Genomic DNA, 58,135 nt, shown 5'->3' with positions numbered 1-58,135 from the left:
TAATAGAGAGTTGTCGAAGCCTGAGAACACTTACCTGAAACATTTATTTTATGTTATTAAGGATAAAGGATGCACCACAAATGATTGACTTTGGGGGTTGAATATTTTTGACATGACATTTGTGGAGAGAATGAGTTATTTTTTTATTTTAAAATTTGGGTAAACTGAACTCTTTGTTCTCAAAATCACTCAAATGTGTATTAAAAACTTACTTTGACTGTTTACTGAGGTTTTAGTTGATGTGTTTTAATTCACATCACCAGAATGTATTGCTGGTCAGGGGGGTTAAATAATTTTGAATGCAACTATATATATATATATATATATATACACACACATACACTGTAGGCAGGCAGACAGACAGACAGACAGACAGATAGATAGATAGATAGATAGATAGTGCTGCATACAGAAACACGGTGTTCTGTTTTAATATTGTGATGCAATGTTAATTTATTCCTCACATCTGTAATATTTATTCCACAGGTCATCTCTCTAATATACAGTTAACCTTCTCTAATAAGGTCTCTTGACAGTATAACTTCTCCACTCAGTGCAATACAAAGTTTGTGTGCAATATATAAACTCATATGTATATGTACTATATTATGTATGAATATATTTGTGATTGTTCCTCATTTGTAAGTCTCTTTTGAGTAAATTGTGTGCTAAATAACTAAATGTAAATACATACAAACATGCATATATACATATATCAATAAATTTGAAATTTGATACAAAAGCAATTTTATAATTAAATACTATGATATGATGCATTAGCTGAATGCAGTAAAATTAACTGTAAAAAAAATTTGGTTATATCCCTTAGGCTAACACCTCCCTGGTAACACCTGACAAATTATTAACTTTATATAACTTTGGAGGCAACCTGAAACACCAAAAAGCAAAACACCCCAGATAGCACACGTACACCTCCAAAGTGTTTGTTTTAGATCATTTCTTCTGGAAAGCATCGCATTTCAATAAACATCTGCTAAACAACTTTAAAAAATCTGATTTACAAACATTCTAAATCATAAAGGTCTCAAAGACATCTGAGGAATATTGTATTGACATCCTAGAGGAAAAGTCTTATTGATATACAACAGATGAACAAACAACCTAATACGTCTTCCAGATGTAAACACACATATCAAGTAGAAGTCTGGGGGATGTATGTGTGTCATCAGGAACTTATTTGAATTAAATGTAAGCCAGCTTTCTTGAAGCTTTTTAGCTTAATGTTTTTCAGATAAAACTTACTATGACTATGCTCAAATTGGCATGAACATAAGATGGATAGCCTTTTATCAGCCTTTTTAGGGGCTTAGCCCCCATCCAGTGAGATGAGCTGGTTTACTGACAAGTTTACTGCTGTAAATCACAAATTCAGACCTCTCTGTCTCCTGACTTGTCTGGTCATCTCCCCACATTCCTGAAGGTTGACGTTTATGAAAGTGTACGAGTTGGCATGACAATGAGGTGTGTACTGTTATTAATTATTGTAAGTGACTGCATTTGTATTTCCTCTTAAGCAGTGAAAACTGATATAAGATACAGGATAATAAAGAACATTCCAGGTAAGAAAAAACACCTGACAAGTGACAAGCATATTAAGAAAACAAGTGAGAAAAAGAACACTTTCCTTTCCTCAAATATTTAAAGTTAAATTAATAGAAAACTCCGGTTTATGGGTTTAGAATATATAATATATATATATATATATATATATATATATATATATATATATATATTAGGAATATCAGGACAATGCTGCCTGACAAGCATGGTAATAAATATTTGGCTACTTACTAGCACATGCATTTACATGTAAATCACCCAGACATTTATTTGATGTGTGTGTTTACATCTGGAAGATGTATTTTCTTAGGTTGTTAGCTCATCTGCAATTCGAGATGTTTCCTCTCGGATGTCAATAAGACATTGAGCAGATGTCTTTGTGACCTTTATGATTTAGAATGTTTGTTAATCTGATCTTTTTAAGATGTTTAGGCTGATAATTAAAATTAGATTCTTTCCAGATGACAATATCTAAAACAGACATCTCAGAGAGATACGCGTGCTATCTGGAGAGAAGTTAACTAATTTAATTTGAAATCTAACTATTTTCAAAAATAATTTCAACATCAAGCAGTGTGTGTACATGAGAAAGAGAGAGACAGGAAGAAAAAAATTATCTAGTTAGTCGCAGTCCACTGGCACTTTTGTCTTTAAGCCTGGTGGGTTTCTACATCCTGGAAACTAATCCATACTGCATGCTCTCTATTTTCCACACTGCAGAATAAAAGTGATCAAAACTATGAAATTCCACAAATAGAGGCCTGGGAAATTCTGCAATGACCTATCAAAATACTATCTTCTTTGTCCTGCCACCACTCATCCATTAAAAAACCAACAATAATCAAAAATGTTGTCACAATTTTTATTTGTCCACAAAACTAACTGCAAGGATTCAAGATAAATGCAAAAGCATTAGCATTCCCTATGCAAATAGTAAAGAGTGTATAGACAAACATTTCCTTGTTCACAAACAAACATACACACACACTGAACACAGCGCAGGCAGTATATTACAACCTTTTCTTTCTAGGGCATTCAAATGTCTCTGCATTTGTATTCAGTATAAAAGGTGCTGGTTCTGTCCAACCGATTCAAGTTGGATCAACCAGAACTGGCTGGATCTTTAAAAACTGGTTGCCCTCCTTTTGGCAGTTCACATATTAAATACTTTAAATCTAGAAAAACAAGGCATAAAAGATAAAACCTAAAGACATCTGATTTGACATCTTATTAAAAATAAGCTATTTTACCCACTATTTGTGTATGTTGAGTAATTTTTATGCTTATAAGAGTATTGCGTTGTTAGCTTAGCAACATCCTATTGTGAACCACGTCAATTGCGAGCATTATTTTGTGTGGTGCACATATTGCCAAGGTTGCTGCCTATATAGGAGACTGATCATACTGTGAATTCGGCAACACAAGATCAAAAGTTCTGCTGTTGAAATCGGTCTGCGCTTACAGAAATTCGAAACATTGCCCCCCCGTGGTCAAAGTGGAAGTGCTGTTGAGGTGAAATGTCCACAGGGTGGTGCCAAAAGCGAGTTGTATTTTTCCCCAATTTGGAATGCCCAATTACCAATGCACCTCGTGGTGGTATAGTGACTCGCCTCAAGCAGGGTGGCGTAGGATGAATCTCAGTTGCCTCCACGTCTGAGAACGTCAACCCGCACATCTTATCACGTGGCTTGTTGAACGCATTACCGCGCAGACATAGCGCGTGTGGAGGCTTCACGCCATCCACCGCAGCATCCACGCACAACTCACCACGCACCCAACCGAGAGCAAACCACATTATAGCGACCACGAGGAGGTTACCCCATGTGACTCTACCCTCCCTAGCAACTGGGCCAATTTGGTTGCTTACGAGACCTGGCTGGAATCACTCAGCACGCCCTGGGATTCGAACTCGCCAACTCCAGGGGTGGTAGTCGGCGTCTTTACTCACTGAGCTACCCAGGCCCCCATGAGTTGTATTTTTAGTTATAAATAATTTAATACATTCAACAGGAATGCATATTTTGTTAACCCTACGTCCTAACCCAAATGCAAACGAGCATTCGGAAGCGGCATGTCAATTTATTGTGTGATCATGTTGTATGTAGAGTTTTCCAAATCAGTCCCCTATGAGGTGCCTTTCATTTAGAATGCAACTATCTATGTAGGCAGTAACCATTTATGCATTTGCTGGCACTTTTTTCCACAGCAACTTACAGCAGAGTCAAGCTATGAATTTTAGATGTTTCCCTGGGAACCAACCTATGATCTTGGTCTTGGTAGTGTCATGTTAGTTCTAGTTAGCTCCTGTTTTGTTTAACATTTAAGCAGAAATGCTATGTGCATGTCCTTTGCACGCAAGGAAGTAGTGTTTCGTTCCAACAGTCCTAGACATGAGAACAAAGAGAAATGGATCCAGAGCGCTATGTAGGCAACACATGCACACAGTCACACTAAAGTAAATGTAGAAATTCTCAGTCGTACTTGTAGACAGCAGCACGTAATGCAAAAAATGAAAGCAGCTACTTGGACCAAAGCAAACGATGAAGATAATGAAGTTAAATGTGCTAGCTCTGATATAGAGGGCCCAGTTGCTGTGTGAGCGATTCAGGTGCCACACTATAGAAGCGTAACACGCTACTGTCACCACTAGGGGAAGAAAGAATCCAATGCAGGTAAGGCCAAGGTTGTAGTAGACAAGCCATTGGTAATAGTCTAAATTGGCGGGAAGAACATCATGGCATGTGACAATTCCAAGGTGTGCGATGCGGTAGCTCTGTCGCACTATGATCTCTGGTAAAATGGCGATAATAAATACGATCCAAACTGCTACGCAACTCCATGCAGTGAAGGACCGCTTTGGCAAGCTCTTATACAGGAATGGGTGAACGACAGCTATGTAGCGCTTGATGCTAATGCATGCTAGCGTGTATGCTGAGCAGTAGAGGTTGCCGTAGAAACAGGCAGTAGTGATGCGGCAAGCGGTTTCGCCGAATATCCAATGGTTGCTGTTGAGGTGATAGTGTGCCTTTAGCAACAGGCTAAGCAACAGTAGCAAGTCAGACACCGCTAAGCTACAATACAAAATGGCCGACGAAATGATCCTCATTTTGGTTCCAACAACAACCAAAATGGCGATATTGGCGGGAATCCCAACGACGATGGCAATGATGTAGACAGCTGGGATGAACCACTTGCTAAGAGGACCCCTGAGGTACATTGCCGTGTTGTTACTACGCAATTCCACTTCTGTAGCAACCATGGTAGCAGAGGGTGAGATACGTGTTTGTGGTTCTGTTCGGTTCAGAGGGAGAGATGCGTTGACTGGGATGGCAATTCCTTGAAAAAATCTTGGGTTGACCACGTTTGTGCTGTTGCATTTGTTTGTCCTGGCACTATTTCCTGCAGGCAAGTAAAGAGAAGAACTGGAGTTATTTATTGTTTTTTGTTTTATGCATATTTTTATGTAAAGGGCTATAATAAAACGTTCTTCCAACTCAGAAACAATAAGTCCTTTTGTTTCTGCAGTGTCCCGCAAAGTGGCATATTATACAGGACTTACCAGATAGCATACTTACTGTACATCTCCGAGATGTTTGTTTTAGATCTTTTCATATAGAAAGCATTGCATTTTATTTAACATTTAAAAACATTTGATTAACAAACATTCTGAATCATAAAGGAAGACGTATGTTTGACTTCCGAGAAGAAGTTTTGTAGACATATTACAGATGAGCAAACAACCAAAACATATGTCTTCTGATGTACCTGTGCTATCAGGGTTGTTTTAAAACATTTTTAAATACTTTTGTTTTTTGTTTCTTAATATGTGCAGTTTTATGACCTCATTGAAAAGATTTTGTGGAATATTTGTACTTCTACCTGAAAATGACTTAAAAACTTCACAAGTAAAATACACATTCCCTTATTGGCTACATAAACGTTTTACTTAAAATCTTGATATTATAAAAAGTCCATATCCATGTTATTTACTATACATGTTACACTATATATATATAATTTTTTTTTTTATTATTATTATTTATTACATAGGCAAAATGCTTCTACATAGCAGATTTATTGCTTGAATTGTTATGTTTTAGGCTGTTTAAAATGCAGATGTTTTCTTGTTTATTACACTGAGAAATAACAGGAAATACAGTCATCATTCGCCCGTTTGAAGGGTTGGGTGAAACGAATTGAAACTTGTGAAAAAAATTCATTCGCTTACCTTGAGCCCGAGTCTCATTCTGAAGAAGTAAAGCGACACAAATTAAAAGAAAAATTTTCCCCATGACGACGAAACACGTCCAGTTTATTCTGATGAAAACGAGCGACTCTTGTAGTCTCAGCGTTATTTGGTCTGTGTTTGTGGAATGTGAATGAGGACCACTATGACACAAGTGCACCCCTCTCTCTCTCTCTCTCTCTCTCTCTCTCTCTCTCTCTCTCTCTCTCACTCCCTCCCCCTCTCTCTCTCTCTCTCTCTCTCACTCCCCCTCCCCCTCTCTCTCTCTCTCTCTCTCACTCCCCCTCCCACTCTCTCTCTCTCTCTCTCTCTCTCTCTCACACTCCCTCCTCCCTCTCTCTCTCTCTCACACTCCCCCTCTCTCTCTCTCTCTCTCTCACTTCCCCTCCCACTCTCTCTCTCTCTCTCTCTCTCTCTCTCTCACTCCCCCTCCCTCTCTCTCTCTCTCTCTCTCTCTCTCATCTCCCTCTCCCACTCTCCCTCTCTCTCTCTCTCTCTCTCTCACACTCCCCCTCCCACTCTCTCTCTCTCTCACACTCCCCCTCCCACTCTCTCTCTCTCTCTCACTTCCCCTCCCACTCTCTCTCTCTCTATTTCTCTCTCTCTCACTCCCCCTCCCTCTCTCTCTCTCTCTCTCTCTCTCTCTCTCTCTCTCTCTCAATTTCAATTTAAAGTACTTTATTAGCATGATTGTGTTTACATACAATATTGCCAAAGCATTAATACACAAAACAGATAATGACAAGACAAATAATTATAATAAAACAGTAATAAATAACAATAAAAATAGAATTAAAATATTAAAATATCCATAATTGAACTATTGTTACTGCTGAAAAACAACAAAAAAAAAAACATTTAACCGTTATGTTTAACCATGGTATTTAAAAACCATTACTACAAGATTTACCATGGTTACTAAAGTCATGTTTGCTAAAATTGTACTAAAGTAAAACCATGGATAATTTTTTTGCGAGGGAGCAATAATAAAGGGATAGTTCACCCAAAATTAAAATTCTCTCATCATTTACTCACCCTCATGCTATCCCAGATGTGTATGACTGTCTTTCTTCATTAGAACACATTTTTGTTTTTTGTTTTTTTTTTGGGGGGGGGGGATTTTTTCCCCTTTTTCCCCAATTTGGAATGCCCAATTCCAAATGCGCTTTTTAAGTCCTTGTAGTCGCATAGTGATTCGCCTCAATCCGGGTGGTGGAGGAATCCCAGTTGCCTCCGCGTCTGAGACCGCCAACCCGCGCATCTCATCACGTGGCTTGTTGAGCGCGTTGCCACGGAGACATAGCGCGTGTGGAGGCTTCACGCCATCCACCTCGGCAACCACGCTCAACTCATCACGCCCCACCAAGAACGAACCACAATATAGCAACCACGAGGAGTTTACCCCATGTGACTCTACCCTCCCTAGCAACCGGGCCAATTTGGTTGCTTAGGAGACCTGGCTGGAGTCACTCAGCACACCCCATTAGAACACATTTGAAGAAAAATAGAAAAAAATATTTTTGCTCATTAGGTCCTTATGATTTGACTTTTGAAGCTCCAAAAAGAACAGACAGTCAGCATAAACGTCATCCATACGACTCCAGCAGTTAAATTAATGTCTTCTGAAGCTAAACGTTTGCTTCTGGTGCGACAAATATCAATATTTAAATACTTTTTTAAATATAAAGCATCACTTCCGTTCAGTAGCAGTATGCTGTAATCGCGCTGACATGTTCACGCGAAAACTGATGCACGTTCGACACACACGGAAGAGCAGCGCTGTTTACAGCTGAGTAGGAGGAATGCTGTACAGATGCGTAGTTTTGGTTTAGATCTGTATTTGTATCTGTTTGTTTACTGCAATGGTGCATTTGTGTGCTTATCCTGGATGTCTAAACTGAGAGAAAAAAGTGAGATTAAGCCCGTAACATGTCAACGCAAATTCTTCACATGAGAGACGTGTACGCAGCGCTCTCGTTAATGCATATACTGCTGCTGCCCAGAAGCGATGGTTTATGGTCAAAAGGTACTTAAATATAGACCTTTTTTGCACCAAAAGCGATCGTGTCGCTTTAGAAGACATTAATTTAACCGCTGGAGTCGTATGGATGATGTTTATGCTGACTGTCTGTGATTTTTGGAGCTTCATAAGAGAAATCTCCATTCACTTACATTTTAAGGACCTACTGAGCTGAGATATTTTATAATTTTTCTTCAAATGTGTTCTGGTGAAGAGAAAAAGTCATATACACCTGGGATATCATGAGGGTGAGTAAATGATGAGAGAATTTTCATTTTTGGGTGAACTATCCCTTTACGTTTAGCAAACCCTTAGTGAAAATATGCTTACAATTATATCTAAAGGTTTTCTTAAAGGAACAGTTCACCCAAAACAATGAAAATTCTCTCATCATTTACTCACCCTCATGCCATCCCAGATGTGTATGACTTTCTTTAATCTTCAGAACACAAATGAAGATTTTTAGAAGAATATTTCAGCTCTGTAGGTCCATACAATGCAAGTGAATGGTGACCAAAAGTTGGAAGCTCTAAAAAGCCCCTAAAAGCAGCATAAAATTAATCCATAAGACTAGAGTGGTTTAATCCATGTCAACTGAAGCAATCCAATCGGTTTTGGTTGAGAACAATTCAAAATATAACTCCTTTTTTTTTTTCATTATAAATTGACATCAGCAGCCTCCTTGGCAATCATGATTTCACGTTCAATTACACTTACTAGTGCCATCTAGTTCTCTGTGCATGCATCAAGCACTATTAAGTGTAATCGAGCTAGAAATCATTATTGTGCTTAGAGACTGCAATGGCAATATGTACAGTGAAAAAGGAGTTACATTTTGGTCTGTTCTCACCCAAAACTGACTGGATCACTTCAGAAGACATTCTGATTAATGATTAATCTCTGATCATGATTAAACTACTTGAGTCGAATGGTGAGCTTCTAGAGCTTTTTTTAGCTTCAAAGGTCTGGCCACTATTCACTTACATTGATTGGACCTACAGAGCTGAGCTGTTCTTAAAAAATTGTTTGTTTGTGTTCTGCAAAAGACAGAAAGTCATACACATCTGGGATGGCATGAAGGTGAGTAAATGATGAGAGAAATTTCATTTTTGGGTGAAATGTCCCTTTAACTTAAAGGTTTCTCTGCAACTGGAACAAGTTCTTTGCTCTTGCAGTTCAAGTTCAAGTTATATTTGCATACATCTAATTTTGAAGAGAACTTGCAAGTAGACAGTCATCCATATACAGTTGAAGTCAAAAGTTTACATACACTTAGGTTGAAGTCATTAAAACTAACTTAATATCCACAGATTTAATATTAGCAAACTATAGTTTTGGCAAGTCATGTCATGCACATCTACTTTGTGCATGACACAAGTAATTTTTCCAACAATTGTTTACAGACAGATTGTTTCACTTTTCATTGACTATATCACAATTCCAGTGTGTCAGAAGTTTACATACACTAAGTTAACTGTGCCTTTAAGCAGCATGGAAAATTCCAGAAAATGATGCAAAGCCTATAGACAATTAGCCAATTAGCTTCTGATGGGTGTATTGAATTGGAGGTGTACCTGTGGATGTATTTTAAGGCCTACATTCAAACTCAGTGCCTCTTTGCTTGACATCATGGGAAAATCAAAAAAAATCTCAGAAAAAATATAGTGGACCTCCACAAATCTGGTTCATCCTTGGGAGCAATTTCCAAAGGCTTGAAGGTACCATGTTCATCTGTACAAACAACAGTATGCAAGTATAAACACCATGGGACCACACAGCCATCATACCGCTCAGGAATGAGACACATTCTGTCTGCTAGAGATGAACATAGTTTGGTGCAAAAAGTCCAAATCAATCCCAGAACAACAGCAAAGGACCTTGTGAAGATGCTGGAAGAAACAGGTAGACAAGTATCTATATCCACAGTAAAACGAGTCCTATATCGACATAACCTGAAAGTCTGCTCAGCAAGGAAGTAGCCGCTGCTCCAAAACCGCCATAAAAAAGCCAGACTACAGTTTGCAAGTGCACATGGGGACAAAGATCTTACTTTCTGGAGACATGTCCTCTGGTCTAATGAAACAAAAATCGAACTGTTTGGCCATAATGACCATCGTTATGTTTGGAGGAAAAAGGGTGAGGCTTGCAAGCCGAAGAACACCATCCCAACCGGGAAGCATGGGGTGGCAGCATCATGTTGTGGGGGTGTTTTGCTGCAGGAGTGACTTGTGCACTTCACAAAATAGGTGGCATCATGAGGAAAGAAAATGATGTGGATATACTGAAGCAACATCTCAAGACATAAGCCGGGAAGTTAAAGCTGGGTCACAAATGGGTCTTCCAAATGGACAATGACCCCAAGCATACCTCCAAAGTTGTGGCAAAATGGCTTAAGGACAACAAAGTCAAGGTATTGGAGTGGTCATCACAAAGCCCTGACCTCAATCTTACAGAAAATTTGTGGGCAGAACTGAAAAAGCATGTGCAAGCAAGAAGGCCTACAAACCTGACTCAGTTACACCAGTTCTGTCTGGAGGAATGGGCCAAAAAGCTTGTGGAAGGCTACCCAAAACATTTGACCCAAGTTAAACTATTTAAAGGCAATACTACCAAATACTAACAAAGTGTATGTAAACTCCTGACCCACTGGGAATGTGTTGAAAGAAATAAAAGCTGAAAGAAATCATTCTCTCTACTATTATTCTGTCATTTTACATTCTTAAAAATAGTTATCCTAACTGACCAAAGACAGGGAACATTTTCTACGATTAAATGTCAGGAATTGTGAAAAACGGAGTTTAAATGTATTTGGCTAAGGTGTATGTAAACTTCTGACTTCAACTGTAAAAGCAGAAAAAAGTCTTGTGTGGTGTAGGTTGGACTGGAACAGACGTCTGTCCAGGTTGACTTGTTAAGGCCAACATCTGTAAGTTCTCTGTCTTCAACTGGGGCTCACAGAAAAACAGAAGTAAATAAATAAATAAACAATGCAATTCAAATATTGCCATATGACCCACTTCAGTATCAAATCTTATCTGGTGACAGGGGTATTCCCAATACTAACAATTATTTTGATGCCTTTAAAACCCTATAAAGGTTTTTGTATCTTGGGCGATACAGCATTTGAGAGGCTGAAGCGAGGAGCAGTGAGTAAGTGTTTCTGTGAAAATAATTGAAAATAGAGTCCCTGCAAATACTGAGGTCAGGTGACTTTGTATTAAAACTCAGGCATCAATTCATAATCTTAATTTAAAGAAACATAGCAGCATTGTGAGAAGTCCACTGACCTCATTGCAAATAATGTTCCTACCTTTTACATGTTGTTTTCATGAACAATAGACTACAGGCTGCAAAAACTTGAAAATGTCATATTTCGGCCGCAATATGTTAGAAATAGCAATAAATTTATTTGTTTTCATAAACTAATTTAGAGGTATTTTTATGTTCTTGCCGTTTTAAGGGTTAATTATCAGCAGGCTTACAAAACATTTTATAAGTGCTTTTTTCTGGAGTAATTCATGTGCATCAGTAAGTGTACAGGCAATATTTATTTCCATTGACATTTGTATTTTGGTCTACACCATGTATGCTTCATCCGTGCATTTGCAAACCCCCCTCTGGTAAGATACAAAAGACACCAACTGTTTCCTAGCACAGTTTATTGGTACAGCAGATGACAATGTATTTAAACTGTATGTTATGTTGTTGTTGTGAGACATAAAATTGTAATATTATAAAAATAACTTGAGACTTCTACCTTTGCCATGCGCATTTGGACATCTGTGGTGAACATTAGTGCAGACAATGCCACAAGGTACATCCCTAAAATTAAAACACAGTCTTTGAGAAAGTAATGATAGTTTTAAATGGATTTTTTTTTTCCCTTTTCTCCCCAATTTGGCATACCCAATTCCCAATAAGCTCTAGGTACTAGTGGTGACTCTCCTCAGTCCGGGTGGCGGAGGATGAATTTCAGTTACCTCTGCATCTGAGACAGTCAATCCATGCATCTTATCATGTGGCTTGTTGAGCGCATTACCGCGGAGACATAGTGCATGTGGAGGCTCACGCTATTCTCTGCGGCATCCACGCACAATTCACCACGTGCCCCACCGAGAGCGAGAACCACATTATGGTGACCACGAGGAGGTTAACCCAACATGACTCTACCCACCCTAGCAACCGGGCCAATTGGTTGCTTAGGAAGCCTGACTGGTGTCAGTCAGCAAGCCCTGGATTCGAACTTGCGACTCCAGGTGTGGTAGTCAGCGTCTTTACTTGCTGAGCTACCCAAGCCCCCAGATAATAACAGTTTTAACATCTATTCACCTTGAGTATTATTGACTCAGTATGGCGCACGTTGCATCACTGCAGGCTCGCGCGCGTCGAAGGACATTCGCGAGCGGAAGACAGATAAATGTCTTCCGAAATATGAAGTGAAAGTGAGTGAAAGGAAATATGAGTGAAAGTGAACATGTTGAAGCTGACAATCTACAACAACTGAAATAAGTCCAACATGGTGAATTATTTAAATTTACCTCAGTTACTGGCCACCTCATGGAAGACGGCAGTGCGCAAACAGGGCATTTAATTACAAAATTAGCAAGCGGGAATGTTTTTAATTCAACAATGGATAAAACAATTAAAATCTAAGGTGATATTCAATGATAGACTGACTAACAATTGTGTAACCGTTGTTAGCGACCCATTTAGATTAAAAAATGCGCATGCGCAAAACTCAGATTTTTCTAACCAAGTTTCATCATAGAACAAACGTTATGATTTCAAACAAATCGGTCGGTGGTACATGTTGATGAATCAACCTCATCTCGATGTTGAATATATGTTCTATTTTTGACCTATCAACGTTATGGAGTACCGACCAAATAGTGAATGTTGATTCGACTGATCCCAACCTTTACAACTAAAAATAGACGTTGAATCGACATCTTCTTGCTATCTGGGATGCACATCAAATAGACATCATGTACGTGTGCTATCAGGAGTGTTTCTGGAGTTTTATTGACTTCTGAAATGTTTTGGGAAAGATATATTTCAATATCTTGTCAGCAGAACAATTTAAACAACATACAGCTCATTGATAAGGCTGTTAGGCCACATCCCTGATACCACATACATCAACCAGACGTCTTGATATAAGCGTTTACATCTGGAAGATGTATTTTTTAGGTTGTTTGCTCATCTGCAATACGTCTATAAGACGTTTCCTCTTGGATGTCAATAAGACATTCAGCAGATGTCTTTGAGACCTTTATGATTTAAAATCTTTATGATTCTGATCTTTTTAAGATGTTTAGCAGATCTTGATTGGAATGCGATGCTTTCCAGATGAAAAGATCTCAAACAGAAATCTCGGAGAGGTACGTGTGCTATCTGGGATGCACACCAGTTTGTTTTCGTCCTCATTGGCGAAAGGATGAAGAAATGGAGAGCATTTTCGAAACAGTACTTTTTTTGATGGAGGAAAATGCTGTTCAAGTGTGAATGAGCGGTGTAAACATAGCAAAATGTGTTTTCAAATAATAACATATTAGTGTGGACATGGCCTAAGTCTATTGCTCACAACCTTGTTTTAATTCCCGTCAAAAATCAAAGATGGCGCTGCTCTGAATAAGGTCGGTCCACAGGTTTCCTCACTAACCACTGGGCGGTCGCTGGACTGTTTTCTAGTTCCAGTCTCCATAAAAAAACTACCAATACAACAAGCGTTCCAGGTGGAGAACAACAACCATTTTAAGTGTCAGTAGGAGTAAAAGGCTAAACTTCTGCAGCTGTTGGCTGTCATAACAACTTAAAGTAGTTAATGACAGCAACATATCTAACCTCAGTTCATAGCTTCATCCACACTCCTTAGACATTGACAAGTGAGGCACTGTCAAAAACGGTTATCGCGACTATCTAAAGTATCAGCACTATGGAGCCACATGCTTTTTGACAGTTTTTACAAAATGAATACATTCAATGCCACATTATCCTCTAAGAACATAGCCAATGCAAGTTAAAACACTGGAGACTGGAAAACAAAAACAGGCATCCGTTATGAATCGTGGAACACTTCCACATTCAGGAAAAAGTTGGGTACCATAATTGCGTCATAACTTGGATGAAGAATAAGTAGTTTTTGCATGTTTAGCCGGGATATACACAAGAAGAAAGTAGCCTACTTAAACAATGTAAAAATTACACACTTCTTAAGATAGTAAGCAATCTCCTGAATGCACTATACATCTATTCCTCAAAGCCTTGTTTTTTTTTTCATTCAAAATTAAATGTAGGTAATGGTATAATGTAGTAAACATGTAGGTCTACACACGTCTCTATTTTTGAAACTAGTATCTTGTTCCATTGATTTTGCATTCATGTAAGATTCACAGCAGTGCAAAGGAAATGCCTGTCTTTGAGAGATAACGCATGTCTGGGAGCTACATGCAGTGACAATTTTGGTCTTTCCTATCCTGACCAACAGATCTAGATTAAAGAACAACTTAAGTCCTGTAAATGTGTTCCACTTTCCATCAGTGGTTTGTGGTCTTCTTGTGTTTTTGTTAGCATAGTAGTTTGCTGTCGTTGTACATGACGCTGTAAGGAGCAGTTCAAATGTATATCTAAGATGAAACCGATAGAGAGATGATTTTCCTTTTTTCAAAGAACAAAGGAACAACTCATGTACGCAAATGTGACCTCAAAATTAATGCCCTAGAAAAATACCCCATGCATTTTTGCACGTCCCCACATATCCGTGCACACACACACATACACACACACACACACACACACACACAGCTGATTTAATTATAACCCTAACCTTTACCATTCTGGTCAAAGAGCTTAACCAGTTATAAATGCATATTGTACAAACATTTTCCATGATTTGTTTATAACTGGTCTTTATTGTTCTAAAGGCAACAATGATTTTTATTTTTATTTTATTTATTAATAGAGATAACCTTTTACTTTCAGTCCCAAGAATACTTCTGAGGAACCGAAATCCCTATGTGCGTCCTACGTCGTGAGCTATGCCTAAACAAAAATAGCATCAACCGTGGGAGGCACAGTTTCTGTTTCGTTTTGTAAACTGCTTGGTTTTCTATCAAAGTGACTGTTATTTAGTAAAGGTGAAAATGGCATTACTTCCTGTGTAGAAATGTGGACATGTTCAATGACTAACACGCATCCACTGCTGCGAACTAACTGTTCGAACTTCATGCAAACAACATACCAAACATCGTGCTGCTGAGAGTAAACATCCTGATGGAAAACCAACAGAGCTGTTGCATAAGTTACTATGAGACTGGAACACTGAAACACATGATGAGAGAAGTTTCATTATTGGGTGAACTATCCCTTTAACAATATATATATATATATATATATATATATATATATATATATATATATATATATATATATATATATAACATTAACAGTACTTTTACAACATTTATTAATCTTGGTTAATGTTAATTTCTATATATGCTAATGTAGTATTTTGACACATTAATATTAACCAAGATTAGGCTAATAAATGCTGTTAAAAATATTGTTCATTGGAAGTTCATGATAACTAATGCATTAAGTAATGTTAAAGGTGCATTTAGTAATTTTTTTCATCATATAAAAAGATTCACTTCTAAAGAAATAAATAGTAATTTTGAAACATATGTATAAAATCATGACCATTCATGTGAGATGAAGAGTTCAGTCAAATCAGTAACCTCATAAAAGCTGTTTTATTCTACATGGAGCAGGGGAACCTCATGGGGGCAGCCATATTAGGATCACATGACCAGCTGAATACTACTAGCTTAATCTCAGTAACTGCCCTGTTATTGGACACTTTCATTCATGGATAAAATTAATCCTGGTTTACTGTGCATAGTGAATTTCTACAATGGCTTTCGTAACTGAAAAAATACTGTTTGAATGATGCAGCATCCAGGCCACTAGGTGTCAGTGTAAAGCCAAACTTCAAAAAATTACTGAGTGCACCTTTAACAACTAGAACCTTTATTATATTATATTATATTGTATTACATTATATTTTAGGCCTTTTATAATAACATTAGTTTAATAATTGTTTATTGTGTGTTTTTATTAATTATTCATGAGCTCTATAAAAAAAGGCTTTCTGGCTGGTGAACACAAACTGAGCTTGTTAATGTCTTTTCAAAGTAAATGAGTGTCTAAACCAGGAGTGATTTTCTAATAAACCACAGGCGCAGCCCACAGCCACTCAAGAGACCGTAACTCTGGATACAGCAACACTCAAAACCCAAACAAAACTTGACTTAAACTGTGCTGCAACACTAACAACTGCAGCTGCGTATCTGAAATAAGATGCACATTATATTAGGCCATGTTCAGCCTATTTAGGACATTTTTGACATTGCTGAAATGTTGCTTTCTCATGCATTAAGAGGCATGTGGCAACACCCTTCTGAAAACTTCACCGTCTCCAACATTAGATATTTTTCCAAGCACAAAGGCGAGGTAGACATTGATATTTTGTTTAAATTTCAGTTTTACATATTCTAGAAATGTATTTATTTATTTGATTTCCTATTATAGTTAAACAGTTATGTTATTAGGTATGAACAAATAGTTTTTTTTTCTCATCGTACTGTCAATTTCTCACCTGTGTCTTAGGTGAACTGCTGCGCGTTCTCACCTGACTGTCAGAATCTGCTCACGTGCTGCGATGATGGTAAACTTTACCTGTGGGAGGCCACGAGCGCCAAACTCCTGGCCACAGTCAGTGGACATACAGGTGCGCAAAGAATGAATCAAATCAAAGATTATTTATCAAATAGACAACAATACAATATGAAGCTGTAGGCCTAATTGCTGCCACTGAGCTTTTGGAATGTTTTGCAAGCTTACCCATAGTGTATCTGGCTCTCACGCCGCCGACCCGGGTTCGGGGCTACACGCTGACATCAAGTGTTTTAAAACGTTTAGCCTACAGTGATTAGTTACTGTTATCGAACTACTTTTGCACAAAAAAAGTGGTGCAATGCATTTCATTTTAAATTCAAGAATCAGATTACAGTTAATAACTTTCAAGTTAATTACTTTTAAGTACATTACTTGGGGTACACATTTCTAAAATAGAATTTTGAAGAATTTAAAACAGACTTATGTTCATATGTTTGTCTCTTGGTGTTTCTGTGACAGCGTACACCCCCAAATAAGTAATTGTAAGGGAGAAATGTGTGGTGTTGAGTGTATGCGGAGACTATTTAGCCTGAGATGGACCACTTGTATTAAAATTAATAGGAGAAATTGGAACACCTAATATGGCGGATGTAGAAAAGGAAGTCCCGCCTTGCAGGTTTAAGAGCTAATCACATTCTGACATCACCTGTCAGTCAACTCGGGAATGCACATGCGCAGTAGCTGGACCAGCCTGAAAAATTGCGTTTTTTAGCGTGATCTGAACAAAAGAAGTACAATTTATGATACCATTGTTGTTGGATTTTACTACTGATTTGAAATATGTTCTTTGATTGATTGTAATATTGACCAACCATTTTGGAGATTTCAGTCTTTCCTCATTCAAGTAGATTAGCTGTACTTTTATGCCGCTTGTAGGCTATCCATAGAAAATAGATGCCTGGGAGCATTCCAAAAATTGCCACCGAGTGGACTGACTTGCCTTGAAATTGACTTTGGTGTATGACTTAGAACAAGGTTGAAAAGTCAAGTAATAAGTAATGTGATTACTTTCTCAGTGAAGTAATCTGATTACAGTTTTATATAAGTTATTAGTCATCTGTAGTGGACTACTATTTGGTGTAACTACACAACACTGCAAAGACCTTATTGCGTATTTATTAACATTAGCCAACACCAAATTTCAGTTTCTGTATTAATTATGAATGCATGACTTTTTCTGTATTTTTTCCCTCTTTGTTCTCTTAAAAAAAAAAACATGCAGGTCCAGTGAAATCATGTGCTTTCTCTGCGGATGGTCAGCTTTTTGTGAGTGGATCTTACGACTGTACCGTCAGAATCTGGCGCAGTGCGAGCACAGAATGCGTGTACATACTGTCAGGTGTGCGCAAATTTCATAATGACCAAATACACTAGTGTACACATCACAGTAACTATGGCATTTTGATGGAAACAATAGTATATTTTTGTAAAAACTGATCTAATCCTGATCTTTTGCAAATTTATTCTTCACTCATTTTGTTTTCACCAATCGGAACTCAAACCTCAGCTCACACCCGGAGTGTTGAGACAGTGAGCTTCAGTCCTGACGGACAGTGGCTGGTGTCGGGTGGATGGGACAACAGAGCGCTAATCTGGAGTGTTCAGGTGACAACCAAACACTTATAAAATCTTACATCAGAAAATAATGAACTAAATAAATTAAACAAACACATATCTTTCCCCAAATATCACACATCTCTGAGATGTCTGTTTTAGATCTTTTATCATCTGGAAAGCATCACAATACAATTAACATCTGCTAAAGATCTTGAAATGATCAGATTTATAAACATTCTAAAAAAATATATTTCCAGCTGTAAACACTCACATCAAATAGAGGTTGTGTGATGTGCGTGTGCTATCAGGGTTCCATCTGGAAAGCACTGTATTTTAATTAACTGTTAATTATTAACATCTGCTAAACATCTTAAAAAGATCACATTTACAAACATTCTAAATCATAAAGGTCTCAAAGACATCTGCTGAATGTCTTATTGACATCCTAGAAGAAACGTCTTAAATATGTACTGAAGATGAGCAAACAATGTAACAAATACATCTTCCAGATGTAAACACGACTTCTGGGTTATGTACGTGTGCTATCAGGGTCAAGTCATAAAGGGGTCATGAAATGGAAAATAAAATTTTCCTTGATATTGAGACATATAAAAGGTTACTGTACTATTAAAACATACTGTCAGTTTCAGAGCTCAAAACTTCCTCCCCAGTCTAAAAAGAGCATTTGTAGTTCCCACCTTTCTGAAACGTCTCGTTTCGAAAACTGTGTGCTTGTGACGTCACTAGACATTGCTCAGTATTTACATGCTCCACAACATGTGTCATCGCACCCTTGGCCCTGCCCACTGGCATTCAGTTCGTATCGTAAACAGAGAGGCAAAGAGACAGGCTTAGTGTGACCAACTATTCCTGAACACCAAAGGGGACCTATCTGGACTATTTTGAAGTTTTATGTGCATATAACATACATTAGACAGACGTCTTTGACCGTTGTCATGTTTGTCGCACCACTTTTAAAAGACACAGTGTCAAGTTACAATTCAGAAACAGAGATGCCATTCAGTTTCATTCAGCAGCTCTGCATCTTGCTGCACTATTTTTAATTGTTGGTGTTTGTGAACAAGCACTAGCTGGACATCTTTGACCGTTTGGATGAGTTTCTGGCGATCTGCGCCTCAGTGCACCTATGTGTGTGTCATGTTTCACTGTGCTTTAGACTGTGTATGTGCTTGTTTAGACTATTTGATGTGTCTGTTTACATCTGGAAGACACATTATTTAGGCTGTTTGCTCATCTGCAATATGTCTACAAGACGTTTCCTCTCGGATGTCAGTAAGACATTCAGCAGATGTCTTTGAGACCTTTATGTTTTAGAATATTTGTAAATCTGATCTTTTTAAGATGTTTAGCAGATGTTAATTAGAATGCAATGCTTTGCAGATGAACACTCTTAAACAGACATCTCTGAGATGTATGTGTGCAGAAAGTTTATAGTGAAAAGCTTCTTAGAGACCTAATAGATCTTTTCTATTTCTATATGTGTGCACTTTCTTGAGTGCACCAATTGAAGAATGTACCCTTATAAATTTAACTGTAATGTTTATAAGCTCCATGTTTGTGTCTGTTGCTTGATATTTCAGTCCAGTGAGATGGTACAGGAATTGTTGGGTCACACTGCAGCTGTCCAGAGCAGCACATTCTCATCAGATTCACAGTTGGTGGTATGACTCACTCACATTCTCTGTTTGTGGGTGATTGGTTTTGAGACTGTTTAGTATGAGCTACATCACCTCCCTATTCTTTTGGTTCACTGCAGGCTACAGGTTCCTGGGATCGGTCAGTAAGAGTGTGGACACTCCAGGACAGAAAAGAGGTTGCAATATTACAGGGACACCTGGGGAACGTGGCCTGTCTGAGTTTTTCTGTTACTGGCATGCTGGTGAGCTCACAAAAACAGATTTGTTTTTGAGGGTGAGGTTTGGTATTTAGCATAAACCTTGCAAATAATCTTAGAAAACTAGACAGCCTTTATTTTTAGATGGTATTATTTTGTATTGCATTATCATTGGTGGTTGGTTAAGAATGTTACAGATAAACAGTTGTCCCAAAAAGTATATGGACACTTTAACCAGACTTATTACATTTTTGGGCCACTGTATATGTTCATATACTGTAGGCATCAGGCTCATGGGATGGTACTGTTCGTGTATGGTTGCCAAGACAACACACGTGTCTGTTCCTGTTGAGAGGATTTGAGCGTGTTTGGGTCAAGAGTCTGGCCTTCTCCAGAGACGGACTGGTTTTAGCATCCACCGCAGAGGGTGATATGGTAGGCCAAAAACACAGACACATACTTGCATTTTTGTAGTCCATGCTTGAATTTGTGAACTTGTTATCAGGTGAGGATCTGGGATATGGAAACTGGAACATGTCTACAGTGTTTACAGGTGAGTGTATTCTAGAGTATTATGACATCACAATGCCTCATCATTTGTGTTCAAGGCTCATTAATTTGTCTGTACAGCATTATGACTCATGATATGTGTTTTAGGGTCATAAGGACTCTGCATATGGGTGTGTGTTCACTCCAGGTGGGCAGCTTCTCACCAGCGGCTCGGACCAGTTAGATGTTGGAGAGGAAGATAAAACTGCTCAGAGGAAAGAGGGATAAGTTTAAATCATTCACACAAAAATGAAGATCCTCATCATTTACTCACCCTCCTGCCATCACATAAGTGTATGACTTTCTTTGTTTTCTACAGAACACAAATTACATTTTTTAGAAGAATATTTCAGCTCAGTAGGTCCTTTCAATACAAGTGAATGGTGAGCCAGAACTTTGAAGCTCAAAAAAGCACAAAGGCAGCATAAAAGTAATCCATAAGACTCCAGTGGTTAAATCTATATATTCAGAAGCGATATGATAGGTGTGGGTGAGAATACTATTTAAGTCCTTTTTTAATATAAATGTCCACTTTCACTTTTTTATTTTTGGCGATTCACATTTTTCGTGCACATTGCTGCCTACTGGGCAGTGAGGATAATTTATTGTAAAAAGGACTTAAATGTTGGCCTGTTTCTCACCTATCATATCGCCTCAGAAGACATGGATTTAAGTCGTATGGATTACTTTTATACTGCCTTTATGGGGTCTTCAAAGTTCTGGTCACCATTCACTTGCATTGAATAAACAGAGCTGAAATATTCTTCTAAAAATCTTTGTGTTCAGCAGAAGACAGTCATACACATCAAGGGTGGCATGAGGGTGAGTAAATGATGAGAATTTTCATTTTTTGGCTGAACTATCCCGTTAAATAGAGAATCATGACTACTTACATCAGCCGGGGTGACCACAAGAAAGTCCAGCCCACTGAATGATGTCTAAGGGAATTGGCATCCAGTTTCAGTTTGAAATTCAGTGATTATGAAACTGCTGTTCTATATAGCACAGCCTCAATGAAAAGGAGCTCCACATAAGCCATTTTGTGTAAAATATATTGAATTACATTTGAATAATGTATATAAGGATATTTGATATAAGGGTTTAATAAAACGTGACTATATTGACAAAAATTGCATACCCAACATGTAAAATTCAAAACAACTCATATTTTTTAAAGGTGCACTTAGTAACTTTTTGATTGCGTCATCTTGGACTTAGTGACACCTAGTGGTGTGGATGCAGCATCACTCAAATTCAATAGTTTTCAGTTACAGATGCCATTGTAGTTTCAAAATTCAATTCATTTCTTTAGGACTAAAACTATTTTTAATGGGGGGAAAAAAAATACTGAGTGCACCTTTAAGTTTGAATTCCTAAGATGGACATTTTATAAGGGTTAAGCACCTCAGTACGCTGATCCCTTGGCAAAAAAACTCTTTTTAAAGAGTTTCAAACCTTATCTTGTACCCTATTAGAGTGAAGTGGCAGGTATACATTTTACAGGTTGTAAATTCAAATTCCAGTAAAGTCAAGTAGAGTAATCCCTGTTCTAATGTTAACAACGGACATGAGTGACTTTGTCAATGGTTCAGATATACAAAATGTAAAACTGTTAAGACCACTTGCTCTCGGACCAGGAAACAAAATGATTTCTCATTTAATGGCTTATATCATATGCTCTGGTCTCTTTCAATCATTAACCTAGTTCCCAAGACCTCATATTCTGCTTCAGACAGATAGACTCAGAAAGCATCTTAATTCCAGGGTGGGGTGTTTATTTTCAGAGAGAGAGAAAGAAAAAAAAAAAAAAAAAAAAAAGGACCGGTACAGCCTTCTTAAGCCTTGACGGCAAATTTGCGAATGGAGTAGAGGCGAGACCTCCTCTGCATCTTCTTGGTCATCAGGTTCTGCTCGTGTTTCGTCAGCTGACGACGGATGGCACGTGTCTTCTTGGGCCTCAGGTCCAAAGGCTTATACTTCTTACCCTGAAAAGAGCAAAGCTGTTAGAATCTAATGGACTGAGTGTTAAGAAAGCAGCCACAAATGGCCAACAGAAAGTGAAGTGATTCAACTCTGAACTTAATGAAACTTCATCTTGTCAACACAACAAAATATAACGGAAACTACGATTTTTCAAAATAAGAGCACATTCATAGACGAGTTCAGTAATTGTGCCGTTTGCCACAAAATGGGCCTAATGAAAACACTACAAGATTAATTTGCATAGTACATAGCCAATAGCTACAGTGTTAATCCTTTAACAAGACACTAAACATACATTTGGAAGATCCTTAACACCCATATCAAAGTGACAACTGTGTTCTCCACTAAAAATCCCTACTTGTACTGAACTACGGTTAATCTGTGTGCAGCAACCAATTCATAAAATGCCCAGAAATATAAATTCTGTCAGCACCCCACAGCAGATGAGTGTTATTTTAAGACTCCACCATGAGCAGTCATATTTCTAATGCAAGAGAGTATTCACACTAGCTACACTTCAGCAGGAAGAGTGCTTGGTGTTCATCTTGCTGTCTAAATGCAGATGCACAACAGATAGATCTGCATTATAACAATGCTTGTACTTTAAACACACCTATGGCCATTGCCGCTTCATTTTAGGCACAGATGAAATAATCGCAGAGTGGTCTGCTAATAAACTTTCTGAAGTTAGCACCTTACTACAAAATGCATCCACCTGATTGGGTTTCCAAACACCAGCCTTTAATCAGAACCCTTTAGTCAGGCGCCAACAAAGTGCCTCTGGTAAGAAACCACAGTTTGTTTTTTTTTTGTTGCTTGATTATTAAGTGCAACTGGTTACAAATCAAAAAGGGAAATGGAAAATGCACACAGCAGTCACATGGGGGTCTCAGGAGGTTAAGTAAACATACTTTGTAAACTGGGTGAAGTCCAACTTGTTCATCAATGAAAAAAAAAAAAAGGTAATTGCATGTGTATTTAGGTAGCATTAAACCAGAGGTTATTTAGCAGAGATGGGTCACTTCTATTAAAATGAATGGGAGAAACTGAACACTCAACCAAGGAGCTCTGAGTGCCCAAAGGTCAACGGATATAGAAAGGAAGTCCCGCCTTGCAGTTAAAAGAGCCAATCACCTTTTAGAAGAGACATCACCTGTCAATCAACTCTAGAATGCGCATGCACATTAGCTATACAAGCCGGGAAAATTGCGTTTTTTTAGCGCAATATGATTCCAGTATTGTCAGATTTTATTGCTGATTTGAAATATGTACTTTGATCGTAATTTTGACCAACAATTTTTGAGATTTTGGTCTCTCCATTCAAGTAGATGGGAGATGCATTGGCATGACTGGAAAGAGCCTCCCGAGAGTATTCCAAAGATGGCCGACAGTGGACTGACTTGCTAGAAAGCCTTAACTGACCTTGTAGAATTTCCTCAAATTCTCCTTCTGTGTCTGGTTGATAACTGTGAGGACTCTGGCAATGGACTTGCGGACAACACGGCTGAAAGAGAGGAAATAAAAATTAAGATACTGTTCTGATAGGGATGCACCAGAGCCAATATTATTATTTCTGGATTGTGCATTTTAAATTCACAGACTTTTTACAAAGTGTGTTACTAAATAATTATAAAAAATAAATAAATATAAAATTTCATATCAGCATTTTTATGCTTACAACTGATATGCTGATGGTTTTCATTTGGTCGATAATTGGCCGATAAATGGGGCCTCCACACGTGCTATGTCTCCGTGGCAACACGCTCAAGCCATGTGATAAGATGCGTGGGTTGATGTCTCAGACGCGGAGGCAACTGGGATTCATCCTCCACCACCCGGATTGAGGCGAATCACTACGTGACCATGAGGACTTAAAAGCGCATTGGGCATTCCAAATTGGGTGAAAAAGGAGGGAAAATCCAACAAAAAAAATAAATAAATAATTGGCCGATAAATATCAGCAGCTGATATAATTTCATCCCTATATATGGTTACAAAAGGTGACAAAATAGACAGCTCCTTCCCATATCTAAACAAAGATCCAGTGATCAATGCAAAATAGTGCTTGGACTTTTAAACATATCCAGAATAAGAGCCGCTAACAAAGATGTTGTCGCTGTGGTTCTGTTTTCTGAGACCTAAGAGCCAAAATAAACCCAAACTCCCAATATACTAACTTCACTGCTGAAACTGGACAGGTTCACCACGTTACTTCACACTATGAAGTACACTGATACCATGAAAACACTCTGGTAAACACAAGTGATCAACCAATATGGGTTTTTTAATGACCGATGCCAATATCCAGAGCAGGTGGCCGATACAATGCCAATATAACACACAATTTAATATAGTAAATAAAAAACATAAAACTGCTAAAAAATACTAAAATTCTTATTTAGCACTATAACTGCTCAATTTCACACTAAACTTTAACTTTGTAAAAAAGAATCTAAAATAATATTGTATTTTAAAATGACAGGTTCTTCTGATTTCTGTTTAGTCATCAAATTTTACAAATGTATTTGCACATTAATAAATTGTTAAAATATTAGGAAGGAAATAACAGTACACACAGTAGTCCAGCAAACGTGGATGGCACGTCCACGTTAGCAATCGCATTCTAAACAACAAAAAAACCCAATCAAACCAATTGCACATACAGTGCATAGTGAATAAGACATTTACTTATAGCACACGTGACGCGCTTTTACTTTGAAGTCGCTCATGCGGATCCAGCGCAAGCAGCAATTTAGTTTAAACTGCCTGGATCGCCTGCTTGGATTGTCACGGACTGACCGTCATGATTTGTGAATCAGAGGAACTTTTGATCCTGGAGTTTTGAATCTAGCTGATGGAATACGTGCTTCAGAGGAATATATTAGATGAGTGCTCGACAGGAAGAAAACGCTGGATTTTCGTGAGGTTCGTGAATTACATCTGTTTAAATGAGATATCTGCACATTTGCAGATGGTATATAATACAAGTTTTATTGATAATGGCCTTTTATCATTAGTAAGGTTACAGGGAACGGTTGAGGAGAGACCGATAGAATACGTGCTTCAGAGGAAGATTTATGAGCACTCCACAGGATGCTGGATCTGCTCAAGTTGTGTGAGGTTGGTTTATTACATCTGTTTTAACGAGATATGTGCATATTTGCAGATAGTATATGATATTTGTTTTATTGATATTTGCCTTTTTATCGTTAGACAAGACAGTTAAAAGTTACAGGGAACTGTTGAAGAGCGAGAATGAAACAGGCGAACACTTTAACATTGAGCTCAAATGTGTCTGCCGAGACTCTGATATGCGGACTGTTTACAAGAAACGGTGTTGCACACCTGTCTATTATTGTAGCAACACAAACAAAACAAACTGTGACTAGTCGTTTACATGTCTCAGTCATTTCACATGCAAGCAGGTGATCCTCAGCACCCTCAAGAAACAAATCGGCCAGTAGTAAACACAGTAATACCACTGAGCCTGTCCCAGCACTCACATCTTAGACAGCTTGGAAGCAGCTCCACCGGTAACCTTGGCAACGCGAAGCTGGGAAAGTTCCACCTTCAGATCATCCAGCTGTTTGAGCAGCTCCTCCTTTTTCTTTCCACGCAGGTCTCTGGCCTTGATCTTTGCCTGCAAACACATAATGAGCCATTAGTGTGTAATCATTTCACCACACTACATTCATCAAGCACTTTAATCACACTGTCAAAGTTCCAATTCCAATATAAGAATTTCACTTGTTTTAGGTGTCATATGACAAACTGAATAGAAATAATTTTTTGCTATTCTCTTGCCTTTACAAATAGCATGAGTTGATAAGATGGCATATAAACTCACGTGTCAGCTCGCACTCAATACACTTAACTCATACGTGAACTTTGCTTATTAACCATTTACATCGTCTAAACAAGCTTTGTCATTCAGGTCTGGATATTGGATATGATGGCTACAGACCATCACATCCAAAAGCTGTCAATTTACTACACTAAAGTATTAACTTTAAGTGATAATTGTGATTTCAAAACTGTGAAGTCGTGTGCTAAGCTACATGGCTCAAACCACTGCTTGGCTTCAGTCAGTTACATTTCATCGTTTAAATCACCCTTTATTTTGACATCATCATTGAAAATATCGTGCTCAAACACAAGCGTACAACTCAAAGTGTATTTAAAACTTATTCTGAGAAGCTTTTGACAAGTAAAATCGACAAGATTGTTTTAGATTGTTCTGTTTCGGCAGAACGCTCACCATTTTTATCGATGGCTGCTACAAGAAAGGAAACTGTTGAGGTCACGTGGGAAAATCTACCGGGTTACGGAAGGAACCAAATGGGTAACGGAGGGGTGCTGGAATTTTCCACTACCTTCTTAAAGGGGGGAGTTTAATGACCAAAATTACTTCTTAAATGAATATTCCTTGTTCAATGCAAGTTCAGCTCAATTGACAGCATTTGTGGCATAATATTGATTACCACAAAAATGAGTTTCGACTAATTTTTTCTTTTAAAAAAGTAAATATCTTGCAGTGAGGCACTTACAATGGAAGTGAATGGGGCCAATCTGTAAATGTTAAAGTACTCACTATTTCAAAAGTATAGCCACAAGACATAAACAATATGCGTGTTAACATGATTTTAGTGTGATAAAATCGCTTACTAACCTTTTCTGTGTAAAGATATAGCCAATTTTACAACTTTGTTGCCATGACAATGTAATGTCAACAAACCCTAAACCCCTAAAACAACTGTAAAAATTATGATTTAAACAACTTTACAGCTCAAATAATACATGAGTTTTAAGAGAAAAATTAATGTAAGTGTTTTTATAAAATTATAAGCTTCACATTTCTGCCTTTACCCCCTCCAAAATTTGTTTCCCCATTCACTTCCATTGTAAGTGCCTCACTGAAACCTCCATTGTTGCTTTTTTCAAGAAAAGGAGGGACGAGTCAAATTTTTTTTTTCTAGTAATCAACATTATGCCACAAATGCTGTCAAATCAGCTTAACTTGTATTGAACCCGGCATTAATGAAAGTGTGTTGTGTGTAATGTAGATTACTTAGAAGTAAAATAACACATTTGTTACAAATTCAACCATTCCATACTTTCAACATATATTTTTGATAAGTGTGCTTCCAGATAATTGATGACATTATGGAACTATTAGCTCTTTTAAGAACCGTTATGTCCAGGGGTGTAGATTCCAGGGGGGATGGGGGAGAGGAAACCCTCCAATAATCAAAACAAGCATGATCAATGGAAACATCGAAATTCTTCACACTGTAACCACCCAATGTTCAAGCCAAATCTACGCCCTTGGTTATGTCCATTAAACCTTGTTTTACGATATTTTTTTATTGATTTGAAAATGTTTTAGGATTTATTTATTACTCTGACCAGTAACTAAAAATGTGCCAAAACATCTCATACTTCAGAAAAAAGTATTTTATTTGAAGGATACCAACTGTACACAGTTAAAGCTTATGCATTACTTGAGCTGTACAGTTGTTTAAATAGAACTTTTTCACAGGTTGTGATGATGCGTTTCCACCTTATTTAGCGGTGTAAATATCGCAATTTTTTTATATTATAAATTTGTTTAAATATTGAGTGTAAATTTATAACATTATGCTTTGTGTTATATCACCCTGGAATTAGTAAAAAAAAAAAAAATGACTTACTACAGCTGTGAGGGGGTTTCTATTACAGCTGCTGAGAGAGTGACAGTAAATTTGGCATCTTCTCCCATTTTACTGTCTTTAATCTACCGCCCTTTATTTTTTTTCCTCTTCTGGAAAGTCATTTAAATGTAATAGTGGACTTTTTCTTTTGCTCTTGGAGCAAATGGGTAAATGAAAATAATATTTGCTGTGATCTCCCATTCACCGCTGTCGAAGTTTACCTTGCAAACGTTTACTTCCGCGTTCCAAAACTGTCATAATTTACAGTCATTTTAGGGGTTTAGGGTTTGTTGACATTCGTCATCATGGCAACCAAGTTGTAAAACTGGCCTTCACTTTAAACATAAAAGGTCATTAAGTGATTTTATCTTATTAAAATCATGTTAACACGCATATTGTTAATGTCTTGTGGCTATACTTTTAAAACAGTGAGTATTTTAAAGTTTACAGATTGGCCCCTTTCACATCCATTGTCTCACTGGAACCCAAATTATTATTATTATTATTATTATTATTATTATTTTAACCCTTGTGCATCAATTTAAAAAAGTTACTCAGAGCTCCTTAGAGGACAAAAATGTCTGTGTCAAAAAACTGCCGTAAATATATTATATATTAATATTATTTTCCACTTTCACTGAGTTAGATTTTTTAACCAACATTAGTCCTGATCATAACTACCAAATATTCATTCATTTTCTCGATTTAAATGCCAGTTTGTTTACATAATGGCACTGTTGTTTTTTACACACACACACACACACACACACACACACACACACACACACACACACACACACACAAATTTCTCAAAACACACATTCAAAACACACTCTGACATCCATACCAACACACCCACACAATTTTAGCTGCATCATTTATTCAATTGGCCTGCAGTGCTCTATAATATAGCAAACAGAAAATAGGAGAAAAGCATGTAGTTGCTCCATAGGCTAAACATGAGAAAAATGGCGCCATCTGGTGGAAAATATTAAAAATGTAACTTTTTAAGCCAGGGCTCTGGAATGAAAGCATAATATCATAGAATTCATGATTTTCTGCTGTAATGGCACTGGGATCAAATATTGCCGTTTTAATGGGTTTCAATGGGGTCATTTTTGTCCTTAAGGTCCTTAGTGTAACTATTTTGTGTACACAGTGTATTATAGATGTATTATAGGAACTGAGGTTGAAATATCAAAATTCCCCCCAAAATACACAACTTTGGCTAAATTTATGCTATTGGCATTAACAGCCAAAATGATCGAAAAACAAAAAAACAAAAGACCGCACAAGGTTTAAGAAAAGGAGGGACAAGTCAAAATTAATTTTTGTGGTAATCTAAAAAATATTGTGCCATAAATGCTGTCGACTGAGTTTAAAGAAAAATTATCATTGGAGTTATCCTATTGGTCCAGGGTGTTGATAGACAGCTCAAAGTCCCGCCCCTCTTCCCGGAAGACTCCATCAACCATCATGTCGCTTTCAAAGAGTGTTTACAATCTGCTCTTCAGAAGAACGTCAACTTTCGCCATAACCGTAATGGTGGGAGCCGTTGTCTTCGAGCGAGTGTTTGACCAAGCCGGACATGCGATGTTTGAGAACATAAATCGGGGGGTAAGTTGCGTTTTTGATTAAAATAGGATGATTTGTTCATGACCCACCGGTAGACTGACCTTGATCGGCATACTAGCTAACTAGAACTAAATAGCATATTCAGTGTCATAATCATAAACCTTAACACATCAGAGTGTTATATTAATAATGATCCTTCCAAAATGTCATTATAAGCTATACATCTTACAGGCAAATATATTACAGTGTAACACAATATTGTAATGCCATGATTTGTAAGTCAGTACAGTACAGTGCAGGTAGTGGGCTGAATTCAGACAGATCAGGTGTACCTGTGCAATATGAAAACAGTTAGTTAAGGATATCTGTTTAGATTTCTGATGTTCTCTGTCCACTTATTGTGGTGTGATCTAATAGTTTGCTTTTATTGGTGTATTCTAGAAACTCTGGAAACACATCAGACACAATTACGAAGGGAAGGATGAGGAATAAATATGGCTTTGGTGCAGCTGGAGCTTTCATTCTACCATCATCCCATTTCCTGATGAGACCCTGTTTGCTCGTCCACTGGCTTTTGCTGTCCCACAGCCGCTGTGTTTCAACTTCAAGCTGGATTGTCCAGGGAATATATGCAGAGACTGATTAAGATAGCCAAGTCCTGTCAACATGTTACATGACCACCTATTATTCTGCGATATGTCACGTTCTTCAGAATTATTAAATGTGTTGCTAACTTAATTCTGTGTGAATAAACCCCTACGACCCAAAACTGGTTCCTGTGGTTATTTAAGTCCAAGTTTTATCAGATGTGCAACAACATGGCAAGCAGCAGTAATGAGGCTGACTACAACCCCTGGAGTCGCAAGTTCGAATCCAGGGTGTGCTGAGTGACTCCAGCCAGGTCTCCTAAGCAACCAAATTGGCCCGGTTGCTAGGGAGGGTAGAGTCACTGGGGTAACCTCCTCGTGGTCGCGGTTAGTGGTTCTTGCTCTCGATGGGGCGTGTGGTAAGTTGTGCGTGGATCAAGGAGAGTAGCATGAGCCTCCACATGCTGTGAGTCTCCGAGATGTCATACACAACGAGCCACGTGATAAGATGCATGGATTGACGGTCTCAGAAGCGGAGGCAAATGGGACTTCTCCGCCACCCGGATTGAGGTGAGTAACCGCGCCACCACGAGAACCTACTAAGTAGTGGGAATTGGGCATTCCAAACTGGGAGAAAAGGGGATAAAATAAAAAATGAGTGAGGTGTTTTTTTTTTTTTTTTTACATCATGCTTTATAGCAGATCTTCATACGTGGTACTTTGTATGTTGCTTTTTGAGAAAAAGCCATAGTGTGATTCAGAAATACAAACTGAACTATAATATTCTTTCTGTGTAGAGAGCAGCATTGATGTGGTCAGATGATCAGTTTTGTAAATTTCAGATATGATTAAATAGAGGGTACCACTAAAAACTTTTACACAACTAATAAAACTATTTAATGTTTGTTCTATTCAACGTATTTGTCTATACTGCGTATACATCTGATTTTGTTGATAGATGGACTTCTAGCATATTATTACAGAAGATATGTTGCCTTAATTGCACTAATGCATTTACAGTACACATTGGGATTTTTTTTTACACACTATAACCCTAAAATTGTCATTACTGTAAAAATAAAGTTGTCTTAAGTATTGTAAGTGTAATGTCACCATTAGGGTGATCTGTGTCTCTTTGGTCAAGTTGGACCTTGGTCACACTATCTCAGTTCTCTTTGTGCATGTGCAGCTGAAGTGCATATATGCATTTCTGTAAAGAATGATTTAATAACTGACCTAGAATCAGTTATCATCTTTATTTGAGCTGTGCTGTTGTTTGAAAATGTACAACAGTAGAAACATCAATATTTAAATTCAAATCTGAGTTAAGTCTACTTGCATGTAGTTAACAACTTAAATAGTTAAGTTCACTCTACTTGAAAACCAAGTTAATTGAACTTAAATACTCAAGTTTTGGGAGACCACATTACACAATTGAATTGAGGGAACGAGTTTACACAAATGAGTGCAATGAACTTATTAGGGTTTTCAGTGCAGATAGTGGCATCAGTTATATAAGCAGAATTGATTTTAGTAATATAATTGTGTTTATATGCATAAGTGAATCCAGTAGTGTTACAAATCCATCAATTTAAAGACTATTTGAATAATAAAAATTTATTTGCAACATGTACATAGTCAAAAATACATTCCAAGGGGGAAAATCTCAGTTATTCTCAAGTTGCCAAGGGAGACAAACCACTTGGTGTCACTAGAGCACTTTTTAATGTCATTATGACGTTATAGTTTCTCTGCTGTTAAAGGGATAGTTCACCCAAAAATGAAAATTCTCTCATCATTTACTCACTCCCAGTGGTAAGACTTTCTTTCTTCTGAAGAACACAAAGATTTTTAGAAGAATATTTCAGCTCTGTAGGTCCATACAATGCAAGCGAATGGTGATCAGACTTTTGTAGCTCCAAAAATCACACAGAGGAAACATAGAAGTAATCCAGACGACTCCATTGGTTAAATCCATGTCTTCAGAAGTGATATAATAGGTGTGGGTGAGAAACAGATCAATGTTTAAGTCCTTTTTTTTTTTTACTTTAAATCTCCACTTTTGCTTTTACATCTTAAAGTCACATGCGGTGCCTGTTTAGTTTCACTTTCAAATCTGAAAGTAAAAGTTAAAGAGGAGATTTAGAGTTAAAAAAAGGACTTACATTTTGATCTGTTTCTCACCCACACCTATTATATCGCTTCTGAATATATGGATTTAAACACGAGTCTTATGGATTACTTTTATGTTTCCTTTATGTGACTTTTGGAGCTACAAAGGTCTGGTCACCATTCACTTGCATTGTGTGGACCAACAGATCTGAGATATTTTTCTAAAAATCTTCATTTGTGTTCTGCAGAAGAAAGAAAGTCATACATATTAGGGATGGCATGAGGGTGAGTCAATGATGAGAGAATCTTCATTTTTGGGTGAACTATCCCTTTAAGTCCTGTAGACCCATTACATTTATGCAAAATTGTTTTGGAAGGATTTGGAAAGTCATATTAAGATAAAATTGGGAAATGTGATAAGAAATAGTGTTTGATTTGATAATATAGTTTATATTTTGAAATGTAAAAATTATATACAACACAGTTAATTATTTTACTGTGGAAATATCATATGGAGAAGGGAAAAAATGGGTTCTTTGTAAACATAATGGTTTACATTTTGTATATAAGCACTGAAAACATGTAACATCATAAAGGAACTGCAATTTGTGTAAAATTATTTTCTCTGGAAAGTTAGTGATGTATTAAAATGACTAAACAACTTACCTCTTTTCTGTGTTCTGATGGTGTTGAATTAAAAAAGCTGAAGGAAATATCTTATGTCTCTCTTGTATATCTTATGCAGTTTATGTGTCGTTTCAGCATTCTTGAACATCTTTTGAATCTGGGAGAGGGTTTACATTGATGATCCCATTGTGCAAGTTTCATTCAGCCAATTAATGTTTTGACAAAGTAAAGTTTATGGTGATCCACTTGTAAAATAACACATCTGCTTTCATTATATGATTAGATTCTTCATATGAATTGCATGCAGGTGATGATGTTAACATGTTCCACAGCATTGTATGCCATGTAATAACAATGTAGAAATAAATGTAGAGGCATTTCCAGATAGCTACAGTCATGGCCAAGCACCCTTGGTAAATATGAGCAAAGAAGGCTGTGAAAAAAAATCTTCATTGTTTATCCTTTTGATCTTTCATTCAAAAAATTCTCAGAAATCTAACCTTTAATTGAAGTAAAACAATTGAAAGAGGGGAAATATCTCATTAAATAAATATTTTTCTTCAAAATATGTTGGCCACAATTATTGGCACCCCTAGAAATTCTTATGAGTAAAATATATCTGAAGTATATTCCCATTCATATTTTAATTTTTTTTAGAGCACCTGGGTGACTAGGAACATTAAATTGTTCAGCCATGACTTCCTGTTTCACAGGGGTATAAATATGAGGTAACACACAGTCCAAATACCCTTAATCATCAATCACAGTGGGTTAGACTAAAGAATATAGTTCTGATGTGCGGCAAAAGGTTGTTGAGCTTCACAAAATGGGAAGTGGCTACAAGAAAATAGCCAAAGCATAGAAAATGCCCTTTTCCACCATCAGGGCAATAATTAACAAGTTCCAATCAACTGCAGATCTTAAGAATCGGCCTGGAAAAGGACGCGTGTCTATATTGTCTCCACGCACAGTGAGGAGGATGGTTCAAGTAGCCAAAGACTCTCCAAGGATCACAGCTGGAGAATTGCAGAAATTATTTAAATCTTTGGGTCAGAAAGTCTAAAAAAAAAAGTATCAGACATCACCACAAGTTCTCTGCTCTCATCCAACAACAAACTCAAGCGTCTTCAGTTTGCCAGACACTACTGGAACTTCAAATGCGACCGGGTTCTGTGGTCAGATAAAACAAAAACAGAGCTTTTTGGCAGTAAGCAACAGAGATGGGTTTGGCACACAGAGAGATGAAGAAGTACCCAATGCCCACGGTTAAATGTGGTGCTGGATCTTGAATGTTGTGGGGCTGTTTTTCTGCCAGAGGTCCTGGACATCTTGTTCGGATACATGGAATTACAGACTCAAATCTAATGGCTGCCTCTGCCAGAAAGCTTACAATGGGCCCTGGTTGGATCTTCCAGCAGGATAATGATCCAAAACAAACATGAACTGGTTCACTGACCTGCACAAAATCAAGGTTCTGCCATGGCCATCCCAGTCCCCTGACCTGAACCCCATAGAAAATTTGTGGGGTGAACTGAAGAGGAGAGTCCACCAACATGGATGTCTGAATTTTAAGGATCTGTAGAGATTCTGTATGAAGGAATGGTCTCGGATCCCTTGCCAGGTGTTCTCCAACCTCATTAGGCATTATAAGAGAAGACAAATCCAATAATCAATCAAATTAGTCATTCTCAGTCTACACCTAAAAAAAGGAAAGTGTTCTGGCAGCAGAGACATTGTTCAGTATTTCCTGGACTTAAATGCCAGTATCATCAATCTCAACTGAGATCAAACTACAATACTGCATTTGCAATTTCACACATTTTCTCTCAACACAAAATCACACTCTTTAAAATGTCAAATCATTCGAACACAAGCCCATTTTCTAATTTGTTTTCCTTTATACAAAGACTGAATCTTTCATTGCACACATATATTACAAAATGGCTTAGACAGTATTATTTGCACCATTGATTTAATGGGTCTTCCAGCATTATAATGACCCCACTGGGCTGATCTGAAGTGGTAAGGAATAGATGGAGACAAAAATCCAATTGAATATCAATCTAAAGAAAGATATTAAAACAGCTGAAGAAGGCACCTTTCAAATCTGAGAGTTTGCAAAAGAGGACCAAACTGCCAGTAATGAGATAAGCCATTGATGGCTATGGGAAGAGCTTAATAACAGTTAACGTTTTACAGATATGACCAAATATTAAATCTAGGATGCCAACAACATTGTCTAGGCCATATGCAATAATAAAACTAATATTTAATATTTTTTTATCAATACACACATTTGTCTTTGTTTATAAATATATGTACTGCATGATGCATCTGCTTAATCCATCCAACCATAAATACTTTATGTACTTCAGGGTATGGTTGCATTTATGTATATATATAATGACGTAATAAGGGCGAGTCAGGCGCGTCACTGCTCATGAGCCAATCACCTCTCAGAGCGCTGAAGTAATTTGCATCCTTCAAATGCGCTTTCATGACCCTCCAGTCCGGTGTGTATTCAATTCATTCATCTAGAATCTTCCACTGTAAGAACTGTGCCACTTATTCTGACATTAACTTTCGTTAAATCTCTCCAATAATGTCTTACTCTAAAGTAATACCCGCTCTGGCCAGAGTAAAGCCGGGGAAACTTCTCGGTGTAAGATGTCGTTCTACAGTAGCATCCACGCAGCGCAAAGAGCTGAAGACGGATGACGCGCGGCTGGATCCGTCCTGCACGATAGTAGAGAAGCCGTGCGACGTGGATCTCATCAGTGGGAAAGCGCACACTGATGGCCGGGCAAAGATCTCCATCGATTTCGACAACACACAAGAAGCTTATAAGAGCAAAGACACACTGGAGCTGCTCAGAAGTCTGCTGGTGTTTAAACTCTGCACCTTTGACTTTCTGATTGACAAAAATAAAGAGGTGAGTTCTTCTGAAATGCATTACAAAGTAATTAATTACTTTAAATTACTTTTTCATTGGAAAAAGTAAAGTAAGGGATTACTTTTAATTTTTCAGTAATTTAATTACAGTTACTTCTGATGTAATTGTGTTAAATACTGCATAGACGATGGAACAATTCTATATAAAATTTAAGGTCTAATGTTAAAATGTATGTTTTCTAATTTAACGCTGCCCCCTTAAATTCTTTGGCCAGTTCATGAATAATTTATTTGATTTTATATGAGTTATTTGAAAGAATTAAAAGAACAATTTCATGTCTATCCTTGTATTTTTCATCTGGTCGGGGTTGATCAGGGTTTTAGAAAGTAATTAGTAATAAGTAATGCAATAAATGTTCAGACAGAGTAATTAGTACTGTAATGTAATTACACTGTAGAAGATGTAATTAGTAGTTAGTAATTAATTAATTTTTTTAGAGTAACTTACCCAAGACTGTTCAGGATGCATTTAAATAACTCCGTGAGGAGGATGTTGATTTTAAAGCACTGATCTGTCTGTTATATTTTTTGTTTGTTAGTATTTTAGAATATTTATTTTCAAACATATTACTCCGAAACTATAGCCATATATACACCATTACATGTGGTTTTAAGTTTCCTGTGTGTTTGTTTGTCATTAAGTGTTTATTAAGTGTTTTGTAACCTCCTGTTACTTTGCCTTTTTTATTTTATATTTTGTTGTTATGTTTTATTTTGTTTTATTTTAAATATGAAATGATATATTTAATATTTGTAAATCAAACAATATATTTATATATTTATAAATTATTATATATTTATTTTTTTAATGTTGTTGCTATTATTTTATCTTCTATTTTATGTACTTATTTTTAAAATGTTTCAAATTATGGATGCATAATGTGTGCAAGCGTTTTATTTGTTTATTAAAGTTTATTATTTAAATTTTTCTTGCATATTATTTGGATCAATTATTTGAATGCAAGCATTTTATTTATTTATTGTTATTTATTTTAAATTATATATTGTTATTTATTATTTTACTTGCATATTATGTGAATTGTGAATGCACACATTTTGTTTACTCATTTTGTATTATTATTTTATTTTGTATATATTTATACTTATTTTTCGTTAGTAAATATATACTATTTACATATTTATTTTTTTACTTGCATATTACTTAAATGCACACATTTGATTTATTGTTATAAATTTATTATTTCCATTTTTCTATTTGAATGCAGAGCACATATTTATACATTTCACTCATTCATTCATACATTAGTAGTTATTTAGCTTTTCTGAGATGCATATTATTTGAAATGCATTCATTCTTATTCTTATGTCTTTGAGAAACAATGGTAGGAAAACCCCGATTTTTCTGTAACTTAACCTTTATTACTTTATATTCCACACTTTATCCATGCACAGTTGATGGACTTGAGTAAGAAGGTTCTTGGCCAGCGGCTCTTCGAGAAACTCATGAAAATGACCTTCTACGGGCAGTTTGTGGCGGGCGAGGACCAGAACTCCATCAAACCTCTGATTGAAAAGAACCAGGCGTTTGGTGTGGGCTCTGTTCTAGACTACAGCGTAGAGGAGGATCTGACACAAGAGGAGGCGGAGAAGAAGGAGATGGAGTAAGTATGAATTTCAGAGTTTCTCCACAACTTGAACAACATGTCTTCTGTCTAACTTAAACCAAAAACTTTGAGTTTTTACACCAGGAATACAACAATCTTGAGTCTCTATGACAAACATTTTCAATAATTCTTTGGAAAAAAACCCTAATCCCTATGATCCTAATGTTATTTTAAACCCACTGTCTCTTAAAATACTTTCCAAACCGATATAAAATTACGTCACATTGCATTGCAGCCAGAGTTTGAATTGTGTGTCGATGAAACCTTGTCACCTTCTTGGCTGCACAAGTTGAAACAGTGTCTGATTACCTTCTTCTTCACTGGTCCATTCCGGCCAAGGCCCACCGCCTGATTCGCTAAAAAAAGGAAAGTGTTTACCCTCCTTCCTTCGGGAATGTGGTCACATGAGGTTGAAAGAGGAAGCCTAGTTTGTTGAGTAACTTACAACCTGTCATGTGCAGATAGCACTGCCTATAAAAACACTTTTTGGAGAAGTTGTGAGCTGTAATAACACTGAATCCTTTGTAGAATCTGGCCCATAGCTTGATTTGGGGCATAAAAGGGAGGCTTTTTTCATTCTGCTCCTCGTGTAAATGAGCTCTCATTATGTTGGGATAAAATGTTTTTTCTGTAACAACACAAATACACATTTGCACGCTGCTAATGCACAGTGTGAATGTTATTTAAAGTGTTTTGGGTAAGATGAGACTGCAAGTGTTCAGCATGGCATTATTGGAATGCAAAGTAGTTCTCAAGCATGTGAAAGGTTCGATTATGTGCTGCCTGGCAGAAGATCAGATCAGGCAAAGGCTTTCAGGAACCAACCGAACGTGAAACCCTGCAAACAAAACGGGAGAACTTGAGATACATACTGTAGTACCACATTACAGAGGATGAAAGGTGCCCTTTTTAAAGGAGTATTAGTCAAGTCAAGTCATTTTTATTTGTATAGCGCTTTCACAACACACATCGTTTCAAAGCAGCTCTATAGAGGATCATGCATTAACAGAAAATGAAACTGTAATATCTATAATGTCTTAGAGTCATCATTGTGTAGTTTGATAAAATACGACTGTGAATTGTGTTTAAAAATAAATAATTAAATATTAATTGTATTTATAACCCCAGTGGGCAAGCCGAAGGCGACTGTGCCAAGGAACACTAACTCCATAAGATGTTGGTTAATGGAGAAAAATAACCTTGGGAGAAACCAGACTCACTGTGGGGGCCAGTTCCCCTCTGGCTAAACATTTACATTTATGCATTTGGCAGACGCTTTTATCCAAAGTGACTTACAGTGCACTTATTACAGGGACAATCCCCCTGGAGCAACCTGGAGATAAGTGCCTTGCTCAAGGACACAATGATGATGGCTGTTGGGATTGAACCAGCAACCTGATTACCCGTTATGTGCATGTAGCAGTGGAGTCCAACACGAAGCAGGAATGGAGCTGGATCCAGCTGGTTCTGGTGACCTCATGATAGGAGTCCCGAGGTTGAGACAGGGAAACAAATAGAATAATATTAGCATAGATGTCATTCAATGTATTGCAGAGTTCTAGATCATGATATGTTTCTGGTTTCTGGTTCCAGAGACCTAACTAAAGCAGCCTATTTGTGAGTTGATGGATAAATCAGGTGTATGCCTGGATAAATAGATGAGTCTTTAATCTAGACTTAAACTGTGTGAGTGTGTCTGTGTCCTGAACAGTGTTAGGGAGACTATTCCATAGTTTAGGAGCCAAATATGAAAAGGATCTACCTCCTTTTGTGGATTTTGATATTCTAGGAACTATTAACAGGCCAGAATTTTGCGATCGTAATGAACGTGATGGAATATAGCGTGTCAGAAGGTCACTTAAGTACTGTGGAGCTAGACCATTCAAAGCTTTGTACGTAGTTAACAAAACATTTTTAATTAATATGCAATTTAAATAAAATTTGAATATAAGTTAAGCTCAATCGACAGAATTTGTGGTGTAATTTTGCTAACCACAAAATTTAACTTCGACCTGTCCCTTTTTTTTACTTTAAAAAAAAAAGCAAAAATCTGGGTTACATAGAAGTGAATGGGGCCAATTCATAAACATTAAAATACATACTGTTTCAAAAGTATAGCCACAAGATCTGAACAAGATGCATGTTAACATGATTCTATTGATAAAATAACTTACTAACCTTTTCTGTGTATATAGTATAAGTTATATCCAATTTTACAACTTTGTTGCCATGACGATGTAATGCTGTAAACCCTAAAACAACCGTAAAAATCATGATTTAAACACCTTTACAGCTCAAATAATACACAAGTTTTAACAGAAGGATTAATGGAAGTGATTTTATTAAATTATAAGCGTCACATTTTTTCCTTTAAACCCTCCAAATATTGGCCCCATTCACTTCCATTGAAAGTGCCTCACTGTATCCTCGATTTGTTTTTGTTTTTTAAAGAAAAGGAGGGACGAGTCTAAATTATATTTTGTGGAAATCAGCAATATACCACAAATGCTGTCGACTGAGCTTGTATTGAACTCGGACTGCTATGCCATTGTTCATGTGACTGAACATGTGCTTTGGATTGGGTCAACCATAAAATCCAAGGTTTATAGGATAAACCGGAAAAATCTCAAAGCAAAGTTTGAACAGCAAAACATATTCTGTATGACACGAACCAATGATAACATCTTCAGAAGCATTAAATTATCACCAATTTGGATATGGTTCACTTACTGTAGTTCAACAATCATTCTTACTGATTTTAGTTTTGTCAATTTTTATGACGTAGGCTAGAAAAATTTCAAAAATGATAAGTGAGGGATTACTCTGGGATTACCCCAGGTATTACTCAACAAACGGCGGATCTGTTATTGCAGCTGCGAGATAGCTGTGTCCTATATGTCTCTATATTAATAGAGATGCCATCTTAGTTTGATGCAAGCTATATTTGCAGTATTAAAATAGCTTATTCTACATATACTGTATACATTCAACTGGGGCAAGCTCTGTCTGCACATGTTGCATTATGCATGCTTGTGGCCCCATGTCTTGTTTGTCTAAAATTCAGGTCAAATACCTGTCATACCTCCATCATTCACACACTTAAACTTTGAGCTGTCCCAGAGAGTTCCCCAGGTTTGATTATTTGCTTAGCACCAATTTGTGATGGAGCATTTCAATTGTTTTCCAAACAGTCAGAATTAAAAACTCAAAGACAAATTGTTTGAGATTGAGTTCTTCCATTCTCAAAAAAGAGTTCTAGAATTTTCCACCTCCGCTGAGTTTTTTTAAAATTGAAATTGATTCTTTATTTGTTGAACTTTGCCTGTCTGTTGACTGAGACTTGTGTTGCAAAGTGAATGACGCACATGAGTGCATGTGACTGAAATCAGAAATGGGCTGGTGTATGTGAATCTCACTGGATCTGAGTAGAATACAGTGTGTGACCGGCATTGTTGAATGATCCAAAGGGAATTTATGAACTCTCCCAATAAAGCTAACAGGAGTTCAAGTGTAAATTGGTCTGCTGTAAAGTTAACAGGTCAGCAGAAACCTGAAGCAGTGTTAATAAAACACCATGTTTCACTGAAGCATGTTCTTTCTATCTGTCTTTTCAGCTCCTGTGTTTCTGAAGCCGAGAAGATGAGTCATGGTAAGTACTGTAAATCAAATAAATGAATACATTCTTCAAACCATGTGGTTCTATTGCTTAGTTTTCAAACAAAGTTGGCATCATTCATTATGATAAACGTAAAGTTCTTCTCACACTTAGTCTATTCTAAGTGACTGTTTCAGTCTGTCACAATCTAAAACATAGAAATGCTTAATGCTTACTTACTGGCCACTCCAAAACCAAAAATATAATTATCATTCATATGTGTGTTGTTTAAATGCACACAATTATGTTTTTATTTTATTTATAATTAAAATATTTTTTATTATTGAATACATTTGATTTTATTATTACATTTGTATTTTATTTAAATACTATTCAATGTAATCAAAGTCTTTCTAGCAAGTCCCCGGGAGGCTATTTCTGGTCATGACAGTACAGCTCCTATCTACTCTCAATAACTGCTTGCCAAGCTTACATTTAAATGACACATTATAAATCAGCAGTAAAATCTGACAACACCCATATCATAAATTGTGCTTTACCTCATTTTACATGAAAAAACACAATTTTCCCGGCTTGTATAGCTAATGCACATGCGTGTTCTCGAGATGATTGACAGGTGATGTCTGTATCTAAAAGGTGATTGGCTCTTTTACCTGTAAGGTGGGACTTTCTTTCTACATCGGTTGACTGTTGGGCGCTAGAGCTCCTTGGTTGGGCGTTCCAGTTTCTCTCATTCATTTTAATAAGAGTGGCCCGTTTCTGCTAAATAATCTCTGATGTAATTCTACTAAGATTTTTGTCCACCTTTTCACCAAGTATAATTATTAATTTGTGTATTATTAGAATGTACACATTCTATTTTAAATGTGTTTTGTTATATTATTTTATTTTTGTGTGTTTTTAAAAATAAAATAAAAAATTTAGTTTACAATTGTTTTGGTTTAGTTTTGTTTAATTTTTTTACTTGATTTTTATTTTATATTATTTTATTTTGTTTAGTGTTTCATTTTATTTTGCATTTTATTTTTATTTAGTTTTTTATTTAGTGTAGTTTGTGTATTTTACTTGTAGTTTTTGTTTTGTTTTATTCTTTTTTTATGTTATTTTGTAGTGTTTTATATAGTATTTCATTTTATTTAGCTTTTACTTTGTTTTTATTTTATTTAGTTTAGTTTTTTGTGTTTTGTTTAGTTTTATGTTTAGTTTTTTACTTTTATTTTATGTTATTTTATTTAGTTTTAGTGTTTTATTTTATTTAGTTTAGTTTTTATTTAGCTTTATTTAGTTTTTGTTTTATTTAATTTTTATTTTATGTTTTTTATTGAGTTTATTATTTTTTAATTTTTTTAATTTGATTTAGTATTTAATTTAATTTGACTTTATTTATTTATTGTACTTATTTATTATTATTATTTTTTACATTTTGTTTAAATAATTGTTTCTTTTGTTTCCGGTAGAGATCAACACATACAAACTTCAGGATCATGAATGTACAGTGTTTAACATTTAATTTTAAGGGGTTAACATATGTTACGCAAGGGTGTTGGTAGTTATTTGGGTTTCATCTGGCTAGGTTTTATGTAATGTAAGTTATGTGACAGGTGATGCTTTGCCTTCATGCTGTGTTAGCAACAGTGATGCATGTTGACTCTGCCATTGAGGCTGAAATAGACTGCTGTGTGTGTGTGTGTGTGTGTGTGTGTGTGTGTGTGTGTGTGTGTATGGGGGTTCAGACTGGTTAAAGCTGGTTTAACTGTGGGCTCTCCTGGTGAAGGGCTGAATTTAACTCTGCAAGCTCATGTTTTTTTTGTTGTTTTTTTTACTTCTGCTGGTGTTCTATATGTTAGACCAAAACAACCCTTCCTCTAAAAGACCTTACAAATAAAAGTGTACTGTAATGTACTGTAAAGTTGTGGCCAAATCATAGCCGTTGTGCTTCAGCAAGCTGTCAAGCATTATTAGTATCCAGTTTTGTTATTCTAAATGTGTACGGTATCAACATAAAATCAAAATGTGACCTTTACTTTCTCAATGCACGTTACTGGTCTTGTGCACGATCGTTGGCCACATTTCATTTCATTGTCATGGATGATATTCTGACAGCTTTTTGCAGCATAATACAGGGAACAGGAGGAGCTCAGAATAAAAACCAGGTCACTCAGAAGGCGTGTTAGACTGTTTTCTAATCTGTGATGTGATTGTTTTTTAAAATCCATATCCAGGAATGGATCATCGTGAGAAAAAGTACAAAGCTCATCGTCAGTTTGGAGATCGGCGTGGTGGGGTGATCAGTGCTCGGACATATTTCTACGCAGACGAAGCCAAATGTGACCATCATATGGAGACCTTCATCAAGTGCATCAAAGCTTCCGGTGAGCAGAATATTGTTCTCTATGAGGATTTATTCAAATAAGTATGCATAAATACAATGGCTTCAAAAGTATTTAGACACTTAAATCACACTTAAATGTATGATTGGCATTGCATTATATAATAACATCAAGCCATGTGTCATTTATTTTAATTAAAAGATGGCATAAGAACACTTTTCAATCAATATTTTGACAGATAAGTTTAAGTTAATAATAACCATCAAAACTAATCGAATGCCACTTACATTGATTTTTTGCATGTAATGCAATGAAATCCATACATTTTTATGTGTCCAAAAGTATCAAAATTCATGTATTTTTGCATGTTTTTTGTTGTTATTGTTGTTGTTGAATTACTTGTGTTGATGTTTGTGTAGCTGGAAGCTCTGTTGATGGATTCTCAGCTATTAAGATGACTGCACTGGGACGACCACAGTTCCTGGTAACTAAGAATCTTTATTTTCACCGTCTCAGCCTTATTTCATTCAAATAAGATTATAGTTGTGTGATTAATCTAGTTTCTTTCTCTCTTACAGCTGCAGTTCTCTGAGGTGCTGGTCAAATGGAGGAGGTTTTTCAACCTGTTGGCAGCCCATCAGGGGAAAGATGGCATGGCGATACTCGAACAGAAGTTAGAACTGGAACAACTGCAGGTTTGGCATCTTAAGGGTGTTGTACACTACTACAATCAAAGACTCTGTTTATAATGGATATGAAAGTAGAATATTAACAGCATTTGAAATGCGAGTTATGCTAATACAGTGTGTCAAAGATGAACTCAACATGAAACAACATTGAGGATACATTGAATGTCTGTATTGACATTTCAGAGTGAAACTGAATATTGAGTGATTAAATAATGCTGTACAGGACTTGATTTTATCCATTGGAATTTGATTGGATGAAATATGTTAGGCTATGATTTTATTGGTTAATAGTATTTGTCCCCACCCACACAGCCTTGGTTATGTCAGCAGAAAATAAAATTTGTTTTAGAGGCTGAGAAATATAATGGAAAAAAAATAAATAAAAAATTCTGTAGCATAACATGCACTGGTGGAACATTTATTAATAACACAAACTTCATGTAATCATCAAGACATAAAAGTCTAGTTTTTGTTTTATTTTATATTCACAGATTTGTTGTCAAAATGAACTTGTCATGAATTATTCTTTTGTTTGCAGGACAGTTTGATCAAACTTGGAGTTGGCGCAAAATCAGACATCGAGAACTGGTTTACTGGAGAGAAGCTTGGTTCATCAGGGTAAAACTTCTTAAAGTGATAGTTCACCCAAAAATGAAAATTCATCTCCTCATGCCATCCCAGATGCGTATGACTTTCTTTCTTCTGCTGAACACAAACAAAGATTTTTAGAAGAATATTTCAGCTCTGTCGGTCCATACAATACAAGTGAATGGTGACCAGAACTTTTAAGCTCCAAAAAGCACATAAAGGCAGTATAAAAGTAATCCATATGACGCCAGTGGTTTAATCCATGTCTTCTGAAGCGATCTAATCGGTTTTGATGCATGATTGTGCTAGGACGTGTAATCAAGCTTAAAAGCATGATCGCCAAGGAGACTGCTGATGTCAAGATTTATAGTGAAAAAGTAGTTATACTTCGGTCTGTTCTCACCCAAAACTGATTGGATCGCTTCAGAAGACATGTATTAAACCACTGGAGTCATAAGTGTTACTTTTATGCTCCCTTTATTTGTTTTTGGAGCTTCAAAGTTCTGGTCACCATTCACTTGCGTTGAATGGACCGACAGAGCTGAAATATTCTTCTAAAAATCTTCATTTGTTTTCTGAAGAAGAAAGATAGTCATACACATCTGGGATGGAATGAGGGTGAGTAAATGATGAGAGAATTTTCATTTTTGGGTGAACTATCACTTTACCTATTAATTAAACAGACTCCACCATCCAAACAATAGATTACTCACCTATTACAGATCTCAGTTCTATCACAGTTGAACTGATTCAGTTGTCTGTTTCATTCTTGTAGAACCATTGATCTGCTGGACTGGAACAGTCTCATCAATGACAGAACCAAAATCTCCAACCTGCTGGTGGTGCCTAACATGGAGGTAACACCCACGGATTCACATTTGCAATGACACACACATATATATATACAGGTAATGCACATAAATGGTTCTCCACTCTGATTCAAAAGATTTATTTATATTTCCAAAGTCTGGTCACCTGGAGCCTCTGTTGAGTAAGTTCACTGATGAAGAGGAGAAACAGATGAAGAGGATGCTACAGAGAATGGACGTTCTTGCCAAGGTACTTCTAAATAAATAATAACAGCCTATTTGGAAAAACCTCATCAAAATGTATCATAGCTCTTGTATACAGTAGCTACTGTAACTGAACTATGGTATATGTAGTAAGACCATACACTTACAAAAATTGCATTGCGTTGTGCATGGTGTAAATCATACTGACCTTAGATTTGTTGAAATGTTTGTTTGTGGCGGGGCATATTAATGGTTTTGAAAGCTTTGAAACCACTTTACATAGTTGCAAAAGATCTCAAGTTTATATAAATGTTACGACACAATGAAATCATGCGGTCGCACTTGTTTTTTTTTCCACTCTACATGTGTGTACGCATTTGATGTTTGACATAACTCTCTCCCGCTGTGACTGGACCCTGATAATCCATTAACCAAACACACGTCTGTCTAAATTTCACAGTTTGATGCAAAGGCACCTCATGTTCTCGCTCGTTTGTGTTTGTACATCTGTGCTCGAGGAGCAGTAGACGCAGGCAGATAAACACAAACCAGAAACAGATATTGAAGATCATCATTCGATACATGATATTTGCCTTGACCCCTTTGTGATGTAATGCTGCACTTTAAAGGCCCCATAAGTGTACAGAGCAACTAAAGAATGCATTTAGCCTTTTTTTTCCAATGGCCACATATGATGTCATTAGCAAACATGTACAGTCTAATGGATATTTATTGTCCGTTTGGTGTTGTTGAGATGCAAGACAATCTAGGAGATGAGTTGAAGGCTACTATCGATTTCTTTTTTTTTTTTTTTTATGAATTGTCTTTGCACAGATAGTTGACAAAAACTTCTGGTTTTGCACACACTTTAGTCCTTCTCAAGAGCAGCTTTTTTTATCCAACAAGAGTGTCCGTTCTCAAGGTTGCAAGACGCTGAAGCTTATCTTGTGTGAGATAAACAAGAAACATACTAACACAAAGATGTAATAGGGATAAATTAAACTCAGGGAAAAGGTACAGAAAAGTAATATTTTTAATCTGTATAAAGATGCACATTTGGCTGCTGATAGCAGATTACTGCATTTAAGGTTTAAACATTAAATTTTTTTTTTTCTTAGTAAATATTCTGAACGTTGATCTGAGGTGTTTCAACCTGTACATTCTCTAAATACCTGAAAAAGTACATGGAATAGACTGTATTTCTGTGACAACTTTTGAGGAAAGACTATAATCGTGTAAAGTAGTGGTTGACCGATATGTGATTTTAGAACGTATGTATTTCTTTTTATTTTATTATATTTATATTATAATGTATATTTATTTACTTATGATATAAATAATCTAATATACAATAATACAACATATAAAAATAATATACTGTCTGTATATTATCTGTATATATATATATATACACTGATCAGCCACAACATTAAAACCACCTGCCTAATATTGTGTAGGTCCCCCTTGTGCCGCCAAAACAGCACCAACCCGCATCTCAGAAAAGCATTCTGAGATGATATTCTTTTCACCACAATTGTACAGAGCGGTTATCTGAGTTACCGTAGACTCTGTCAGTTTGAACCAGTCTGGCCATTCTCTGTTGACCTCTCTCATCAACAAGGCTTTTCCATCTGCCGAAATGCCGCTCACTGGGTGTTTTTTGTTTTTGGCACCATTCTGAGTAAATTCTAGAGACTGTTGTGTGTGAAAATCCCAGAAGATCAGCAGTTACAGAAATACTCAAACCAGCCCATCTGGCACCAACAATCATCCATGCGAGTATCTAATCAGCCAATCGTGTGGCAGCAATGCAGTGCATAAAATCATGCATATACGGGTCAGGAGCTTCAGTTAATGTTCACATCAACCATCAAAATGGGGGAAAAATGTGATCTCAGTGATTTGGACCGTGGCATGATTGTTGGTGCCAGATGGGCTGGTTTGAGTAATTCTGTAACTGCTGATCTCCTGGGATTTTCACGGAGAACAGTCTCTAGAATTTACTCCTAATGATCCATGCCACACAGCTGGATCAATCAAGGTGTGGATGGAGGACCACTGGATCAAGACCCTGTCCTGGCTAGCCCAATCTCCAGACCTGAACCCCATTGAAAACCTCTGGAATATGATCAAGAGGAAGATGGATGGCCACAAGCCATCAAACAAAGCTGATCTGCTTGAATTTTTGCGGCAGGAGTGGCATAAAGTCACCCAACAGCAATGTGAAAGACTGGTAGAGAGCATGCCAAGACACATGAAAGCTGTGATTGAAAATCAGGGTTATTCCACCAAATATTGATTTCTGAACTCTTCCTAAGTTAAAACATTAGTATTGTGTTGTTTAAAAATGAATATGAGCTTGTTTTCTTTGCATTGTTCGAGGTCTGAAAACACTGCATCTTTTTTGTTATCTTGACCAGTTATAATTTTCTGCAAATAAATGCTCTAAATGACAATATTTGTATTTTATTTTTTGGAATTTGGGAGAAATGTTGTCAGTACTTTATAGAATAAAAGTAAAATGTTCATTTTACTCAAACACATACCTATAAATAGTAATCCAGAGAAACTGATCATTTTGCAGTTTGAGCTGTATATATATATATATATATAAATTCTGATAAATTTGAATTAAAATTGTAAGCTTTTGCTTAGCCTTTGTTTTTTGTTTTCTCTCTCTGTTTCAGTTTTAGTCCCGGGTCTTGTTGAAAATCTTAGCAGCATTGTTGTGGAAAGCATACCTCCTGTGAGCAGGATGGTTATGTAACAGTGTTTATGGAGGCATTCTGTACTGATGAATTACATTATATAACTCCATGTATGTGTTTATGTTCAGCACGCTGTAGAAAATGGTGTGAGACTGATGGTGGATGCAGAACAGACATATTTTCAGCCAGCGATCAGTAGACTGACCCTAGAGATGCAGAGAATCTTCAACAGAGAAAAACCCAACATCTTCAACACCTACCAGTGCTATCTTAAAGTGAGTAACAAACACAGTTTTGCCCCCCAATTATAGCTAATTACGTATGTGCACACAATACCTGTTAAAGTACAAAACACACACATCCACACCCTCAAAACCTGCCAGTGATATGAAGGTGATCCTCGTTTATACACACTCTGCGTACACATACACAGACTTCTCTGTCAGTTGTGACATACATTTATCTTTTATTAAAACCTTTTTAGAAAATCACAGTTGGGCTGGGCAGGGACAGTAGACTATATACTGTGACGTGGAAGGGTGTTGTTATGCTCAAATCTGAGTTTGTTTATGTCGCAACTTGCCACATTAATAATAGAAACCTTTTTTATTGAATTTCAAGCTAAAACAACTGTTGTTATATATTCCGTTTCCTTGAAATAAAATGACTCGTATGGCATCATATACTATAAGATTTTGGTCAGGCCACCCACTCTGTCACACTGTAATAGAATGATTCAGCATGTAAATGCCGAAAAAGAGTCCTTCTTTGCAGGTTCAAAGTGTGTGTGTGTTTTATGGCTTTCATAAGACTGTGCGATCCAAATACAACTTCCAATCAGCTTTTAAATGGCTTTATGGCCCTAACTATGTCATGTCTTATTTTGTCATGTCTAGATGTATGATGACTCTCATGACAAAGTCAATAAAATAAAAACATTTGTCTCTATGTGTAGGAAGCATATGATAACGTGTCTGTCGATGTGGAACTCTCGCGTCGAGAGGGCTGGTATTTTGGCGCTAAGCTGGTTCGTGGAGCATACATGTATCAAGAGAGATCACGGGCGGCAGAGATTGGTTACGAAGATCCCATCAACCCTGACTATGACGCCACCAACAGGATGTACCACAAGTACGCCCATCTTTACCTGTAATACCTAATAATATGGCAGTCTTGTCCGATGCTTCAGAATCAATGGGTCATTCTCAGGAAATGTTACCATTTTGGGCTTGACATTTTTCATAATGAAAAAGGTTAATGTTTAACTCTCAGGAAATCATATTTTCCCACCTCAGGCCCAAAGTAACAGGGCCATAATCACCATAAACATTAGTGAACCACCATAGGCTGTCATGACCCACACAAAATTCAGATTAGTGGTCAACAAAAGTGGGTTTTTCATTGGCCAGTCCTTAAACCATTACTTCTGTTCCTGCCAAAAGTGCAAAACATTTTCAGCCCCGTCACAGTAAGTTTCATATACTTATAATTTGATTAGATAATTGTGTAAATTCTGGTAGTATCTCTGAGTTTCGCTGTGCCTTGTGATAAAGGACACATTATACAGTAATTATGAAAAAGGAAATAATCCACAATTTTCTCTTCCAAAACATGTTTTGTTACAGGGTTGAACGTTATGGTGTTGAATGTGAGTGCAAAAATGGCTAATACACTGGCAAAAATAATTGTGCCACACCACGTATTCAGTCATACAGTGCTTTGAAAAAGTATTTGCCCCCATCCCGATTTCTTCTGGATTGGGGAAAGAATGGGACAGATGTGGAAGAGCAACAATGAGGAGTGAATTTGCAGTCTTCGCTCAGTGGGGTGTGGTGCCTCAGGAAGAGATGTCAGTTGTGAGAAAGTTCATATGTTGATTTTCTCAGAGATCATACATACGCTCTTTGCCTTCCTCTTTGCAAACACCTTGGCACGCCGCCTTACACCACAACATTTGTCTTCTAAAACATGTTTTGTGTCAACTCTGTTACACTTCAAATGTTTCAGGGTTGAACGTGAGTCCAAAAAATGACTAATGAACTTTCAGATATAATAGCACAACGCTACATTATTCAGTCATATATTTTGACTTTAAAACAAGCTGATTACTGTAGTTTTCCCCAAACAGAGTTGAATTATTGAGCTTGACAAGGCAAATATGGGGGCAATTGATGTCACTCGTTTAAATATGATATCAGAGCATTATTTTTAAAGGGGGAAATATCTGAGGATAACAGGATGGACCAGAAAGTGAGGAACAAGGACAATATCTGCATTTCTAAAAAAGAAAAAAAAAATAATAATCATGCATTTTATTTCAGCGAAAGCATGATATTTCAATAAAAGCTACATTTAGGAAGAATTCGATTTTTTTGTTTTAATTCCAGATATGTCCCATGCAAATTGGCTGATTTTTCTCATGGAAAACAGACATTTAACCACATAATGAATGCTTTATTTTAACAGTTCTTTTGTATTAAACACTAAACAGTGAAAATCTTTCAAATAATATGACTAAGTTCAGTGTCCTGTTAATTTTATCAGTAGTAAATCATAGGGACACAAAGTGAGCACTAATGACACCGTTTCCTGAGAATGACCCCTTTATGACCTAGTTAAATAATGGTTGTCTCAGTCTTAGAGTTTTGATAACACAATGTACTATGCAATTTTGTTTCTTTCTCTCGTGCTATATTGCTATATTCCAAGACAAACACAACTGTATGCCAATTCTAAGCTTGTTTGTCCACTACTGTTATGTTACTAAGGTGCTTCATAACACCGCAAATGTTTGATTTGCCTAGACTTCACACCTTTTAGCATGCATTTTAAGTGCAATGTTTTTATTTGCAGTGTTGCTACAGGCAAAAGATCATATTTTGGGATTATTTTCTTTTATTCTTCTGTCTCTGTTCTGAAAGTTGTAATTCAGGATTATTTCTCTCTGTAAGGTGTTTGGAATACATTCTGGAAGAGATCAACCTAAACAGGATGGCAAATGTCATGGTGGCATCTCACAATGAGGACACAGTGAAGTTCACTCTGGAAAAGTGAGTGTAGAGCTGATGGCACACATAAAACGCATACAGAACTAAGAGTTCCTAATTGCCTTGCTTTGCTCAGTATATATGTTTAATGATGCATATGTATGTGTGTTTTTCTGAACAGAATGAACGAGATGGGTCTCTCTCCCACAGAGAATAAGGTTTACTTTGGGCAGCTGCTGGGAATGTGTGATCAGATCAGTTTCCCATTGGGTGAGTGGAAAAACGGCAGTGTGGGAAGGAACAGATGTTCACTTTTATTTTGGAAAAATCCACCTTTTCATTGTCTAGATGGTTCAGCTATACTGAAAAAAAAAAAAAAAAAGATTATTTCTGAAATATTTGCACACAGTTATTCTTTGTAAATTTCAATGGTATAAAATTAAGTTAAATCTAATTAACTTCATGACATAATATTGATTAAAGTGAGTGAGTAAATTTAACTTAAACATTTCAGTTAATACAGTAACTTCTATTTTCAAATCTGATGTACGTAATACTTAATAAACTTTGTTAAACTTAAATGAATTATATTAATATAATTAATATTATATATTAATAATAAATACATTTTCTCCCCAATTTGGAATGCCCAATTCCCAATGCACTCTAAGTCCTCGTGGTGGCGTAGTGACCAGTTCACTATGCTCGTCTTGATAAATTCAAGGAGAACATGGGAGCGTACTCGGAGGAGCAAGGCGAGCGCTTCCACCAGGATATACTGGACTTTGAGCGCTGCTACCAAGGACAGTATAACAGGAACATGATGGGAGACTACATTTGGGGGCTGATTCGTGAAAGTAATTTACAGTATAATCGTAAATCTCGAAAAACTACTCACTTCTAAATCTTTTGTAGTCATTTTTGCATTACTTTAGTATAAATACATGTTAATTTGAATTCATATGTTATTTTTTTTCTGACTTTATGTGAACGAAAAGAAACAATTTTGCCCGTTTTCTCATTGGAAATTTCAAAATATCACTGTCCTGGTCACAAAAGCAAAGTTTGTGGGGAATAATAGACATTTTCTATACTTTTGAGGCATAAGCAATTAGGAAATAACAGTTAGTGCCCAGGAACCAAAAAAAAAATGTGTAATTAATTCGATCTGTGTATGTTTGTGTTCTTTTGTGAGCAGGTCAGGCAGGATTCCCCGTGTACAAGTATGTTCCATACGGTCCCGTGAACGAGGTCATCCCGTACCTGTCCCGCCGAGCGCAGGAGAACCGCGGCTTCATGAAGGGATCTCAGAGAGAACGCAGCCTATTGTGGAAAGAACTTAAACGCAGATCCTTCAATGGACAGCTGCTTTACAGACCTGTATACTAAACCACGCACACAAACATGCCATTCAGCTGTATTTTAAACATCGCCCACACTGGAAAACTATTTTATTTAATAGAAACCACATCACTCACCATCAGTCTATTACTGCAGCACTGGAAAGTTGTATCGACTTTTTTAAAGACTGTTTCACTGCATCCCTGATCAGTGTTTTAAATAACATCAGTGGCTTATAAGATGAACTAGACACCATGAACAGCCTTCGCAGCGCATTAAACGTTGCAACATAATATTTAGTGAAAATGAATCAAGGACAGGACTTGATTTTATTCATTCAGGTTTGATTGGATTGTGAATAGTGGAAACATGTTAGGTTGTGAAAAAGGTTGTATATATTGATATACTGATGGATCATACACGATAAGACTAGGGACATTAATTAAGACTTCAAAATAGTCCATTTGTATTTAAAATAAATAACTTTAAATAAGTTCTTAACCATTCCACTTTGCGTCCACCAGAGGCAGTATTACAAGTGCCCTAATCACTGGTAATTGGAATAGCATACTTACCATACTACTCTTGCTGTATGTAGGCTATAGTGTGCGCAGTATGCATATTTTCTGTATGCATGGAATGCCGAAATGCGCAGTATACAACCAGAGCGCACTGCGTAAAATACCGTATTCCACAATGCAATATGCACGACTTCACCTTCCATTTCAAGTGTTTTCACATCTCTTTCTTGACAGTTTGGTAAATCAGACTGCTAAAAGTTACGATATATTTAAATTACTTTATTTCCGAGATGATAACTGGATGCCACTCACGTTATTGTTGCATACTGCATACTGTTTCACATACTATTAAAAAAAGTAGTATACAGTATGTACCACAAAGTGTGCAGTTTGCTTATATTCCACTTCGAATATAGAAATTGTGCGTGTCAAATCATGTTTTTCTTTGCTTAATAACTTTTTTGCAATACAGGGTCCTCGGACGGCCTATAATAAATGAAAGTGTTTTTCATAGCGAATGTTTGTTTGACCTCTTGACCAGTTTTGACGTGACTTTTCATGCAAACAATGACGAGTTATTTTTTTATGTGTTAGTTTCTTGATAAAATAATTACGTTTAAACTTACACATTTTAGCACTGAATATTATGACTGTTGTATCTGTATTCATTTTATTCTGCTCTTTCAAAAACAAAAAGCTGCTGTGTGAATATTTTAGTTTAAAATATTATTAAATGCTCTTTTTTAAAAATTTAAATAATGAATTGATTGCAATAGCGACAAGACACAATTCTCCTAACCATGGTGATTTTAGACACTTTTGCACCGTTTGTCACTTAAATGCCTCATTGTGGAAATCAATATGGATTGCTGTATATAAAATGTCTTGTATATAAACATGACATTATAACAAACTTTGTCTGTGTAAAACTATTCACTGAGTATGTCATCTTTAATCTGTAGTTAATATAAACAGTGCAAATCAATACTCTTTTTCTGAATACTCTTGTCCTGAGAAAACAGTTCAACATTTCAGTTAAAATCTACCTTTATTTAAATGACCATTGTTTTAATGTATCCCAGTGGGGTTTTATTATGACCCAACAGCTATAGAAAAAATATGATGAAATTGGATTAATAGTTTGTAGGACAGAAATAGTAAATGTGTCCCAATTTAAGGCTTTAGTGACTTTGGAAAAACCCTAACCTTAAGTTTGTAGAATAACAGTCTGTTGGCTTTGTCATGCCAATATAATTAGACTATAAAAAGTGGTATATGGTGCTTATATCTTCTCTATAGCTGTCAACATCAAGATTTTAGGTTTTGGATGTAGGCTATAAGGGAATGTGTATATTTTTGGTGATGTGACTGCTGTTTGACATTTCTTTTGACAAGTTTTTCACCATTTCTTAAAGAACAAATATTCCATGTAGTTTCTCAATTAATATGTAAAGCTGCATTTATAATAATAATAACAATTTCGCAAAATGCTGTTTAAAATAGGTTTAGATTACATTTAGCATGCAATGCACTAAAACAAAAAAAATTCTGGAAATGATTGATTTGCATCCATAAAAATACTGAGGTCATGTGACTTATTATGCAAACTGTAAACTTGAAAATATAAGTAATATTTTAAATACAAAACGTAAAGCTATTTTATATTATTTAGGCCACAATGTGTTGGAAAATAGCAATTGATAAATTTTTTAAGGTAGGCCTATCTTTACGTTTTTGCCTTAATGTTCTGCTCCTCTGTTCTTTTAAGGGTTAAATAAAACAAAGTACATTTTATTCTTTATATATTACAATGTTTCTGAAAGCTTTTTTACACTGTTAGACGAAAATAATTAATTCGTTGTTCTCAATAATTTATTTAATGTTTTTACAGCAGTAACAACAACTTCAGTAATACTACAGTACTGTCTTGAGGCAGTTCGCGAATTAATAAAATGTAAGATATAGCAGAGGGAGAGTTATTTATATTCATAAAGAAAGCCATTCCTGATTGGACGAATTTTTAATATTTATGAGGAAAGCGCAACTTGATTGGTCGGTGAAACTACAACCCCGCCCTAAACTTAACTCTAACCAATCAGGTAGCGCTTTAGTAATAAATATTAATGAGACTTCCCCTGCCATCATACGTTTCGTAAATTCTCGGCAGCCTCAAATAATACAAAAATACATTTGTAAAAGCAGCGAATGTGGAGGGAGACCGGACTGAAACCATTATTTTCCAAAAAAGCACAAAGAACAGCAAAAAAGGAAGCAAAACCAAAACATGAAAATAAGAAATTTCCCCCCAAAACTGCTCAAGAATTTTCAACCAACTAGAAGAATTTGCTGCAGGTAAGATTAATTATTTTGCCATGATAATATTGAATATCTGTATGACAAATATGGAGGACCAAGTCTGCCATTATTAAAAAATACATATATTTGCAAATAAATGTAAAAAAATGAAAAAAGTGTACATAGAAATAAATAAATGTTCCAATGTGACAAACATATTTATATTTTATTTCCTTATTTATATATTTAATAAATATATATGAATAAATTACACTGGCCTCACCAAAAAATTAAAAAAAATTAAATAAATAAATAAATACTTTTTTTTCCCCAAGAACATATATATATATATATATATATATATATATATATATATATATATATATATATATATATATTCACATACATTTCATATGTGTCAAAAAGAAATATATACATTTTTACATATTTTTCCCTACAAAAAATGTTAAAACAATGAATTCATAGTTTTCTACCAATTCTACCTGATTATTCCAACTAAGAAAGGATCATTGACAAAGAAGGTTGTCCGAGGTGTTAACAATAAGAAATCTTTTAAAAATCTAGTGTAAGGGGGGCCTGGGTAGCTCAGCAAGTAAAGACGCTGACTACCACACCTGGAGTCACAAGTTCAAATCCAGGGTGTGCTGAGTGACTCCAGTCAGGCTTCCTAAACAACCAATTGGCCTGGTTGCTAGGGTGGGTTGAGTCACATGGGGTAACCTCCTCATGGTCGTTTTAATGTGGTTCTCACTCTTGGTGGGGCATGTGGTGAGATGTGCATGGATGCCGCGGAGAATAGCATGGGCCTCCACACGCACTAGGTCTCCACATGATAGGATGACAGTCTCAGACACAGAGGCAACTGAGATTTGTCCTCTGCCACCCGGATTAAGGCAAGTCAATACGCCACCACAAGGACCGAGAGTGCATTGGGAATTGGGGAGAAAAAAATAAATAAATCTAGTTTAAAACACTTGTTCTAAGTTCTTAGAAATGAAATCTTTGTGTCCAGTTATGTTTCCTGAATTAAAAAAAACATTTAAAAAATATATATATATATTAAATATATATTTAATATATAAAAATACACTACCGGTCAAAAGTTTTGAAACACTTGACTGAAATGTTTCTCATGATCTTAAAAATCTTTTGATCTGAAGGTGTATGCTTAAATGTTTGAAATTAGTTTTGTAGACAAAAATATAATTGTGCCAACATATTAATTTATTTCATTATAAAACTAAAATTTCATTTAAAAATTTTTTTATTAATTTTTATTAATTAAAAAGTTTTTTAAATGGACCAAATAATAAAGAAAAGCAGCCAATAAGTGCCCAACATAGATGGGAACTCCTTCAATACTGTTTAAAAAGCATCCCAGGGTGATACCTCAAGAAGTTGGTTGAGAAAATGTCAAGAGTACATTTCTGCAAATTCTAGGCAAAGGGTGACTACTTTGAAGATGCTAAAATATAACACAGTTTTGATTTATTTTGGATCTTGTTTAGTCACAACATAATTCCCATAGTTCCATTTATGTTATTCCAAAGTTTTTATTCTAAAATATGAAAAAAATAAAAAAATAAATAAAATAAAAATATAATAAAGAATAAGTGTTATATCAAGTAAAAAGTATTAAAATACTTTCCTTGCACCTTGAATACATGCGAGTATGAACAATTTAATCATTAAATCAAAAAAAGTTTTCAAACTCATTTTTCAAGGGAAAAATATTGTTTATAAATATTATTAAATATATAAATATCACCTTGCGCTCTGACCCTAGCTTAGCTGGGATATACGGAGAAAAAAAAAGTATTTCATATGTGCAAATGTATAATGTGTGACAAAAATACCCAGAATCGATTAGATCACTTCAGAAGATATTAATTTAGCCACCTGAGTCATATGGATTACGTTTATGCTGCCTTTGTGGTTTTTGGAGCTTCAAAGTTCTGGTCACCATTCATTTGCACTGCATGGACCTACAGAGCTGAAATATTCTTAAAATCTCAGTTTATGTTCTGCAGAAAAAAGAAAGTCATTCACATGTGGGATGGCGTGAGGATGAGTAAATGAGAGAATTTACCTTTTAGCATTTTTCACTTTTTTTTTGTTTTTATATATATATTTTTGTGAACTATTCCTTTAACATCCAACACAACTGAAAACACTGTTAATTTTTTGTTGTCTTTAAAGGGGTCATATTGTACTTAAAAAAACAAAACACACACACACACACACACACACACACTAAGGTACACTTATACACAATATTATCTTACTGTTTATGGCCATTTTCTACTCCCTCTCTGACTCTTAAAATTAAAA

At 36.3% G+C, this 58,135-nt stretch overlaps 4 protein-coding genes across 4 annotated transcripts; 2 read left to right on the top strand and 2 right to left on the bottom strand.

Annotated features, from left to right (window-relative positions):
- Nucleotides 1-2,429: 2,429 nt before the first annotated feature.
- LOC127430732 (proteinase-activated receptor 3-like) lies at nucleotides 2,430-6,012 on the bottom strand. The gene is made up of 2 exons (XM_051680739.1): nucleotides 5,810-6,012; nucleotides 2,430-4,980 (listed from the first exon to the last, which is right to left on the bottom strand). Exons 1-2 carry the CDS (start codon nucleotides 5,871-5,873, stop codon nucleotides 3,902-3,904), a joined length of 1,143 nt encoding a protein of 380 aa, XP_051536699.1. The 5' UTR covers nucleotides 5,874-6,012; the 3' UTR covers nucleotides 2,430-3,901.
- A 10,168-nt stretch (nucleotides 6,013-16,180) lies between these two features.
- Nucleotides 16,181-20,860, top strand: LOC127431041 (WD repeat-containing protein 38-like). Its single transcript, XM_051681255.1, has 9 exons — nucleotides 16,181-16,358; nucleotides 16,515-16,635; nucleotides 17,806-17,922; nucleotides 18,091-18,188; nucleotides 19,742-19,822; nucleotides 19,918-20,040; nucleotides 20,278-20,430; nucleotides 20,501-20,548; nucleotides 20,653-20,860. The coding sequence occupies exons 1-9, from the start codon at nucleotides 16,263-16,265 to the stop codon at nucleotides 20,770-20,772; spliced, it is 957 nt and encodes a 318-aa protein (XP_051537215.1). The 5' UTR covers nucleotides 16,181-16,262; the 3' UTR covers nucleotides 20,773-20,860.
- A 1,438-nt stretch (nucleotides 20,861-22,298) lies between these two features.
- LOC127431135 (60S ribosomal protein L35) lies at nucleotides 22,299-26,845 on the bottom strand. The gene is made up of 4 exons (XM_051681412.1): nucleotides 26,786-26,845; nucleotides 26,031-26,167; nucleotides 23,950-24,031; nucleotides 22,299-22,529 (listed from the first exon to the last, which is right to left on the bottom strand). Exons 1-4 carry the CDS (start codon nucleotides 26,786-26,788, stop codon nucleotides 22,380-22,382), a joined length of 372 nt encoding a protein of 123 aa, XP_051537372.1. The 5' UTR covers nucleotides 26,789-26,845; the 3' UTR covers nucleotides 22,299-22,379.
- An 8,774-nt stretch (nucleotides 26,846-35,619) lies between these two features.
- LOC127431192 (proline dehydrogenase 1, mitochondrial-like) lies at nucleotides 35,620-54,001 on the top strand. The gene is made up of 14 exons (XM_051681506.1): nucleotides 35,620-36,050; nucleotides 37,484-37,692; nucleotides 41,310-41,344; nucleotides 43,534-43,683; nucleotides 44,061-44,125; nucleotides 44,220-44,336; nucleotides 44,869-44,948; nucleotides 45,694-45,775; nucleotides 45,885-45,977; nucleotides 48,768-48,914; nucleotides 49,595-49,770; nucleotides 51,591-51,689; nucleotides 51,808-51,896; nucleotides 52,825-54,001. The coding sequence occupies exons 1-14, from the start codon at nucleotides 35,721-35,723 to the stop codon at nucleotides 53,013-53,015; spliced, it is 1,863 nt and encodes a 620-aa protein (XP_051537466.1). The 5' UTR covers nucleotides 35,620-35,720; the 3' UTR covers nucleotides 53,016-54,001.
- The last annotated feature ends 4,134 nt before the right edge of the window (nucleotides 54,002-58,135 follow it).

The sequence above is a fragment of the Myxocyprinus asiaticus genome, chromosome 40 (assembly GCF_019703515.2).
Source record: "Myxocyprinus asiaticus isolate MX2 ecotype Aquarium Trade chromosome 40, UBuf_Myxa_2, whole genome shotgun sequence".
Classification (NCBI taxonomy): domain Eukaryota; kingdom Metazoa; phylum Chordata; class Actinopteri; order Cypriniformes; family Catostomidae; genus Myxocyprinus; species Myxocyprinus asiaticus.
The sequence above is the reverse complement of the archived record's forward strand: the minus strand, read 5'-3'. Positions and strand labels throughout refer to the sequence as shown.

Coding starts and splice junctions, on each gene's coding strand:
- LOC127430732 (XM_051680739.1), bottom strand. CDS start 5,873: ATGGGGAAAATTTTTCTTTTAATTTGTGTCGCTTTACTTCTTCAGAAT. Junction 4,981..5,809: donor GAATGAGACTCGGGCTCAAG/GTAAGCGAATGA, acceptor ACTTGCCTGCAG/GAAATAGTGCCAGGACAAAC.
- LOC127431135 (XM_051681412.1), bottom strand. Junction 24,032..26,030: donor GCTTCCAAGCTGTCTAAGAT/GTGAGTGCTGGG, acceptor CCTCTCTTTCAG/CCGTGTTGTCCGCAAGTCCA. Junction 22,530..23,949: donor ATTTGAGGAAATTCTACAAG/GTCAGTTAAGGC, acceptor TGCTCTTTTCAG/GGTAAGAAGTATAAGCCTTT.
- LOC127431041 (XM_051681255.1), top strand. CDS start 16,263: ATGTTGCTTTCTCATGCATTAAGAGGCATGTGGCAACACCCTTCTGAA. Junction 16,636..17,805: donor CACAGTCAGTGGACATACAG/GTGCGCAAAGAA, acceptor AAAAACATGCAG/GTCCAGTGAAATCATGTGCT. Junction 18,189..19,741: donor CGCTAATCTGGAGTGTTCAG/GTGACAACCAAA, acceptor TTGATATTTCAG/TCCAGTGAGATGGTACAGGA.
- LOC127431192 (XM_051681506.1), top strand. CDS start 35,721: ATGTCTTACTCTAAAGTAATACCCGCTCTGGCCAGAGTAAAGCCGGGG. Junction 36,051..37,483: donor TGATTGACAAAAATAAAGAG/GTGAGTTCTTCT, acceptor ATCCATGCACAG/TTGATGGACTTGAGTAAGAA. Junction 44,949..45,693: donor GAGAAGCTTGGTTCATCAGG/GTAAAACTTCTT, acceptor TCATTCTTGTAG/AACCATTGATCTGCTGGACT.